Below are 61,894 nucleotides of genomic sequence, written 5' to 3' on the forward strand. Positions count from 1 at the left end.
TTCTAACTTTCTGAGCTGCATGTAGGCTCAGCTGCTTCTAGATCCAAAATTTACCCCCGAGGCAGTTCTAAAATTTCCACATGGTTGTTGTTTTTGCTTGAATTTTTTCACTTGTTCCTAGTTTCACTGACAGGCAATTACAGAAAATAATCTCTGTTATTTGTACTTTTCAAAACTTTTTGAGGTTTTTGTTGTATAACAGTCCAAAATGGTGAATTCTAATGTTATGTGGTCACCTGATGTTATTAGCATGTAGATTTGCATTTATTTTAATTTGTTGAATATTTAAATTTATATAACATATATTTATATTTTAAATTATGTAATTTGCAATTCAGATACTCCTGTGGACAGTAATTTTAAGCTTTCCTTAGGGAAAGCCACAGACAAGAGAGGAGAACAAAAACGTGTGAATGCTCAGGAATGGCAAACGGTGGTTTCCTCCCTCCCTGATTTCCTCCCTCCCTCCTTCCCTTCCTCCCTCCCTCCCTCCCTCTTGCCGTCCAAGACTTGCATGGATCATGGAGCGCCGTGCCGCGGGCCCTGGGGACACGAGCCAGGGAACCCAGGGGTTACGTGTGGGAATGTGCTCACAGCATGAGCAGTGAGAGGAAGGGCTCACCAGACAGAGGGGACAGTGTGGGCAGAGGATGGGAGATGGGTCCTCGGAGACCACAGAAGCAAGGCTTCAGTAGAAGGCAGGAGGGTTGAGGGTGTGTGCCTTTATTGTTGCTGTCCTTCCCTGCCCCCCTGTAGTGATGGTCTGCCCTGGTTACCAGGCGCAGGTTTGTCCCCTGGTCTCCTCCCTGTTGTGGCCCAGCAGACCATTGAGGATGGGGGCCCTTCATCAGCCTGGGGAACTAGGGAGGACTTAGCCTCCCGTGAAGCTGTTATGGCGGCAAACCTAGGAGATGCTGCAGAGTTTCATGGCAGGAGAACCGTCTGTCTGATATGAGGCCAAGTCTGACTCTCCCTGGATCTCAGTGGGAGATGCTGGAGGGTGCTGTGGTAGGTGTCCTGGTAACAGTTCTCTTGTTTCTGATGGACTCGTTCAACCAGTGGCAGACGTTCTTTACAGGGAGCTGAGAAGCATGCCAGTAGCAGTTCAGCACTAATTCTAGGAAGATGTAAAGCCCTCATCAAGTTTTGCCCTGGAATAGAAGAAGACCAAAGCCCAGAAATGTCAGATGTCCTGGACATGTCCAAAATGGATCTGCAGCTACAGAGAGTGATTCAAAGATCTTGGAACATCCCACTGCAGGGGGCCAGGGTTCGATCCCTGGTCAGGGAACTAAATCCCACCTGCCACAACTAAAGATCCCGCCTGCTGCGGCTAAGACCCGGCGCAGCCAAACAGATAATTAATTAATGAATTAATTAATATTTTTTTAAAAACACACAAAGATCTTGGAACAAAGCTGGAAAGGTCCGTTTCTTCTTCTCAAAACAGGATTCTGTCCCTTGAGCTGAAAACTCATGATCGTTGAAGGCTGAAAGAAACAACATCACCTCCAGACAGGAGGTGCAGGCCCAAGACAAAGAATATCAGAAACAGCGATTAAACCAGAGTTTCCAGCGGGGAGATCAGGATGGCGGAGTAGGAGGACACTGAGCTCACCTCCCCCCATGAGCACATCTGTAATACACGCGGAGCAGCTCTCACTGAAAACTAACAGGACTTGCAGAAAGGCTCTTCCCCAGTCAAGGCTGTAAAGAAAGATCCACATGGAGTTGGGCAGAAGGGAGAAGTGATCAGGTCAGGAGCTGTGCCCCTAGCAGGGGACACAGAAGAGGAAGAGGATTGCATGGGCTTGGAGATACTCCGTGGGGAGTGAGGGGTTTGAGCCACACATTGGACGCCCCAGCTCTGGGGTCTGATGCGGGGAAGACGAGTCCCCTTAGCTGGTTTGAAAACCAGTGGGACTTACTGGAGGGCTGTAAGAGACCTAGACACCACCCTTGAAGAGCGCACACATACTCGTGCTTAGTCCTGGGAGCAAGGCAGAGGAAGCAGATGGAAACCTCCCCCGGGCTCTGGCCAGTTTCATGTGTACCCCAGCCCACAGCGGGAGCCTGCCCAGCCACTCTTGGCTCTGGTGCAGCTGTCCCCCAGGGCAAAGGCTGCCATTGCTAAGGAGAGAGCACGCTTGGGGGGATGAAGACGGCTTGAACCTGGCCCTGCCTCCAATAGGGTGAGGGCTTCTGTAGGTGGCGAGCATGCAGAGACAGCAGATCAGCAACAACCAGGGCTCTGACGGGCTTGCTGGAACTGTCCCAGAGCGTACCCCAGCCCACAGCGGGCACCTTCTCCAGCCTGTCTTGCTGCAGTGCTGCTCTCCACTAGGGTGGAGGTGCTGTTGCTGGGGGGAGGGCACACACTTAGAGGGAATGGAACCAGCTTGGACCTGACCCTCAGGGCTTCTGCACCAGCACCTGGGGCCCTGACCGTGACCCCAGTAGGGACTGATGGCCACTGAGCAGAGGAGACAGACCTGCTCACAATTGGCTCCAGCTCTAGCCCCTCCCTCTCCAGCCCTACCCCCCACCGAGGCGGTAGCTGCCAGCACACCCTGAGGGAAGATGTGACCCACGCTCACTTCCACCAGAGCCACTGGGCACACGCACACTGCTTAGGAGCACTCTCACACAAGGTCACACCTTCAAGACGGGGATAGGTTACTAACTGTCACCTAATTTTATAGAGACAGTTAAACAGAATGAGAAGACAGAGGAATTTGTTTCAAACAAAATAACAAGAAAAAAAGTGCTGGTGAAACAGAGAGATTTACCAGATAAAGAGTTCAAAGCATTAGTAATAAGAATGCTAACTAAACTAGGGAAAAGAAGAGATGAACACAGTGAGAATTTTAACAGAAAATATAAAAAAGAACCAGTCAGAGAAGAATACAATAACTGAAATGAAAAACAGAAGGAATTAACAGCAAACTAGGTGATACAGCAGACTAGGCGATACAGAAGAACGCATAAACAATCTGGAAGATAGAATAATGGAAGTCAACCAATAAGATCAAGAAAAAGAAATTTTTTAGAAAGGAGGATAGTTTAAGGGGACCTTAGGGACAACATCAAGTGTGCTAACATTCACATTATGGGAGTCCCAGAAAGAGAAGAGAGAGTGAAAGGGGTAGAAAATGTATTTGATGAAATCATGGCTGAAAATTTCCCAAAGCTGAAGAAGGAAACAGATTTCTAGGTACAGAAAGCACAGAGGGTCCCAAACAAGACGAACCCAAACAGACCCACACCAAGGTATATCAAGATAATTAAAATGGTGAAAGTTAAAGAGAATTTTAAGGGCAGCAAGAGAAAAAAAAAGATTCACATACAAGGGAACCCTCGTCAGCCAATTTTTCTGCAGAAACTTCACAGGCCAGAAGGGAGCTCTTACAACTCAATATAAAAAAACCCAAACAACCCAATAAAAAAAATGGACAGAAGACCTGAATAGATATTTTTCCAAAGAACACATACAGGTGGCCAACATTCACATGAAAAGATGCTCAACATCACTAAGCATCAGGAGATGAAAATCACAACCACAATGAGATATCACCTTGAACCTGTCATAATGGCTATGATCAAAAAGAGAATAAATAAGGAGTTCCTTGGTAGTCCAGTGGTTAGGACTCGGTGCTTTCACTGCCATGGCCCGGGTTCAACCCCTGGTCCGGGAACTAAGATCTCGCAAGCTGTGCAGCATGACTGAAAAAAAAAAAATCCACAGAGAGAGAGAGAACAAATAATAAATGTTGGTGAGGATGTGGATAAAAGGGAACCCTAGTACATATACCATTTGTGGGAATGTACATTGGTATAGCCACTATGGAAAACAGTATGGAGGTTCCTCAAAAAATTAAAAATAGAACTACCATATGATTCAGCAATTCCACTCCTGGGTACTTATCTGAAGAAAACAAAAACACTAATTCAAAAAGATATATGCATCCTAATATTCATAGCTGCATTATTTACAGCAGCTAAGATAAGGGGCAAACTAAGTGTCCATCAACAGAGGAATGGAAAAGAAGATGTGGTACCTATTTACACTGGAATATTATTCAGCCATAAAAAAGAATGGAATTTTGCCATTTGCAACAACATGAACGGACCTGGAGAGTATTATGCTTAGTGAAATAAATCAAACAGAGAAAGAAAAATACTGTATGTTGTCACTGATATTTGAAATCTAAAAAACAAAACTAATGAATATAACGAAAAGGAAACAGACTTATAGATACAGAGAACAAACTAGCAGTTACCATAGTAGAGAGAGAAGCGGGGAGGGGCACGATAGGGGCAGGATTAAGAGGTAAAACACTATCTTTAATATAAATAGGTGACACGGGAATATTGTACAGCACAGGGAATATAGCCAATATTTTATAATAACTTTAAATGGAGTATAATCTATAAAAATATTGAATCACTGTTGTATACCTGAATCTAATATAATATTACAAATCAACTATAATTTAAGAAAAAAACAAACAGAGCTTCTAGACTTGGGTCACACATCTGATGATCCAGATGGAGGGAGCACATGCTACCCGAGCCCTGGGCCCTTGTTTTTCTCCCCCCACTTTTTCCCTCCGTGGCTGCCAGGCGTTCCCTGCCCCTCCTCTTCCTCCACGTTGTCCAGTGAATCCACATGTGGAGTTCATGGCGGGAGGATATTCTCTTCCACCCCTTCCTCCAGGAAGCCCAGGCAGGCCCCTGAGCTGGCTTCTCACCAAGAGGTCTTGGTCCTCCCCGTCGTTCTCCCTCAGGGGCTGGGTCTTCCCTGAATATGGTCATCCAGAACGTGGAAATGAGTTACCTCCTAGCTTTGTGACCAAATCCCAAATCACCCCAAGGCCCACTATAATAGCTCACCTTTGTCCAAATGTATTTTTGAATTATCTATATTTGTTTTTAGTTTAAAGAACTCTTTTTACGTAAGTCTTTTACTCTTTCTCAGATTGTATCTCAATAGTATTATAAACAAACTTCCGGATAGTATTTAGTAAGTAGTGGTTTTTTTAAATGATTCTCTTCATATTTTAATTTCTAGAAAATATAACGGGTTAAATTTAAGTTGATGACACAATTCACTATTTCTTAAACAACTATTCTCTGGGAGGAGTTCAACCACCAGAGACATTAGAAATATCAGAACACTTTCTCTCTGCCAATGATTCTATGTTGCCGGGTAATAAGAGAACGGTGGGGATGATGTCATGGTCTCTGTAAACAGTAGTTGATTAAAGAATGGCTGGGCTGTGCTGATTGTGTGGGGAGCAGGTGTGTGGAAGGAGGGGCCCAGGGGGCTCCTGGTGTTCTGGGCCCAGTAGAGCTGCTGCCCTCTGGTTGTCAGGGCCCCTGGCCAGGGCTGGACTGAACTCAGTTACTCGGGGCTGCAGAAGGTGGGTACAGGCTGGGATTCTCAGCTCTATTCCACCTCTCCAGGGCATCTGGGTCTTTTCAGCTAGAGCGAAGAGCCTGCCCCAGTGGCACCACCGGCTGTGCAATGCACCTGCTGAGGGCCTTGGGGGCAGCCTGTACCAAGCTCTGGGCCAGCAGCCTTGGGGCTGAAGGCTGGGGTATAAGTTGCTGAGCTCAGTCTAGCTGAGCCAGGATCAAGCACGTCCAGGGATGGATGTGGATTCTAGGCAAAGAGCAAGGCTGGAGCTTCTGGGGGATACAGTAAGCCGTCCTGGCACCTGAGGCTTGGATGAGGTCCACCTTGCCAGAGTGACAGTCCAAGAGGAGCCCATCCAGGGCCTGAGCCATGGCTGTGGGCAAAGAATGCACTGGATCTTCAGGGAAACCATGCCTAAGATGCTGTGGGATCAGATGGAAAGACGTTTAAACCAGGCTCTAGAACCTGCAGGCTGTGCCACTTCTAGTAAGTTATGGGAACCTCACTGAGACTCAGTTTCCTTCTCGGTTATAAGGGGGTAAAGATGGGCCCTGTCTTCCAGTGAGCCTGGGAGGGATATGGTAGATGTAAAGGTACCTAGCAGGTGCTCAGGAATGGACACTGGTTTATATCAGCCTTCTCTGGGACACAGCACTGAGCCAGCCTCTGTGGACAAACAGGGATGGGACGATTAGCAAGGAGAGCCCTGACACAGGGAGGCGCACAAGGGTGAAGACTCTGTATCAGACTATGTCATGGGGAAGCAGGGAATAATCCTCATGGATACATCCAGGGGAGTCAGAGGATTAAGTCAGGGCCTATCACAGCACCTGATACAAAATAGCCCTCCGTGAAGGTGGAATCAATGAACGTGGAGGGTGATGTGTGATGTTTGTCCGCACAGCCTCTCCTTTGACTGCAGTTTTTCACGCAGCCACCAGAGGGCAGAGCTGACCCATACATTCCTTGTGGGATCGAGGCCAGGTTCCCTCTTGTGAGTTCTGTCGGGGACGATAAGCCTCAGAACCCAGGGACCACCGTTCCTCTCTGTAGGTACAGAAGCCATTCACAGCCCCTGAGAGGTCAGAACCCTTTCCTCAACATTCCATCTCTCTAGAACAAAAAAGTCCAGTTGAGGCAAATGTTCCTGCGTCAGTCTGACCAGATTTCTCAGGGCTTTGCTGTGCCTGTGCCCCCTCTCATCCCAGGGGGTACCCCCTTCTTTCTCCTTTGTTAGGGGTGTACTGTTCTGGGGGGGGAAGGATTATGCACATGAGAGATTGACCCTCAGGTTCTTCATGAAACCATGGGGGACACAGATGCCGTCCAACATTTGTGTCTGCTCTTAAGTGGAACTTAGAAGGGGATGGGAATTCCTGATCAAGGACACTGAAGCCCCGGGCCCAGGTGCCATCCCCCACCCTGCAACGAGCCAGGCCTCAGGGGCACAGCTGGGAACCGCGGGCTTCCTGAGTGAGGATTCTCCCCAGGGTCATTAGGGTCTGAGGCACAGGCAGCAGCGTTCGTGGCACTGTGTCCTACCACTCCCTGGCCTTTTGTGACATGTACCAGCCTGGGTCTCCTTTCCCCCGTGGGCACCTCTACTCCTCTCATGTGTCTCTCCCAATCTGGCTAACTCTCCTTGGTTCTCCTTGGTTCTCTGGGGTGGACCTCAAGCTGTGTGCAACGGCTCTCTGCTGGTCTCTCAGTTCCCTCTGCATTCGCAGGGCTTGCTTGCGTCCTTGTGGGTCTCTGTGATTAGTCACCTGCTCCCTTCCCTGGTTCATGTTTATCTGAGACACTCATCCTCAGGTTACCCTTCCACACTTCACAGGCAGAGGCTCTTTCTCCTCCAGCTTCTGTATCCCTGTTGCTCCTCGGACCAGGCTGGATGCTGGGTCAGGATCTCATGCAGATTCCGTGTTTGTCCTATGGATGTCTGCAGGGCTGTGTACAGACAAGCCACGGCAGTGGGCACAGCCCCAGGACAGTACTGCTGGGTTGCTGGGACAAGGCTTTGTGGTGGAAGCAGACGTGGCTGGTGGCCAGTGGCCATGCAGTGGTCACCTGCCATAGTTGCACTCCTGAAGGCCCTGCCACTCTGAATGTCCCTGCAGGCCTGGCTCCTGGCCTGGGGCAGTGCGGGGTCCATGGCCCAGCATGTGCCCTCTGGTCTTGAGTTGGGGCACAGCCATGTAGCTTAGGAGAGTCCCAGCTCTGGCACATGGTGGGACTGTGCTTGCTTTGCAGAGGGCTGAGTTCCTCTGGCTCGGGTCATATATGAAGCACAAATTCAGTTTTTTATATTTATACTCATAGTCATAATTTTTATATTAACACCATCTCCCAGTAAACCAAGATGTGTTTGGTCGAAGCTGTTTTAAATACATGTTGACTGGAAGCTGGAGTCTTTATTTGTTCCTAGTCAGTTTCTCCTGGGTCAGTGAGTAGCAACTCCAGCACCCACCCAACAGATCCTCTGCTATGAGGGGACTGGAAAGCAGCAACCACACGCCAGGGGGTAGTTTCGGAAGAAGACCCTAGAGTTAGGAGTGATGCAGATGCCAGGGAAGCCCTGCCTGCCCCCGCAGAGGGCGGGCATTGGACGGGTGCCTGAGGAGCTGGTATCTTCCCCTCTACAGATGTGGGACACTCCAGCAAGGATCAGATTTTCCCCACACCAGTCACCCTGCCAGGAGCTCTACCTGAACTGTCATCTTTTATCATCTCTTCAGCCCAATGGGGTGGAGTAGCCTGTGGTCTGGCTGCCCTTCAGGATGCCGTGAGGGAGCAGGGTGGGCGGTGCTGAGACCTCCTTCTCGGCCCCATTCTTGAGCCCCTTTTAAGCTGAAAGCTCCAGAGAATGCCCTCTCTTCTTGAACATTCAGGTCTTTTAGAAAATGAAACCCAGACCATAGCCAGTCTTAGGCCCACAACTTGGCCTGAGGGGACATTGCTCCGACATCCCAGATCACTGGGACAAGCATTGCAGACCTAAATGCAGAGAGGCTTTGGTCCCTTCTGAAATGTTTTCAAAAGTCTAGAATGAATGTACTGAGGTATTCTTGCTGTAATCTGAGGTTAATTAAATGTAGGAGGGCTCACAGAAGGGCACTGCACACGAGGGAGTAGAACACATCCAGGCTGCAGGACCAGGAAGAAGGAGCCTCTTTAGAGAGCTCTGTGGACACTCCCACAGCTGATGCCACGGTGTTCCGGGGCCTGGCTCCTGGGTGAGCCAAGAGGGGGCCAAGGCTGACACGGGAGGGTCACGTGGGTGTCAGGATGTGGACTCAGGTGTTCTCTGAGGACAGTGGAGGCCCCGGATGAACGTAGTGAATGTGGGGGAGGAATGGGGAGATCCATGACGGGAAAAGTCCCTTCAGTTCCAGTGTAAACATGAGGCTGGGATCAGACCAGAAGCTGGTTGTTCCGTGAAGCAGGGCGAAAAGAGAATCCCATGTTGTCCTGAGCCTGGAATTCTTCCCAGGGGAACAGCTGTGACTGCGTAGAGCACATGTTAATGTACATGTTTGATTCTGAAGACCAGGGCCTCCTTGATCCTGTGATGCACTAGAGTTAAACTAAAGTGTTGTCCATGAAGAAGCTTGCAGGCCATTGAAAGTTCTCTCCTGTCACAGTGTAGGTGGCAGACGGTTTCTCTAGCTCCCTCAGGCTGGGATCCAGGTGCAGCCCATCCTGCATCTTTCCTGGGGAGAACCCCAGCCTGCTTTCTGCTAACCACCCCCTGCCCCTGCTGTCTGCCTGTCCTGTCCTGTCCCACCGGCTGCTCTCGGCTTTGTCTCCACCAGGCAGCCTCATGTAAACAACCACCAGAGCCTGAGCCCTGGCTGGTGCCTCCTCTCTGGGCTTTGCACGTGTGGTTTGCAAGGTGTCTGGAGCCCACTGCCCCAGAGAAAGGGACACAGACTCTGTGAGAAGCCTCTGCACTTGGTCAACACCTCTGCTCTGATGGGCACTCATCCCCAGGAAGGCTGGTCAGGAGCTCCAGCCACACTTGGTTCCTTCCTTTGCTCTGTCCTAACTGTGTCTTACCTTGCTGCCCTCCCTCCCAATGTAGCCATGGAAACTCCCTCGGGAGAGTCATTCTAGTCCAGGTGGAGGCAGGGGTAAAGCAAATCCTGAGCTTTCTCACCCCCGGCTCCTGGATGTTCCCTGCCACTTCAGGAGGGCTGGGGTTTGTTTTAAATACCAGCCCCATTTGTAACCCATACATTCCACACTTCAGCCCCTGCTCAATAGCCACACAGAGGTCAGGAAGACTTTTCATCTGTATCTGAGCCAAAAATCAGCAACTTTGACAACGTGATCCCAGACTAAACCCATAAGATGACAGCAAGCCGAAGGACGTCTCTCCTGCCTCACCCAAAGCCTCTGCTTGATGGTCCCTGAAGGTAGGTTTTCCAGATAAAATATAAGATGCCCAACTACACCCGAACTTCAGATAAACAATGAATAATTTTTTAGTATAAGTACGTCCCAAATGTTGCATACTTACAGTAAAAAATTATTTGTTCCCTTGTGCACCGTTGGTGGGATTATAAACTGGTAAATGAGTCTAGCCACTATGGGTAACAGTATGGAGGTCCCTCAAAAATTTAAAAATAGAACTACTATATGATCCAGCCATCCCAGTTTTGGGTATATATCCAAAGGAAATGAAAACAGGTTTTCAAGGAGATACCTTCACTCCCATGTTTATTGCAGCATTATTCACAATAGTCAAGTTTATGGAAACAACCTAAGTGTCCATTGATACATGAATGGATAAAGAAGATGTGGTGTATACATACAACGGAGTATTATTCCGCCACGAAAAAAAGGAAATCCTGCCTTTTGCAGCAACATGGATAGTCCTTGAGGACGTTATGCTAAGTGAGATAAGTCGGACAGAGAAAGACAAATATTGTTATGACATCCACCCTTTTTTTGTGTGTGGCAGAAAAGGCAGTCAGAACACTCCAGACAAGAGAAGAATCATGCTCAGAGAAAGAGTGACATGGAAAGCACCCCTCAGTTCCGTGAACTTGGAACGTCCTCTTAGAAGCTGCAGAAGGGAGAGTGGTGGAACACAGGATGAAGAAGGAGGTAAGGCCACGTAAATAATTAATTAGTCATTTTATTAGAATCTTTATGACACACTTTAATATATTGGCATTAAGCCATGTGAGTGACTTAAGTTAAACAGGTGACTTAAAAGATTAAATAAAATACCCCCTGTTACTCTTTCATGTTTTTAAATAAAAATAATATCTGAACCAGTGTTAATTTCTTGATTTTGATGGTTATATTGGAAAGCATCTTCATATGAAATATAAACAAATATACTAGGGTGATGGAGTATCATGTTTGCAACCTACTCTCATAGGTTCAGAAAAAAATTTGTAGTGCGCTTGCATCTTTCCCGTAGGTTTGTTATTACTTCAAAATAATAATATTTTAAAAAAAAAACCCCAGAAAACCATGACTCAGGAAGTTATATAACCTGACCTAGGCCACATGGATAACAAGTGGCAGCTCCAAAGTGCAACTCAGGGGCGTCTGGCTCCTAAGTCCACACCCTTCCCCACCAACCATGGCCCGGACCTCCAGGCTGCCTCCCCGCAGACCCTTTAAAATCTGCCCAAGAAGACCCCTGCTCCCGTTCCTTCACCTGCAGAACCACGTTCCCCCCAAGCCGAGTTGTGGTCCTTAAGCTGGAGCTGCTCCCCAGTTGCCCCAACCCTGCGCTGGCCCTGGCTCCCCATCCTGTGCCTGACAGAGTCGCAGGGCACGTGACAGGCGGCAGCAGGGCAGCTGAAAGCACTCCGGGCTCCAGAGGGGCTCTGATGGGCTCCCTGCTCCTGGGAGAGGGATTCCATTAGCTGAGCTCCCCCTCTCCCTGAGGACCTCAAGATTTTTCACACCACTCACAGGTAAGCATGGCGATTTCTTCCTGTCTCTGTTCCCCATCGTTACCATCCCTACGTTAGAGATTCCCTCCTCATCAAGCGGCTTGAAGAGGGAATCTTATCAATTAAGGCTTCACGTGTCATTCCACTACTTACAGAAATCACCACTGCAGGTCATCAGACATCACCAAGGCCAAGACAGAAACTGCTGCCCTCCTGTGACCTTCCAGCCCCGCCCTGCTTCCCCACCTCTGAGCCTGCCGGGGCGAGGGATGGGGAACCCGCTAAGGGTTCACCTGTACCTGTGAACCATGTGTCCATCAACTCAGCTGCAGGCCCCAGAAGCAAGAGCTGGGGGTTCAGTGGTGAGCCACGCCCCATGACAGTTTGTTCCAGCTCAACCTGACCACCCTTTGGCTTCAGACATGACCTCTGCACACTCTGGAGCCCTATGGACACTTCCAAGAGCCAAAGAGGCTCTGGAGCTGGAATGGCCCCGGGAGACAGCCCTGTATGTCACTGATCTGCCTCTTTGCTCCCCTGGGAAAAGAGTCCGGCGCTGGTATGTTCTCTCCAGCTGGTGGGCTTTTGGGGGATTGTGATTCTGGGGCTGCGAATGTGTCACTAGCCAGGACCGGGAGGCCAAGGCCCAGGAGGGAGAGGGCTCCCTTTGCCACGTGCCTCCATCGGTTCCCGTGTAAGTGCTCTCATCCTTCACTGCTTTTGGGAAACTGGATGGAGGGAGAGTGGGTGGCCTCCGGTCCATGGGAATTTTCCCTTCTTACCGATCTGGAGTTTCTCTTTAACGGGTTTCCTAAGTGGCCCTCCAGCCTGAGTGCCCTGTGGGGAAATGTACTGGGTAAACAAGATGACAGCTTCCTGCCTGGCTCTCCTGGAGTAGAGGCCCTTGTGACAGGCCCCTCTCTGGGGTGGAGACGAAGCCTGGTAGCCCACATCAGTATAAATGTTGCTGTCCACCTCACCACCCTGATCTGGAGGCAGAGAACCACACAGGCTCTGTTCGTGTGGGTGAGTTTAGCCCCATCCCCTGGGTCTTCCCCAGGGTTGCAGCAGCATGAACCAGCCCAGCAGCCACAGGCTTCACTATGGGTCAGGCAGGGAAGGAGGGGCCCTCCCTGGGTACCACTGGGACTTGTTCCACAGAACCCTAGCTATGGGTACAGGAAGATGGGCTTGCAAATATCCTCACACTTCACTTTGCTCCTGGGCCGGGCCCATTGGCCCCAGGGATTCATCAGGGCCTGCAGGGTGGGGGCAGGGGGAGAAAGAGCCTGCCAAAGAGGAAGCCTCCCAAGAAAGCAGGGAGGAGGGGACTCCCTATCATTGACCAACGTGGGGTGGCCAAGACATGGGCCCTGGTCATCTCTGCTCAGCCTCAGCATCATGGTCCCTTAGAACTCAAAGGGAAGGTAGCTGAGAGTATGAGGGACAGATGGAGCGAGTGAATGTTGACCACATCCTTCCTCCCAACAGCCTGGGAGGGACAGGCCAGGGTTGCCTCCAGGACAGAAGTTTCAGCTGAAGCCAAGAGAGGTGAAGTGAGTTCCCCACGGTCACACAGCTAGGAACAAACAGAGACTCCATTAGAACCCAGGTCCTCTGACTCTCCAGAGCTCTCTACAACTCCTCCCCTGCCCGGGTACCACTCCACCTCCAGCCAGAGGGATGGGGCATGAGACCATGTTAGATACCAGATGATGCTGGGAGTTTCCAAGGATAGTTTGGGTCTTTCCAGAGCTCCTGTCTGTACCTGCCCTGGCCCTCAGGCTCCATCACATGCCTGAATCTTGACAAAGCACAGCAAGGGGAGACCTTGGCAAATGCTTCAGGTGGACCACAGCCCTTCCCTTCTACAGAAGGAGCCGCTGGAGCAAACGCCATGCTGCTGTGCTCTTTGACCCTCACCCTCATCTGGCTGGTGGTTTCTGGCCTTGAGTGCGACATGAAGGAAGTTTGTCTTGGAAGCCCTGGCATCCCTGGTACTCCTGGATCCCATGGCCTGCCAGGAAGAGATGGGAGAGATGGTATCAAAGGAGACCCCGGACCTCCAGGTACTGAGTGGGAGCTGAGGGACAATGACCTGTTTTCAGGGGGACTTGCTGTCCAGGGTTCCGGGCTGGGTTCAAGGGTCAGCTGGATGGTGGGAGTTTCCCGGGGCCCTTAGACTGGAGCAGCCCTGGAGCATCTACCCTCAAGGTGCCTGTGGAGTGACAGGTGAGTCAGCCTGGCTGATAATGGAGGTCCAGTCCCAGCAGCCCCAGCCCACTGTGGGTGATAGATAGCATACATCCTTGTCCCCCTCTCTCTGCAGGCCCCACGGGCCCCCCTGGGGGAATGCCAGGCCTCCCTGGGCGTGATGGGATGACTGGAGCCCCTGGCCTCACTGGAGAGCGTGGAGAAAAGGGAGAGCCTGGTGAGAGGGGCCCCCCAGGTGAGCAGGATGCGGCCAGTGGACAGAAGCAACTGGACACTGTGCCCATGTGGTCAGTTACATGAGGGATGACGGGGATCAGACAAAACCACGCAAGTCCCCAAAGGGTATATTTTTCAACCTAGATAAGAGAATATGAGGTTGAGAAATCAGAGGGGTCTGGGTCGTGGGACTGGTGGGTATTGGAAGTGTTCCACGCATCACAACAGCTGATGGGGAGACACAGGGCGTCAGGTGTGGGAAATGGGACAGCACTGGGAGGAGGGGAGGCACTTCCTAGTGCTGAGGCATAGGGGCATTCTGAGGGTGTAGGGGGTTATGTGGACCAAGGACCAGACAGATGATATAACTGGGAACCCCGCACGTCCAGGGGAACTCTGGAGCTCTGAGCAGTAATCAAGGTCCATCAGGAGAGCCAGAGAGAACCAGATTTGCTCTTAGTGGAGGGTGGGGAAGGGGGCCCTGCCCAGAAACTAGAAAACCCCACAGAAGTGGACAGACAGAGCCATGAAAGGATATGGCAGGAAAGAAGAGCAGAGAGGGGGCTGAGCAAGTGCAAGGCTGCATTAAAGGACAAGTGTGTAGGGAGTGGGAAACACACTCCAACCTCGTGGACCCTTATGACCTGGGGCCTGGGCAGTGGCTCTAGACAAGTGAAGGGCAGAATGCCAGGCTTGCCGCTGGCCTCGCACCTGCTTGGCACAAGTGGGGGTTTTTGTTGGCCTGCCCCTCTTCTTGCTGGGGATCTCTCTACAGGGCTTCCAACTTATCTAGACGAGGAGCTCCAGAGCACACTCCGTGAGATCAGCTATCAAATCCTGCAGTCGATGCGCGGTAAGGGGATCCCTGGGGGCCTTATAGGGTAGGGGGTTCCCATAAGTTCTCCTCATCCTCAGCATCAGGCTCCAGAATCTAGAGACTTGACAAACAAGTGTGGACATGGAGGTCCTTTTTCAGATGTTCTTCAACGGCTCAGAGGAGACCGAAGTAGATATGGATTATCTCCCTATGTCCTGGGGAAGCAATGTTCCTGGCTATACTGCTTTCTATTGAATCCCAGGAAATTGCACAGTTTCAGGCACATAATAGACAGTCAATAAGTAATTGTTAAATGGGTGAATGGATAAGTAAATGATGGGAGCATGGAGGGGAATCCAGAAAGACTAGGATTGGAAGAGGGAGGGAAGAAGGAGAGGGAGGCAGAGGTGAAGAGATTGGAAAGCGCATAAAGGCAGAGTGCATAAAGGGAAGGAAAAGGACTTGGAAACAAAGAGGCCTGTGGCCTGACCCGGATTCCTCTGCTGTCAGTCCTCAGTTTGCAGGGCTCCATGCTGGCAGTGGGAGAGAAGGTCTTCTCCACCAATGGGCAGTCGGTCAATTTTGATGCCATTAGAGAGTCGTGTGCCAGAGTAGGTGGACGCATTGCTACCCCAAGGAGTCCAGAAGAGAATGAGGCCATTGCAAGCATCGTGAGGAAGCACAATACTTATGCTTACCTGGGCCTGGCTGAGGGTCCCACTGCTGGAGACTTCCACTACCTGGATGGAACCCCTGTGAATTACACCAACTGGTACCCAGGGGAGCCCGGGGGTCGGGGCAAAGAGAAGTGTGTGGAGATGTACACAGATGGCCAGTGGAATGACAAGAACTGCCTGCAGTACCGACTGGCCATCTGTGAGTTTTGAGCAGGCACCAAGGCCACAGGATGGAGAGGGTCCTGCCTTGCCTTTCAGCCTACATCCTGGGGAATCCACCTGGTCTGTGAGGTGCTGTAACACCTTTGTGGCTATAAGAGTTGGAGGCGTCTTAGCCACTCCACTCCCAGGTGGGCCCTGACTCCTCCCCCTTGATTACTAATCAGTCTGACTCCCCCTGGAGCCCCTTCTCAGCTTTGCACTCTAGACAGCCACTCTAACTTTGCCCTTTGGCAAGAGAAGGAGGCTTCTTTCTTCCTCTTCTTGTCCAACTCCTTCATTTATAGATGGCAACAGTGAGGTCCTGGGATGGAGGTTCCCTCCAAAAGCACACACAGGGTGCCTGCTTCCTGGCCCCTCTACTCTTTCTTTGCAGCCCACTGCCTGCCCAGCCTTATCAAGATGTAGCAGTCAGTGCTGCTCAAGCATAATGATAGACGGGTGGACTTCTGGGAAATTCCAAATGTGTGGAGCTAAGGATACATTTGGGATTATCTGGCAGCCTGAGGTCTGTGGGGCACATCTGCTCAGGCTCTCCATGAGGTCAGAGGGCCTTGTGGTACCCCAGCATGGTGGAGGCCAACCCACCCCTAGTGATTGGCATGTATTATCCACTCCCTTGACTCTTGGGGTACCAACTCAACTCCCTGACCTAAAAGCATCCAGCCTATGTCTCTAGGGAATATCTCACCCCCCACCTCAGACATTACCCAAGTAACTTCCTGCTGATGAACACATCCCCACCACTTCAGACCTCAGTGAGGTGTTTATTGGGCATATACTATATACCAAGCACCTTGACAAGTACTTCTAAGACATCTTATAAACTATGATTTAATCTTCACACGGTGCCATGGAACAACAATTATTCTCCCCATTTTTTATACAAGAACACTGAAACTTAAAGAAGTTAAATGTTTTGAGTTTTGTTACACGGAGCAAGTGACAGAGGCTGGTTTCAAACCCATCTACCTGAACCTGAAGCTTGTGCTCATCACCACCCCACCCTCTCACTGAACAGAGATGATTCAAGTATAATAAATCATGAATATGTTAACATGAGTTTCCATTGCTTTGGTTTCAAGAAATATTTCTGTGTTTTTAGAAATCAAGTTAACTCTGGCTCTGAGGCCCCACTTATCGGAAAAGTGGAAAGTTCAATCTCAGGTTAAGCTTTCTTTGTTGGGTGGAAGGGGCAACCTGCTCCCATCCTCAGGTTGTATGGGCAGATGGGGAGTTACAGAAATGTCTGGAGGAACAAATGAGCATTAGTGTTGATGGCTGGCATCAAGATAGCTCCTGATCTAAGTCTACATGTTCCATTTGTGGGTGGTGATATCATGCCTTCCGTTTCCCACTCAGCCCCCTGGATGTTTTCCATAGCCCAACAGTGGTGGCATTCAGGGCTCTGTGAGCCACCTCAGTCTCAGGTCTGCATGGAAAGGGACCATGGCCCCCATGTCCCAAGGCTGTGTGGGAATTGGATCATGTCTCTACTTGCTTGAGGAGGCAACCATATATATGTCCCATCTCCAGAAAGGTCCCCACTTCTCCCACCTTCACATAATGCTCTCCCTCACTGCATATACTTCTTTTTTGGGACAAGAGAAAGTTCTGGATCACAATCCACAAAACCAGATGGGAATGAACAGAAATATTTCTCATTCTTTCATGAGTGTCAATTTTTAATCTGGTCACCCTGCCACATGAGCTTAGGGCCCAGCACACAAGTTATTGAGCCTTCCCCAAAATTCAAAAAAGTAAGGAGAAACATATTTCCCATATTTTACAGATGAACAGTCTAAGTCTCTGAAAATTTTTGTCTTCTCATTTCTTGTTAGGTTTTATTTTTACTTCCTTTATGGTGTTATTTGCAATTGTTATTATTTTTATCACATTTTAAATTAACTGTTGCTGGTTTATAAGAAAACTATTGATTTATTTTTGGTTGACTGTATATCCAACCATCATTTTGGATTCTCATTTTCCCCCTAATATTTCTAATAATTGATTCTCACATTTTATAAATATATGCTCATATTTACAAATGACAGAAATTTTGCCTGTTCCTTATGGTATTTATATTTCTTATATATCATTCTTTTCTTTCTATAGTGGCCAGGAGACCCTATATATTGTTGAAGACACTCAGTGATAAATGTTATCTTTAGGGGGTCATTGAATGTATAATGAGAACATTTCCAGTATTTCAGCATTGAGTTGCTTGTTTTAGGTTTCTGATGCCTTTTATCAAGGCAAAGAAGTTCCCTTATTTTCATAGTTTGCTGAGATTAATTTTCATCATGAATGTGTACTGAGCTTTATCAGATGATTTTTTTGGCATTTCCTTTAAGCTGTTAACATCCAAAGGGTGTCAAGTGTGAGTTGAGTCATTTCCTGTTCCTGGGCACTGGCATCTAGAGCCCACAGATGAGAGTAAAAGGGTCATCTTTTAATGATTCCAGGGGGTTCCAGGGACCCCACCATGGAACCTGCAAGGTGAGGGCCATTCAACATGAGTGGTTTAGTAATTCGCATTCTGTTGCTCAGTATAAGGAAGACTAAAGAGGCGAAAGCAAGCTGACCTTCCGTGGGTGACATCTGTACTCTCACAATGGAATTTATCCCTTCCTCTCCTCTCCCTGTGGCATGGGGGAGGGGACTGTCCTATCCTCCTCCTAATCTTTGCAAACAGGGATGCCCAAATTACTTTGCCTTCCTTCCCTGATTAAGTCACCTAAGGCAGGAATCTTCTGTTCTAAAATTGCTGAAGAGCTGAACCAGCAGAGGGCCTGATCTTGCGGAGGCATGGGGAGATGGAGAAGGGGGAGAATAGAACTGTGAGCATGTGTGTTCTGGGGCAACATGGATTTCCACCACTTGGATGGAATTTCCCAGGGGCTGCCAATGTCGATGTCATGGAAGCTAGCCAGAGTTTAAGCCCTACTCATGAGCAGATTGCTTCTTGGAACACAGGGACTTGACGAGCAAGAGACTATGAAGTGATATGTTCACTGATGTCATGTTGAGGGTAGGGAGCATGCAGCTGGAGGCTTTTACAGAGGCCCTTATCTGAAGGACCAGCTCCTGAGAGGAGCTGTCATTTATAATCAGTCATACAAAGGGACCCAACAACCAGTTAGGATGGGCTGAGAAGCAGCAGTGTTCCCACTGACATATGGTGCCTCCTGTGAGCAGGTATTGCCACCCTGGGCACCATCACTCTCTCTACCAACCGCACATGCAAAAAAAATAAGAGAGAAGGCACTGTCCACCCTTCACTTCAAGAAGCCACCAGTCTATGGCCAGGGTGGTGATGAATCGGAGATAAAACAGATTTTAATAACAAAACTAAGGGACAATAATCATTTGGACTATATTTTAATTCAACCCTAGAAAGTTTGTATTCCAAGGGAAGAAAATGTATGAAGAGTTTTGAGACCATGTATTAGTTTCGAGAAAAGGGTGAGCTTCAAGCTTCAAGATTGTACATATCTGCATTAAGGTTCTTAAACTTGTTATATATTAAATTAGTGAGTTAACTGGACTATGTTTTGATGTTGAACTATCTTTGCATTCCTGGGATACCCTACTTGGTCTAATGGCTGATACTCTCATCACACTTACCGTGTGCCAGGTATTATACTTCCATTAACTCATATAATCCTCATTAACCCTATTATGTAGACGTTATTATTACGCCCAATTTACAAATGAGAATATTGAGGCACGTAGAGATTAAAATGATTTTCCAAAGATCATGCAGCCAGTTCATGGCAGAAGTGGGCTATAAATACAGGAAGTCAGATTCCAGGGACTGTGCTATTAACCATGGATGTATGGCTGGACTTTAATAGCTATTTTTTTACTTCAAGCTTTCAAGGGAGTTCCTGTTCATTCCACATCATTTCATTATTCTGATATTAGTGGCTACTAGGGACATATTCTTCCCACATTTAAAGCTGCTGCTCCCTTAGTGTCTGCTCACGGTCACATGGCCACGCCAAATATCAAAGGGGTTGGGGTGTTTACTCCACATACTCCAGTGGGAGGCATTGCACAGTACCATGACAAAGGGCATGGATATATATTTCTATGAAAAGAAAATGTGGAAATCAGGACAGTAATTCAAACCACCAGGGTTATGTTTGCCAAATTTGTTTATTTTTGCAAAGAATGGGCGTTTCTGAAATTTTATTAATAGCTCTATAGTTATTTCCTTATTCTAGTTCAAGTTTCACTGTTTAATTTTTATTTATTCCTTATTTATTTATTATTCCTTCTTTATTTATTCCTTATTTATACTGTCTTTTTTTTTTTAATAAGTTTATTTATTTATTTTTGGCTGTGTTGGGTCTTCGTTGTTTTGAGCGGGCTTTCTCTAGCTGCAGCGAGTGGGGGCTACTCTTTCTTGTGGTGTGCGGGTTTCTCATTGTCGTGGCTTCTCTTGTTGCAGAGCACAGGCTCTAGGCACTGCGGGATTCAGTAGCTGTGGTGTGCAGGCTTCAGTAGTTGTGGCTCACGGGCTCTAGAGCGCAGGCTCGGTAGTTGTGGTACACGGGCTTAGTTGCTCCGCGGCATGTGGGATCTTCCTGGGCCAGGGATCGAACCCGTGTCCCCTGCATTGTCAGGCAGATTCTTAACCACTGCGCCACCAGGGAAGCCCTATACTGTCTTTTTAAAACTATCAATTTATCTGTTGTCTAGAGTTGACAGCATTCCGAGGCCTGTTTTTTGAGTCATGTATCAGTCAGATTTCACTCTACTTATTTTTTACTGTGTTCGGTAGTTTTTACAAGGTGGATTCAAATTTACCTGATCTCCTGAGAAAATCCTGAGGTGCCTGGGTTAAGGGTAAGGTCCTCCATTGCTTTTACGTCCCCATGGTACACTAGATTGTGATGAGCTGGGACACTTGAAAAACAATTTTTCATCTTGGCATGAAGGGAGAATTTTAATAATAATAATAATAGCAAAATAATACTAATAAGCATAAATTCAAACCCCAGATCTATGAGAGGACAGACTCAATGGGTATGCATCCTCGACGGGGGTCTTTTCCCCACCAGAGTCAAGTATTTCTTATTGTCCCTTTGCTCACAGCGCATATCCCTCCCTCCTCCCGTTCTATCCTCTTCCTTCCTTCTAAAGCCATCTTTCCTCTAAGTCTGTAGGACATGTAGGGTCCTGGCTGTATGTAAATCTCTCAGCTTCAGATTTCCACCTTTCTGGGAGGTCTGCTCATTTGCCGTAGGGTTTGAGAATTCTTTGTCCTCTGAGCCTATGGGCCCTTCGGAGTTGTGACAATGGCATCAGTAAACACAGCCCTGGGAGGGGTCTTCTTTACAATGGGCCCCTCTCAGTGCCTGGCAGCCTCCTTGATAACAGGAATCTGGGAGGCTTGCTGAACAGGGCACATTGACTTGAGTACACAACGGCCGATGACTCTTGAGGGGCCAAAGCACCAATCACAAGGCAGAGTCAAAGGGAAGTGGTCCTACCCCTGCTCCACCACAGGGAAAAAGCAAACCTCTAGAGTTGTTTGGTGAGACTAAGTGTTTCAAAGAGTGGGTGTAAGTTTGCGGGAAGGCAGGAATCAAAAGTTATATCAGGGACTTGAAAAAGGCCACTTGATCAGGCTCTGGAGATAAGAACCGGACACTCCTGGAAACCCAGGCGTGGAGGAGCCACAGACTGATCTGGTGTCTGCCCTGCTCAGGGTCTCTGCTTCCCTCCTCACTCTCTCAGTGGATCCTCCCCATGTGCCCAGCCCTGAGTTACACCCTGGAGACAAGGAGGTGAATCAAATGCAGCTCCTGCCCTAGAAAAGTATTAAAAGCACTGGGAGAGTGGGCACAGATGTTAGCTCTAGCTGGAGGCAAGTCAAGAGGGCCACTTTAAGGACACGATGCTGGAGGATTCCTTTGTTCCACAAATGTTTGAGCATTGATTCCGTTTCCAGGCCCTCTTAGAGGTGGGGAAGCAAGATGCCTGTTCTCATGAAGTTCCTGTTCTAAAGGAGTGGGATGGTCAATAAATATGCAACCAAAGAAATAAGACAATTTTACATAGAGAAGAATTATAAGCAGGTAAGTAAAACAGAGAATTATAATTTTGTGATAGAATGGTTAGGGAAAGCCCTTTCTCCAGCAATAATATTTAAGATGAAATCTGAATGACAACAAGCAATTATGCAAAGATGGAGAGAAGTGTCCTAGGCTGGAAGAGCTCGTGCAAATGCCCATGTTCAGCTTTGAATTTGAGTTGTCTACAAACACTTCCTTTCCTTGTGCCTAGCCCTGCGATGCGCCCAGAGAGGACAGCTGACGAATGTTCTGAATGACAAGGGAGGAATGAGGTGACTCAGTGTTGTAGGTGTTTAACCCCTTCCCTCCTGCTCCTCGTAAATTAAATATGAATGGAAGGGGGAACTAGGCAGAACAACTGGTACACAGGTGTGCGCATGTACATGTGTGTATGCATGAGCATGTGTTTGGTAGGATGTCTATGCACGTCCCTTCCAGAGACAAATATTTGGAAAGAACTATCCTCTGGGATTCTGATCTATGAGCTGGGAATCTGTGATTCTAGAGGATCAGATAGCCGAGCTGTAGAGAGAGATGCACGGGAGGGAGCAGTGAGAGGAGTCTGGGGTGTTGCAGTAGAGAGCTGCCCAGTGCTAAGCTGGAGACCTCACCAGCAGCCCTGGAGAACTGCCCAGCACACAGCGGTTCTAAGGATGGTTGTTTATTAATCTGGGGTTGAAGGCCAGTCCAGCAGTGTCCCTGGTCACCAGACTAATTGGGGCTGACATTGCTGAGGCATCTGCCAGAGGCCTAGGCTGGAGGACCAGCTTCCCTGCCATAGCCTCTGTGCTCTGAGGAGGCCCCTAGTAAGTTATTTCTGAGGACAGAAGAGGAGGCCTCGGCCAAGAGTCTGGCCACTTGGCTTGATCCTGGTGAGTTCCAGGCAGGGGCTGTGGTGGGGTTGTCAGGCCCCCTGAGGGCCTCTGTCTCTCTGACCTGGGGCCTTGTGCCCTTCCTGGATCCAGGTTACCATCTGCAAACTAAAGGTGGTCTTTTCAGCCAAACAGAAGAATGGAAGTGGGGTGTGTATGCCAGCAACATGTTTAGCTCTGGCTTTGGCCTCCCACATAATCAGGGGAGGTTAAGAAAGAGGGAAGGTGGAGAAGATTTGATAAAGAAAATTCCCTTCCGGGACTTCCCTGGCAGTCCAGTGGTTAAGAATCCGTGCTTGCACGGCAGAGGACATGGGTTCCATCCCTGGTCAGAGAACAGGGATCCCACGTGCCACACAGTACAACCAAAACAAAATAAACAAACAAACAACAAAAAAAAACCAAAACAAAAAAGAGAGAGAAAATAAATTAAAAAAATTAAAAATCCTAAAAAAAAAAAAGAAAAAAGGAAAGAAAGAAAATTCCCTCCCAACTTGCTACTTCTCACTGAGTCCTGGAGGAAAGGAAGGGTTAAGGGAGCTGACAGGCCAGGGTGGCCAAGGACAGATGCAGTAGTGATGCAGCAAAAGCAGGGACATTGGAATTAGAGGCCAGAGAGGAGCAGAGGGATAGGCCCATGGGGGCTGGGCTGTGAGGCTTCCTGGAAGGGGACCAGCTCGAGCAAAAGCTGGATGGGAATCTGATGGCTGGATGGGGGCACAGAGCCGGAGAGGCGTCTCGGAAGCATGCAGAGAATCCTGCCAGGAGGAGAAGTATGAGCTGACCCTGCTGGGCCCAGGGTGAACAGAAATTTTAGGAGCCTGGGTTCTGGCTGGAAAAATGGCCTCTCAGTGGAAAATCTCAAACCAAGGGAAGGAGGTAAATCTAAGTGTCAACTGGCCAGGATCAATGACCAAAGAAGGTTCCATTCTCAGGGTCAGAATAAGTTTCCATACCTCAGGGTACTCTGGGTCCCGAGTCCCAGCAAGTGCCTGTCACAAAGTAGAGACTTTATTAAACAGGATGATTGACAGGCTGTTGGGGAAACAGCTGTGGTTCTGGGGGTGGTTGGGGCCCTGAGGTGTAAAACAGAGATTTTTATGTGACATGAGACAATGGATGTTGTAAAACAGGTCCCGCCAAGCAATGGGTCACATGCTATCGTTTGAGTCTACCTTTAGCGTCCATAAGGAAGGAGAAGAAGAGGGAAATTTAGGCTACTTAGGCCCTCAAGAAAGGGAGTTGAGAAGAGAGCAGCCAAAGGTCATGCAAGAAATGAGCCCTCTTTGCCGGGCCATCAGGAACAGGGCTTGTGTGTCATTTGTAGACCCTGTGGGCTTTTGTGCTTAGGGCTGTCTAACCAACTAAGACTTGGGCCCACAGGGCATGAGAACCCCAGGGAAAGTGGGCCCCTATTATATTACTCTTGCATCTATATTTGTTTTAGCACTGATCTAACTCTAATGCATTTTGCTTCTGCTAGTAGTAGTTTTCCTAGTAGCCTGGAAGTAACTCAGGGCCAAGAGTTGTGATATCCCCCTCTGTGTCAGCTGCCCTGAGCACAGGGTCCAACACATCAGAGATGGTAGCAAATGTTGACTAAACCAAATGAGACGGAATTATTTTCTTTGACTTTCTCCACTCTAAGGTAAGGACCATGTTCCTGTTTTTGTCACTTCCTGTCCTCCTTCTGTGTGTGGTGACAGCATCCTGCTCAGAAACAAAAGCCTGTGAGGATGCCCAGAAGACCTGTTCAGTGGTGACCTGTGGCATCCCGGTCACCAACGGCACCCCAGGCAGAGATGGGCGAGATGGACCCAAGGGAGAAAAGGGAGAGCCAGGTATAGGACAGGCCGCTCTGACTTCTTAAATCTTTTACCCCAACGGGAGAGTTTTCTCTCTAAGGGATCTAGCACAGAGACATGAGGAGGCTCACCTTTCATTATGGTAGGTGATGATTCACTGAGAAAAATTCCTGTAAAAGGGCATTCTCTCCAAAATAAAGATGCTTCTCTGGCTCTCCAGGATCCCTCATTGCCACCCAGGAATTGGTGATGTGTGGTTGTCCTTAGAGAAGGGGTGTCTTTTCTGCCTAGGGAGCTGGCCCTTAGGACAGGCCATCCCCTGAGATGCAGGAGGATCTTTCTTCTTTGGATCACTACTAGCTGAGTGGTGGTTTCTTGGGGTCAATCAAATATTGAGCTTTTGGAGAAAGAGAATGAGTGACAGACACTGGGTCACATTTCCTTCCTCTTCCAACAGGGCAAGGGCTCAGAGGCTTGCAGGGCCCTCCAGGGAAAATGGGGCCTCAAGGAAACATAGGGAAACCTGGGCTTCCAGGGCCAAAGGGCCACAAAGGAGATCGTGGAGACAGTTTGGGTAAGGAGCTCACCCCAGCAAGTGATGTGGGCTGAGGGGACCCAGGACCTGGGAACTCCAGGGCCAGGTGGGAGGTGCCCCGTCTCCTGCTGCCCTACTGGAAGATGCTCAGCTCTGCTTCCTGACCCAGCACCCTCATTCCTCTCAGCTCCTTGGGGCCCAAGGGGATTCCCACTGGTGCCCGGGTATAGACTTCCGAACCCTGCCCGCCTCTCCCTCAGCAGACCTCTGCAGGACATGTGCCCTGGCCCTACTTCAGCTGCAACAGTCCAGTGCGTGGTTCCAGGCTGCAAGGGAGGAAATTGGTCCTCTCTGCTGTTGGATCATGTCTGTTGTCACAAGAGTGGCATGAAAAGGGTTGGCCTCATAGGACCCCTGGATAATGGGGAACATCACAGCAACTTAGTTCAGAGTAAAATAAATTCAGTAACAACAAAACCAAAATGATGACCTCTTATATTTGTCCACTGGCCTATCAAAATAATAAACATATTAAAGAGTTTGCCTAGAATAGGAAATGAAAATATGATTAAGAAAAATTTTCAGAAAGGAGAATAATTAGCTGGGCCTTTTCTTATAAATAATTATAATATTGCAATATTTAAGCAGTATATGAAGAAAAGGATCCAGAGCTATAGTTTATGGTATTATTATTATTTCCAGAGTTATAGTTTACAATAGTTACTAAGTATATCTGAGAAGGCAGGAATACAGTGTTTTTCCTTTTGCTTCTTTTTGTTTTCTTATTTTTCTGGAATAAGAATACTTTTTAGTAAGCTAATTTTTTTTTTTCAAAATACTCTGCTCTCCAAATGAGGGTCTTCTTCTAAATAAATATCCTCTCCCTATTGCTTTATAGTTGCCGAGGCTAAGCTGGCTAACTTAGAGGGACAGATAAGGAGCCTGAAATCACAACTGGATCACATCAAAAAGTGTAAGCTTTTTTTCTGTCCCCAATGTGTTCTTGACTCTAACTTTTTCTCCAGAGTGCTCTACATTTTGGGGGGACGGTGGAAAAGAACTTACATTTATGACGACTTATTATATACTAGGTTGGAATTTTCTCATAATGCAGTTTTATTCAATCCTCTTGCCATCCCTATTTGTGGGTATTACACCCATTTTATTTACAGGTGAGAAAAAAATAGGTCCAGGAAGTCTAGATAATTCATTCAACAGCATACAGTTAGGAAGTGGGAAGGAGGATGGCGTGGAGGTCTGCTGACTCTGGAATCTTTGCTCCTTCCTTAGCACCCATGGGCCTCAGATGGCGGTCCACGACTCTTTCTCATGCTGGTGCCCACGTCTGGCAGTGGGGCTCAAGCATGTTTCCCTAGGTCTACCTGTACTGGGACAGTTTTCAACAGATATTTGTCCTAAGGATGGGATATGCCAGGAGAGCCCCGGCTTGCTGCCAGGGACTTGCCTTCCACCTTCTTACTAGGATCTCACCAGGGGTGGTAGAGAATGGGGCTCAACCCCAGACTCCCAAGTTCCCAGAGAAGGGTTTTTTCATCTGCTGTCCTAGGCTGGGCTTGAAGCCAAGTCAACCTCACCTACATTTTGTGATTTCAGTGCAAAGCTTCTCCTTGGGTAAAAAGTCTGGAAAGATGCTCTACGTGACCAATGGTGAAAAGATGCCTTTTTCCAAAGTGAAGGCTCTGTGCGCTGAGCTTGGGGCCACTGTGGCCACCCCCAAGAATGCTGAGGAGAACAAAGCCATCCAGGACATGGCCCCTGACATAGCTTTCCTGGGCATCACAGATGAGGTGACCGAAGGCCAGTTTATGTACGTAACAGGAGGGAGGATGGGCTACAGCAACTGGAAGAAGGGTGAGCCGAATAACCATGGCTCAGGGGAGGATTGTGTCCTCCTCCTGAGAGACGGGCTCTGGAATGACATCTCCTGCTCTTCCTCCTTCTTGGCCATCTGTGAATTCCCAGCCTGAAGAGGCAGGTTCCTCCGCCCCCTCCTTGGCTCCCTGCTGAGGTCCCTGCTGCTCTGAAAGAGAATTCAGTGCCAGTTTCCCCGTGTCCAGTGTTGATTCATTCCTTCATGGGGATGGGAGAAAAGCAAGGGGACATATTTGATTGTGGGAGGATGAAGTGAAAAGAGACTGACCGTGGGGCATGAGGGTTTCTGGTCCAGTCCAGTCCATGGCAAAGGACACCTTCTGTCCTGCCAAAGAGCACAGCATTGGGTCAAGAGTCAATCTCAGAAAAAGCACCTTCAAACCCTCTCCTTTTTTAGTGAGGACACTGCAGCCCAGCAGATGGATCAATGGAGGACCACATCTGTGTCCGAGCAGGCAATGTCTCAGCTTCCAAGAGATCCAATTCCCATTTTTCCAAGTTGCCACTACCTGGTGCTAAAGTCTCCTTCCTATGGCTAGCCCAGCCGTGTCTACGACATGAGTGTTGTTTTTAGTTGTTGATGAGCTATACCCTAAAACTGTAACACTTGGCCATGTCCTACACGGGTAACAGTGAATAGTCCTAGGAATCCCCTCACTTGCCCAAGTGGCTGTGGCCTCGCTATAGTCACTAGGGTGATCTTGAGAACAAAGGGCAGCCTTCCCTTCCCGCATACTTTTAGGACACTGTTTTGATATTGTGGCATATGCCAGTATCGCAGGAGGAAGCAAATGGTCAGGCAGGCTGGGTCCTTCCTTACGGGGCATCATCGGTCTTAATGCCTCCATGTTCAACATCCCCTTTCTTCTGTGACATCCTCATCCCATTATAGGTCAATGGGTCCATTATTCATAGAGACAAGAGGGAAAATCTCCCTAAAGGTGCATTTCACACACTGGGGGGCAAATTATGCAGCACCATCCAGTGAGCAAATAAAACCTCCCTCTGAGCAGAGTTCTGACACCATCTTGGCCCACAATCAAGCTCATGACCGTGGATGTTCTTGAGCAATCTCAGGGTGGATGGAGCTGGGATTATATGGAGCCCAGGCAGCAAACTGGGGGACGAGAGTGAATTCCGGTTCCAGCTGTATGCCAATCACAAAATGAGGTTGAAAATATTTCATGAATGGGCTAAGGGCCATTTTAACTTAATGAAATATCTTTGTTAAATTAGTTTTCCATTTTATTTTTCTTTGTATCCAAACTACCAGAGGGAGCGCCTCGCACTTGGTGAGTGCTTGATGAGTATTTGTTGCGTGGGTGCCCCAAAGAATTACCAAATGGACGAGTGGGTGGGATACTGCGAATTGAATATTATAGGGTAGAGTTCTCTCTGAGGTGTGCTTCGTCTGTGAGGCTATCGGGGTAGGTGTGGGATGTGCTGAAGACATTGGGGCTGGCAGGGTGAGGGAGACAGCACCTGTGTGCTCAGCCTCTGGCCCACTTAGACTGTCACATCACTGAATTTTCAACCTCATGAAGCTTTTCTTCAGGCACTGCACTTGGGGGCAGTGAGAAGGGTACTTTTGTGATGTACAGAACAATTCACTATTTGCACTTCAAATCCAGACTGCTTGCCAAAGGGATGGGAAACTGCCTAAAATTTAGAGGCACATATGAAACCTAGGTAACATAGGTTATGGCAAATGGAAAAAGGAAAGACCAGAAAGTTTTTAGAAGGAAAGAAGATACATGTAAGACAACCCAGAACAAGAGAATTATCATAACCAAGCATGAAAATTCCACCTGAATTTTCTCATTGCCAAGACAAAAATGAGAAAATGGACAGGTAACCATTATATAATTCTTTCTATTTTATGTAAGGGGGGGGCGGGAACCATGTCTACCCTGAGATGATTGTCTCCTTTGTTTATACTGTGCATAAAGGTCAGTGTACAAGATGCAGTCATGTGCTTCACAGGAATTGTTTCCCAGCATGTAATGAGTGCCCCCTCAGTCAGGGAAATGCAATAAAAATCTGTGGATGAGCTCAAATTCTTCCATTTCCCTTTCAGTCTTCTCCTTCTAGTTCCTTCCACGGTGTTCCCTTCCCCCTTCATCCCTCAATCACTAGAGCCTCACATTCCTGCTCTGAGAGCTTTCTATGCCACCCAAGACCTACCCCTGCTCCCCTACCCTTAAGCCATCCCCAGGGGACATGAAGCTTTCTCCCCAGCCTCTTGGACATGTAGAGCTGGTTCTTCCCCTGATCGAGCACCTGATCGTCTTTTCAGATCTCCTCTCTCTAAATGTATCCCCTGGCCGGCATTCTTCCCTCAGTCTAGGATTGAGGCAACCACCTCCCTATATTCACTTCCCAATTCTTATCAGCAAGCAGTGGGGCCCCAGGCAAATCAGCTCAAGAGAAGGTGGAGTTAACCTAAAAATGGATTCTCATGAGAGTCCAAGGATAGAAACTACAGTTCATCCAGGCTTCCCAAGACCTAAAACAAGAGGGACATTATGGATTCAAGAATACTGTCCAGATCATCTCTTTCACTCTCTCAAGGGCTGAGGGCAGGCTGTTTTCCTTTACTAAGGGACATATGATGATTGACATCTCTTGCACAGGGGACCTAATGAAGCCAGGTGCTCCAAGGACAGACCTCAGGGGCCTCGGGCAGCACATTTCCCTCGGGACTTCAGGACTCTGAGCAACTTCTTGAGCCCCGTTGTTTGTTCTCATGGAATAGGAGTCTTCGCCATGGCATGCTGGCTCCCTGGGCCTCAGTTTCCCTATCTGTAAATTGGTCAGTAATGGCTTCTCCCTTTTAAAGCTGGATGAATCAATGATCACACACAGATGCAGACCTGCAGGGCCCATTCCAGGGGCAAAGCTGCAGGATCCGAGAACTGTCTTCCGTTTTTGTTACCTGCCAATTTTTTCCAAACTCATTGTGCCCTGAACACTTATCACCAATTTCTCAGTTCCATAGAAAGTCAGACTGAGTGAGTTAGAATGGCAAACACACCCTGCTCTTGAGATGGGGACTTTAAGTTTAAATTATGTCTGTAAGTCAACAGTCTCCCATGAAGGTATAGATACAACCAATGTGATTGCAATTTGCTTCCTGTACTAGAATGAAAATAACTACCAAAACTCGCAACATACAAGGCCCGGGCTCTGGCCTGGATTCTGGATCCTGGTACGGCAAGGCCTTGTTCCCACAGGACAGTCTTTCTTTGGAGTCTTCCAGCACTACTGTTCTCACTTTCAGCCATGCCCAAGCCAGAGGACAGGGGTTTGGGGTACCAGCTGAAGGCCTAGCATTCATACTCCTGAAATCCCCTTCCTGCCCAGGACCAGCCTGCCTCCCTTCTCTGGCTGTCAGAAGTGTGCGGGAACCAGGGTTCACAGTTTGCTCATTGCTGTCAAGGTTGTTTGCTCATTATTGTGTAAGTGAACTATGCTTTAGAACCTGCCAGGAATCAGGGATCTTTTTTTTTTCTTTTCTTTTCTCATTAACGAGGAAGGGATTGAACATTATCATGGAGTGTGGGCTGGAGATGCCGGGAAGTGGACTTTGAAAATTGATGCTGTCCTCCTAACCTGAAGTGGCTGGTGGGGTGCTGGGAAACGAGGAGGATCTCAGGGCGGGGGTCCACCTGGATGGGATGTTCTTAGCCCTGGTGGCAACCTGTGTGGGGAGGAGAACAGTATCTCCAACTATGGACCCGTGGTTTGTCCAAGCAAATACAAGTGTCATGCTCAAAAGCAGTGAAATGCAAGTAACCATTTATTAGCCTAACAAACGCCTTGGGCTGGGCCAGCCGCCGCCGACCCCAAATCCAGCCTGCCCTGTCCTGGCAAGCACAGCGCTTATGCCACCTCATGCAGCTCTCAGAGCAGCGACCCGCAGAATTGCCTGGAATGCTAGCCAAAGTCATAGGCTCTCAGCTCCACTCTGCACCCAGTGAATCAAAATCTCAGAAATCTGTTACCTTCGCGAGGCCCTGAGGTGACCTGGGTTTTTTGTCAGTTTGGGAAACGACTGCCCTAAGAAATATAGTCACCATAGCTGCTTTCTGCCTCCCCCTCACTTTTGCAGGAGGGCCTAGAACCAGGAAGCCAGGCTTCTCCTTTCCTTGTAGACCCTTCATGAGGTGAAGGGCATCCTGCTTCACTCTGTATATTTTTTCTTCCATTTTTGTTGAGATATAACTGACATATAGCACTGTATAAGTTTAAGGCGTACATATATTTATATTGCATTGGAAGTAGAAGAGTTGAATGAAGGAAATCCTTAATTCCTACTTATAAATCTATTCGTAGGCCTGAAGAAATATTATATTTATATTTATTTGTTTTGGCCTTTATTTTTTGTTGTTTTTAAAATTTGTTTTAAAAAGATGAACACTCAATTCAATTATTTTCAGCACACTTTTTTATGGTTTTTAAATTTTTAATAACAAAAGTAAAGTGTATTTTCCTCTGACTATAGCTTTAACTATAGCTCATAGATTTTGGATACTTATTACTGATTAATTTGAGTTTCTTTAATTACTACTAAGATTGTGCATTTTTTCATGTTTCCATACTATTGGCCATCAGTATTTCTTCTTTTATGAATTCCCTCTCCTCATTCTTACTTATCCCATTTTTTCTACTTAGATATTAATTTTCTTATTGATTTATCTGTTATGTACTTTGCAAATAAATCAGACTTTTAATTTTGATTTTATGTTGTGTTTTATTTTTTGGCAGAGATGTTTTATATATTTTTTTGTGTAGATATATCAATATTTTATTTGGATTTTCTTCTCTGATAGTCTTAGCTCTTTTCCCTTCTAAGACTATATAAATCATTACTTATATTTTCTTCTGATTTTGATTTTTATATATAACTGAAAGAATCTGATTTCGTTTTTCTTCCAAATGCTTAACATTTTAATTCAGCATTACTAATTGAACAATTCATTATTCTCCTACAATTTGGGTATTCTATTTCTATCTTTTATCATGCATATATAAGATATATATGTATATATATGTATATTTGGACCCGTTTTTGGAGTCTGTGGTTTTTTACATTGTTTTATCTAGTCCTGTGTCAGTAATACACTGTTGTAATTATGTTAGCTTTCTAAAACCCTTTAAAATAAAATGACCACGTCCATTCTCCTTATGTTTTTAAATTAATGTTTATGACTGTTCTAGGATGTTTATTCTTTCATCAGAGCTTTGGAATCATTTGATGAAGTCCTCACAGCCTCAATCACTGTTTTTCTGGGGGATTGAATCTTTGGAGAATTCACATCCCTCTCATCCCTCTGGGGACCAGGCATCCCAGGCTTGCTCAAAAGCCACCACTGGTTTTCTTCCCTTTCCTGCCCTGGTCCATCTTTCTGGTCACAGGATGCGTTTGCTTGGCCTGAAGTTGTCATCTGACCTTTTGGCCCTGACCTGGCCCCAGCCACTTACCCCTGAAATGAATGAAGTATTCAGGGAATTAATAAATGTGCAGAAAGTCTGGCAGTGAGGTCATGGTGCTATTTCCTCATATCAAAGAGCCTGGAAACATCTTGAAGGCACTTTCTTCAGGCCTACGAATAGATTTATAAGTAGGAATTAAGGATTTCATTCATTCAACTCTTCTACTTATTCACTTCATTCATTCTGTCTCCTTACTAAATAAATATGAAAAGTACCATTTTGCTCAGGCAGGGCCCTCTTGAGTCCTTCTGTGGCCCCAAGTTGTTTCAGCCAGGCAGTCTGAGAGAGACTATACTGCTTAAGTAAATGGAGATCAAATATGTGAATATTCAAAATGTATCCAGTAAGGATGGGCTACACATGCTGCAGTAACAACCCCCAAACCCCAGTCAAAATCCAAGTGGATCTGGGTGATCCCCAAGGGCAGTTGTTTTCCATCCATTTACTCAGGTGTCAAGCATCCTGGATTGTCCAGCCTTATAACCACCAACACTTCTGTGCTCACCAGGGCAGCAGAAAATTGGGCATTTCAGAAATGTGCACTTGCCCTCAACTGCTCCCATCCAGAAGGAATACATGTCACAGGGTAATGCCTGCCTCCATAAGGCCTCTCTCATTGAAACAGTGAAAAACAATAAAATCTACCAAAAGATACCAGTTATTAGCTATACAGAGGCCTAAGAATCACAGGCAATTAGATTGAACAATAATGAGTGTCTTGGTCTCTGAGTATCTTGGTGCCTTCACAAGAAGATGGCTCTCCTCTATTCTCCTGGTTAAAAGGCTCTATAATCCATCCACTCATTCCCAATCTACCCCTTGAGCACCTTCACTGCCCATTGCTGAAGCACAATTCTACAGCTGATCTCTAATGTTAAGGAAGTGCAGGGCTGTAGCACATGTGAGGGCATGACCAGCTGTTTCCATCTGTGTATCCAGTGCCTGAATAAGTATTTGGCATATAAATTAATATTTTATTTCTTCTGATAGGTACCTGGTATCTTTGCTCTACTATATAAAACACAAGTAACCCAAAAAGGTCCAGTACACCATTAAACTTGAATTAAGGACATCTGGAAGGTAATAGTGATTGAGAATGCTCTGAATGTAAGCAACTCAAACGCCAGTGATTTATTTATTTGTTTGTTTTTTAAAGTTAAGTATTTTTTAAATTAATTAATTTATATATTTTTTTGGCTGTGTTGGGTCTTCGCTGCTGCACGCGGGCTTTCTCTAGTTGTGGCGAGCTGGGCCTACTCTTCATTGTGGTGCGTGGGCTTCTCATTGCGGTGGCTTCTCTTGTTGTGGAGCATGGGCTCTAGGCATCTGGACTTCAGTAGTTGCGGTGCGTGGGCTCAGTAGTTGTGGCTCGCGGGCTCAGTTGTTCCACAGCACGTGGTATCGTCCCAGACCAGGGATTGAACCCGTGTCCCCTGCATTGTCAGGTGGATTCTTTTTTTTTTTTTTTTTTAAATAAATTTATTTATTTATTTATTTATTTATTTATTTTTGGCTGTGTTGGGTCTTCGTTTCTGTGCAAGGGCTTTCTCTAGTTGTGGCAAGCGGGGGCCACTCTTCATTGCGGTGCGCGGGCCTCTCACTGTCGCGGCCTCTCTTGTTGTGGAGCACAGGCTCCAGACGCGCAGGCTCAGTAGTTGTGGCACACGGGCCTAGTTGCTCCGTGGCATGTGGGATCTTCCCAGACCAGGGCTCGAACCCGTGTCCCCTGCATTGGCAGGCAGATTCTCAACCACTGCGCCACCAGGGAAGCCCCGTCAGGTGGATTCTTAACCACTGCGCCACCAGGGAAATCCCAATACCAGTGTTTTATGTCAGTGGAATTCAGAACAAAGATAGAATCCTAGAAAAGTAAACATCAGAGGGCTTCCCATAGGCTGTTCAGTATGGGATGTGGGCCCATCTGGTAAGAGGAGGGTTGAAAACCAGGAGGCAACTTGAGAATATACTATAAAACAGGGACTTCCTTGTGTGGTTGTCCCCTCTCCAGGTATGGAAGGCTCCCAGCTGGCTCCCATGATGTCACCTGGCATTGTGAGTGTCATAACATCTCTTGAGGATAAGGGTCACACAGCTCTGGCTTCATTTGGCACCTAGGCTACCAAACTAGGGACATGGCTACTATGGTTGGGGTGGGGCTGACCTTGTTTAAGATCTATGTGGACCTTTGCCCATGAATGATGGTGTAGGAGAGACCTCTGTGCTCAAGAATGGGTAAGGACCTGCATTTTCTGAAATACTTGCCTCGGTCCTCTGCTTTAATCGGGCTGTGTCTGCAGAATCCAAACGACTGTCCTTACTTATTCTCTGCGTTGGAAAGCAAACCAGACCCCCGTGGACCATGGTGCAGGTTGATCTGAAGCTTGTTCCTAGGCTTTGGGGTCTCAGCATTCCCGGCCTTCACCAACACAGGAGATTTTTCTTTCTTCCTATGGAGTCACATAGTTCTGCCACTCTTTCCTTCCCTCTTGTCAAGAAATAGGCTTGGCTTACATATTGGGATGAGTAGTGATCACCCAGAGAGCATTGTCCAGACCACCATGACCTCGCAAGGATCCCAGTGGCCATATTGTACAATGTGGCTCCTCCCCCGCCCCCAGGGTGAGTTGATTGGATCAGAGGTGGGCATCTGAGACAAGTAGATGCATTTCTACATAGTTTTGAATTGATATCAAGCAAGAGTTTCTGATTTCTGGGACACACGCGAGACCTGGACGCAGAGGAAGCCGGTGTGTAAAGGAGGGAAAGAGGTGAGGATGGGCAGAGAGAGGCAGAAGCCAGGGAGGTGGCACAGCAGTGCCTGTGCACCCCCGGTCCTTCGTAAGCCAATTCAGAATTCTCTGTCCTTTAAAAACACCCCCTCTTTGGCTTAACTAGATCCAATTGTTTTTCTTATTTGCAATAAAAGCAGTCTGTTCTAAGCTCCAGAGAGTTGTACTGGAGAGTTGTTTGCTCATTATTGCTTAACTGTTTATATTGCAGAAGCTGCCAGGAATTGGGGATTTTTTCAAGTAACGGGAAAGATATGAACAGGGAGGCTGAGCTGCATGCTGCTGAGATGTGTGTGTGGCTTTTGTTTTCAGATGTGCTGTCCCATATATGAAGTGTGGCTGCAAGAGTGTTGGGAAGAGGGGTAGGGCTCGGGGGTCCCATTCAGAAAGGGCCAGTCCTCCTGGTCCCTGGGAACAAAGGGAAGAGCGGTAGGTTTCCTGTCTGGGGGAGGGGTATTCGTTGCGCCCTCCCATGAGCCTATGGTTCACCCAGGTGTCATTCCAATTTCTTAAGCACAGACGTCATTTAAATCTTTCTTTGCAGCAGTGTGTCAATAAGATCAACTAAATATACAGAGGCCTTTGGCCTAAAAATTTACAGGCCAGAAGTATAAGCTCTGGGGTCCGATGGCCTTTTTCATGAGCGAGCTGTAGCACCGGTACTACCTGTGCAAGTTCCCTCTGTCTCTGTGTCTTAGTTTCCATGTCTGTAAAATGAGAAGGGTTTGAGTAGATTATCTCTGAAGAAGAGTGGAGAAGAACATCCCCGGAACTGCCAGGCAGGAAGAGGTTTGGGGATGAATTTGAACATGGCTGGGCACCCTCTGTGCCTGAGATTTCAGAAGGGATTAGGATTGTGCAGATGGTATGTTCTCCCCTGAGCCAACCACAGTCACACTGTCATGGGTAGAGAGAAATCCTGGGCGGTCAAGGATGAGGGGAGTCTATTGGGTGTAAGGCCACTCAATCTGGCCAGAGAGGCAGGTGCTTCCCTGCCAGGTCATCCCTCTGTAACTGTGCAGCTTCCTAGGCTCAGGGCTTGAAGCAAGAGGCAGACACTGAGACCTCCCAGGCCCGGGCCTCCAGCTTGCACTGGCTGGAGGAGTCTGGGGTTCGGGGAGAGGTCTTGAACAGGGCTCTACGTGGGGGAGGCGTCAATAGAAAGGATTTGAAACCATGGGAGAGAATGAGCCCAAGCCTGGAGCGAGAATAAGGAGAGAGGGGAACTGGAGCTGAGGCTCCCGTGCCCCTCTGTGGAGCAGTCCAGGAGAGGAGGAGGGATGAGACTGATGCAGAGCAGCCAGAAGGATAAGAAAATTGCAAGCAGAAGAGGAAAAGGGAAGGAGGAGGCAGTGATCAGCTGGGTCAAATGAGGCCGATGGCTGGAGGAGGTGGAGGGCTGACGAGGAGATGCTGGATTTTGCAACAGGGAGTTCTTGGAGACCTCATTTTAGCCCTTGCCCTGGGAAAGCAGGCTGGCCCCCTTTTCCTCTGATAGGTCTTCCTGGTGTGAAGCCAGTTTCAAACTTTATTCTGAGGGAGGCATTCCATAGCAGCCCTGCCTTCTGGCCTCACCCATGGCTCTGTGGAGAAGCCCTGGCCAGCAGAAGGTCACCTTTTTTTTTCTTTTTTATAAATTTTATTTATTTATTTATTTATTTATTTATTTATTTTTGGCTGCGTTGGGTCTTCGTTGCTGTGCGTGGGCTTCTCATTGCGGTGACTTCTTTTGTTGCGGAGCAAGGGCTCTAGGCACGCGGGCTTCAGTAGTTGTGGCTCGCGGGCTCTAGAGCGCAGGCTCAGTAGTTGTGGCGCACGGGCTTAGTTGCTCCGCGGCACGTGGGATCTTCCCGGACCAAGGTTCAAACCCGTGTCCCCTGCATTGGCAGGCGGATTCTTGACCACTGCACCACCAGGGAAGCCCTGAGGATCACCTTTTTATTGGGACATTGGCAGCACACAGCTCTGGGCAGTGTCCCACCCTCCCCGGGGGCTCAGAACTCGCAGATCACGAGGCGCTGTTCTCCGCAGGCCCTGTCGTTCCACTTGCCATTGGAATAGATCTCCACACAGTTCTCTGAGCCTCTGCTGTTGTTGGGCTCCCCGGGGGCCCAGTTAGAATACACCAGGGGCTCCCCTGTGGGGTAGGTGAACCTGCCTTCCTTCTTGTCGTTGGTCATGCTCAGGTAAGCAGCCTTGTTCAGGTCATTGACCAGCTGTGTCAAGGCCTCGTTCTCGGCTTCAGAGCGTGGGGAGGCCACCTGTCCCCCGGCCTGTGTGCATACCTGCTGTGCATCCTGAAAAGTTTTTTCAAAACCTCCCGTCTTGAAGATCTTCTCCCCGACACCCCGGCCACTGGGGAAGAGCTCCACTAGGGGAAGAGGAGAGTCAGGTTGGGGTGTGGCAGCACCTGGACCTTTGTGCTCCAACCAGAGCCCCCCAACCTCCCAACCAGGGTACCAGGGCACCAGATAGGATGAAAGCGAGGCACTGATTCCAGAGCAGCCCTGGTTCCACGATGCGCCCTGTGAGTGGTGCTGTGGTCTCCAGTTACAGGTGAGGACCCTGGAACTCAGGGAGCTTACATAAGAGGCCCAAAGTCACACAACTGTCAAATGTATAGTGAGGATCACACCTTGCTGGATGTGACACTAAAGCTTAGACGTGCACTTTCTGTTCCTCCCCATGTCGTATGCCAGAATTGGTTTTTCAATTACTGTGTAGATTGGAATGACTTTGGCCAGGGAAATGACACGGTGCAGCCCAGGGCAGTTCCTAAGAGTGTGGAAAACACCACGCAGGGGGCTCGCTCTCACCCCTGCATGATGGCTGGGCATGTGGGGTTGTCAGAGGGGGGTCTGTGCTGTGTGAAGGGGTGAGGGGAAAGGAGAGGAGAGGTTGGGGCATCTGAGAGCAGCGACATGCTAATCTCTGCACTGGGGGCAGCCCAGTGTTGGCCTCTTGATATGCTTACAGGTGATGCCCCAGCCAGTCAGCCTCCCTGGACCGCTGGGCAGGGGATGAAGGCATCTGAGAGGTGTGTGTGGGAGTGGGGGGCGGGAGTGGGATCGGCGCTGGAGAGACTCTTGTTTGGGAGTCAGAAGGCCACGTGTTCAGCCCCAACCTGACAATGACGGTCCAGGTGGGCAAGGGAAAGTCACTTCCCTTTTCAGGGTTTCCCATTCCTTATTTCTAAAGTAGGTGTACACTACATAAAAGCATCACCTGTGTGACATGTTAAGTATCTCTCATTACTCCATCCTATCCCCATCCCTTTGACTTCTAGGGTCATGCATGGAAATCTTCAGGGCTCCTAAGAGGGCTCACTGCACCGGGTAGGAACCCAGACTACACCCTGACCCACTGCCCTTCTCCTCTGAGTAGTTTCAACAAGGACTCAGGGGCCAGATTCTCCAAGGGGTCAGGATGGCACCCAGAGCAGCTCTGGACAAGGTCAGTGCAAGTTCATGTGCCATAATTGGGTTTATGTCCCATGCATCTGGGTGGGTATGCATGTGTATGCGTGAATATGTCCATATATCCATCTGAAGGTACACAGGTGGACTTAAGGTCCATCTGGATGGGTGTGCATATTTGTGTGTGCATACGTGTGCATGCGTGCTCATGTATGTGGATGGTGTGGAGTGAGCGATGGTGTTTAAGTACCCACACATGTGGCCGGTGCATATGCCCATGTTCTTTGTTTGCATCAGTGTGCATACGAGCAAGTGAATGGGTATGCAAATATGTTCGTGGAAGGAGGAAGACATCAAATGCTGGAAACTCATCCTTACTACTTAGGTACTTAGTTGGCTTGAGTCCTTAGGAGCCAACCCTATATCTCACCCCATTATGCTCTACTCCTTCAGAAAACTCTTCTTTTTTTGGATCATGAGGTTTGATGAATGATGTGGACTCAAAGCTGATGTCAGGGAGAGCAGAGAAGGGGGAGGGGCAGTTGGGGACTGAGGCAGAGAGTCCCAAAGGCACCGGGCACTCAGGTGCGCACTCCAGGAGGCCTCTGCCTCCTTAGGATTCCGGGCTTAGGGAAGAATCTCTGCTTTAAACACCCAAGGAGATGCAGGGAGAGTCCAGCACTGGCCAGAGACCGGAGGCAGCCTGCCCCTGCCAGACCCAGGGGCATCTTTAGGGTGAGATACTCGGTGGCCACACAGCAAGGTTGGGCCCCCACCAGACTTGAACCCCATGAGCGGCATCCCAGCCCCTGCTCACAGGACTATGTCTGGATTCTCTGCTGCCTGGGCTGTGCAGCTGCATCTCTGGGTACTTGCATACCTGGCTCCACAGAGGGAAGAAATGCATCGTGGGTTGGGTGTCCCCTTGTCTATCATAGGGACCTGCCCAGGGTAGGCAGGGGTGAAGGTCTGCTGCACTGGTGATAAGGATTGCATCCTCCTCCTTGTCCCTTGCATCTCCTTGCAGCTCCTGGAGCACGTGGCTGCACTGCTGTGTCCCAGCCCATCCTTAGCCCCACTCCCTGCCCCAGTTCCAGGTCCAGTCCTAAACATGGTTCCAGCCAAGTTCAATTTTAGACCCAAGCCCAGCCAACTCCAAGCCAAGACCCAGACCTAGCATGAGGCCCAACCTTGGTGTCTGGCTCAGGTTCAGGTCCAGGAACTCACCTTTCTTATACTGAGAGAAAGCATTCTGGAGGCGTTTTAGCTGTCCCTGTAAGGTCTCCACCTGCTGCCGGAGAGCAGTGATGTCTGCAAGGCAGAGAGGCCGAGTGAAGACAGGTCCAGCACAGCCTGGGATCAGCTCAGAGCCCGGGCCTCAAGGGAACGGTGCTCAGTTGCAGACGCATATTGGGGGTGGGGGTAAGGAGCTGGGACGGACCCCTAGGAAGCCCACATCTGCTGACATAGGTGGCCTCTGCTGCCCACAGGATTTCCTGTGGTTCTGCTATGAACACTATCCCCTAAGCAGGTCCCTGCACCACACTGACACTGAACCAGGTGGCACTGTAATTCCAAATTCTAGGAACCTGATAACACTTCCTTTTGCGGGGTGGGAGTAGAGGAATACACGTAGCTCGAGACCTTCCCATCCACTGGGTTATTTGAAGTTCAAAGCTATCTGATGAATTGGGAAGGGAGGTGTGCTCGTCCCAAAGATCAGATGGAAAAACTGCTCAGGTTGCCCTCCAGCGAGTCATAGAGGCTAAGACCAGCGTCCACTTTGACTTCCAGCCCCCGACCTGTGACTAAGGGGGACGCCTGAGAGGAGGGCCTGGGAGGGCCTCCTCCCACCCTCCGTCCCCACCCGCGCCCCATTGGGGGCCCCCAGAGCTTCCTTACCTGGGAGTCCACTCTCTCCCTTTGCTCCTCTTTCTCCAGGAGCACCTCTGTCCCCCTTCAGTCCTGGGGGGCCCCTGGCACCTGCAGGTCCCTGTGGACCTATGGCTCCAGAAGGCCCTGGGATCAGAGAAGAGTTGGGTGAGTTCTGAACGCATTTTCTAGCATTTTTACCTCCCCCAGTACATGGACTATCTTATCGCCCAGCTATACGCCCTCCCCATATACATATGTCCCTCTGTGCCCTGATCCCAGCCTTGCATCCTCTCTGTATACTGACTGTCCCTGTCACCCAACAACCAACCTTCCCTGTACATAGACGGTCCCTGCTACTCTCCCTGCCCTCTCCCTAGAGACAGACAGTTCCCAGAGCCCAACACTGGCTGTCGCCCTGGAGTGCTAGCTCTGACCTGGCGGGTGGTGATGGTGGGTACAGGGGAACAGGAGCTCAGCGCAGCTTCCATCGCTCACCTGCTGCCCCAGCACTTCCAGGGGATCCGCGTTCACCGGGGGCACCTCTCTCTCCTTTAAGACCTGCGGGGCCTCTTGTCCCTGGGGAGCCCTGCATGCCTGTGGCACCTACTTCTCCTGAGGAAGGAACAAATTGGGACGAACACGGCTGAGGGCGCGCTCAGCACTTATCATTGCCTCAGAAGCGGAGCTTTTCATCCACAGCTCCAGGTGAGAGAAGGAACTGGGAGACGGTGCTCCTTAGTGCCTGGTCTCCTCTGGGGAGGGTATCGGGGAAATACGGTCAGTGTGGGAATCTGGGGGGAGAGGCCCAGGCAAGGCCTAGCTGGTGCAGATGGTCCGGGCTTTTCCAGGCACTGTGCGCATGCTTTAGGCCCCATCACAGACTGCCACGCCTCCTTCCCACACCCATCACACACCAGCCACCTACCACTGGGTCCAGTCTCGCCTTTGGGGCCTGGTGCACCTGCAGGTCCTATGTTCCCCTGCCTCCCTGAGGGACCTTCTCTTCCAGCTGGACCAGGCATACCTCGAGGTCCTGGAGGCCCTGGGGAAAAGGACCAGCCCGGTTAGTGACACCGAATCTCCTTGGAAGTGGGCGTGCATAAAAGATGAGGGCAGTAATAGAAGTCTGAGAGGCGGCATCCTCCTAAAGGTGTCACCCCACAGCAGCTCCAGTCTTCACTGAAATAACCCAGTGCCACCTTGAAAACAACCTTCTGCCTCCTTCCTGGGGGAGAATCTGTGCATGCCTACCGGCATGTCCTAGTGACAGCACACCACCTGCAGACCTCTGCATTCCATGCCCAGCTGCTCACCAGGTGGTCCAGTGTCTCCCTTTGGCCCGGGTTCTCCAGCAGAGCCATTGTCCCCTTTGGGCCCAACTGGGCCAGCTGGTCCAGGCATCCCTGCTCCTCCTACAGGTCCTGGTAAACCTGTGGCAGCAGAAGAAATGGGCATAAACCTGGCCCCAGGCCCCGGAGGAGCCAGATGGCGTTCCTTCAGGGTTCTATAAGGTGTAGACACTTCACCTCGACAAGACCCGGTCCAGTGGTGATCCAGGAAATGGGTGTCCACATCCCCATTTTACAGGTGAAGAAACAGGTTTGCCAGAGTTGGAGGCAGATCAAACCAAGACCTGCCTGACTTTCCATACAATGCACCTTCCCCTGCCCCAAGGCCACAGTATTTATAGCAGGCAAGTCTGTCAGCTTTTGCCCTTGATCATGGACTCCTTGCCCTCCCCCTTCCCAGAACCAAAGTTTATATCAGAAATGGCACCTGATGCTAATCACCAGAGAAATATAAATCAAAACCACATTGAGCTATCACCTCACACTTGTGAGAATGGTTATTATCAAAAAGACAGCAAATGGGGCTTCCCGGGTGGCGCAGTGGTTGAGAGTCTGCCTGCCAATGCAGGGGATACGGGTTCGAGCCCTGGTCTGGGAGGATCCCACATGCCGCGGAGCAACTAGGCCCGTGAGCCACAATTACTGAGCCTGCGCGTCTGGAGCCTGTGCTCCGCGGCAGGAGAGGCCGCGGTGGTGAGAGGCCCGCGCACCGCGATGAAGAGGGGCCCCCACTTGCCACAGCTAGAGAAAGCCCTGGCACAGAAACGAAGACCCAACACAGCCATAAATAAATAAATAAATAAATAAATTTAATACTTGCTACTCTAACTAGCTCCTCTGACATCTCTATGTATTCACTAAAAAAAAAAAAAAAAAGACAGCAAATAACAGGTGTTGGAGGATGTGGAGAAAAGGGAACCTTTGTGCACTGTTGGTGCGAATGTAAACTGGTACAGCCACTATGGAGGACAGTATGGAAGTTCCTTAAAAAATTAATAATAGAACTAACATGCAGTCCAGCAATTCCACTTCTGAGTATTTAACCAAAGAAAATGAAAACACTAACGCAAAAAGATTCATGTGCCTCCAAGTTCATTGCAGCATTGTTTATAGTAGCCAAGACCTGGAGGTGGCCTAGAGCCTAAGTATCCATGGATAGATGAATGGATGGAGAAAATGCAAGGCGTATGTACAAGGGAACATTATTCAGCTGTAAAAAGGAATGAAATCTTGCCATTTGCAACAACGTGGGTGAACCTTGAGGGCATTATGCTAAGTGAAATGGGTCAGACAGAGAAAGGTACCATACGATCTCACTTACATGTAGAATCTAAAACACAAATGACAAAACAGCGTGCTCATAGATACAGAGGACAGATTGGTGGTTGCTAGAGGTGCGGTTGGGGAGTGAGCAGAACGGGTGAAAGTAGTCAAAAGGTACAAATTTCCAGTTATAAAATAAATGAGTCCTAGGAATGTCATGTACAGCGAGGTTACTATAATAAATAATACTGTGTTGCATGCTTGAAAGTTGTTAAGGGCGTAGATCATAAAAGTTCTCATCACACACACAAAAGATTGTAGCTATGTGTGTTGATGGATTTTGATAAGCCTTATGGCCATCATCATTTCACAATATATACAAATATAAAATCATTATGTTGTTCACCTGAAAGTCATATAATATTATATATCAATTATATTGTAATAAAAAGAAGAGAAAAAGCTATGTGACATGCTCTTAAAGCTACAGAAATTAGACCAAATTATTATGCATCATTAAGTGATAAAAATATGCTATAAACACTCTATTTCATACGATTCTGTTTCCCAAATATGTCCATGAATGGGTAGGGCGTGTGCACACGTAAAACACATTGGAAAAACCACAAGAACAGCACATACAAAAGTGTTAACAGTTGCTGTTTCTAAGTGGTGCAATTAAGGCATTTTAAATTTTCTTCCTTTTATCTTTAGTGACCACATATTATTATTATTTTTTACACATATTATTTTTTATTGGAAAAATGACCAAACATTTTAAACTTGTTACCTCAAGAAAGACTGCCTAAGTCTGAAATTATATGAGATCTACCTCGATTTAAGAATTTTACACTCAATTCTGTGAGTTTGGTTATTTTTTCATTGAGATGAAATTCACATAATATAAAATTAACCTTTTTTTTTTGGCTGCGCGTGCAGCTTGCGGGATCTCAGTTCCCCGACCAGGGATCGAACCTGGGGCCCGGCAGTGAGAGGGCTGAGTCCCAACCGCTGGACCGCCAGGGAATTCCCTAAAATTAACCTTTTAAAATTTTACAAGTCAGTGGCGTTTAGCACATTCACAACGTTGTACAACTACCACCTCTATTTAGTTCAAAAATATTTCATCAACCCCAAAGAAAACCTCATATCCGTTAATCACTCTGTCTCTGCTTCTTCCCAGGCCCGGCTATCGCTATTCTGCTTTTGTCTCTATTACCTATTCTGGATATTTTATGTAAATACATACAGTATATGAGCTTTTGTGTCTGGCTTTTTTAACTCGGAGTGACATTCTTGAGGCTCATCCAATTCGTAGCACGTCTCAGCACTTCATTCCTTTGTGTGGCTGAGCAATGTTCTAGTGTCTGAACACAACACGTTTCGTTTATCCATTCACCACGGATAAATGCTGATGGACACATGGGTTGTTTCCATCCTTTGGCTGTTGTGAATAAAGCGTTCACGTGCAAAAAGACAAGAGAAGAAATGACACCTGTCAGGGGCTGCTAACTTACTCATTCACTTATTTGTTCATTTCCTCATTGTTTCATTTATTTGTTCGCCGGGAAATGAACAATGGAACATAACTTTCTGCTTAGCACTGAGCAGGATGTAAATGTTAGCACCACGTCCTGGTCTGCAAGGGATTTGTCACTGAATTTTAAACTGTGAGGCGTGGGTAACGAGCGAGGAAGACAGTTTATGAGATGTCCCTCGTCCCATCCCAGCACCTCCAACCCCAGCACACACACATAGTCGGAGGAAACAGGACTTCAAGGCTGAAGAGGATTTAGAGAGACTTGGAGAAGAGAGGTGACATTTCAGATTTGGAAACCGTGCTCCAGGGTAAGAAAGGCCAGGGCCTGCCTGGGCCAAGCATGTGCTGGTGGTGAGAGACTGTGCGTTTGATGGGTGGCTGAGAGCTTCTGTGTTGGGCATTGTGTTCTGCTTTCAGTTGCGATCCTCACTGGGCGTGAAATGGAAGCATAGAGGATGGGCCCCGCATCCCAATCCCACAGTGCGCCGTGCTCAGGCGGAGACATCCTGGCCCCAGGCCAAGCCTCTCTTGGGCTCCCCACTGGCCGGGGTGGCAGCAGGTACATGGGAAAAAAGCCACTCCTTAGAGGGGAGCGTTAGAGGTTGCCTATCCTTGTGCACAAACTGTAGAGGCCATGAGAGCACGCTTTCCAGCAGCAAGCACGGTGCCTGCCAAAGCACACATTTTGCATCCTAGCACCCCACGAAGTCCTAGCCCTGTACCTTACTGCCACCCGAAGTGAAGCTTTATGCACCAGTGATTTGGCCAGTCTTAACTGTATTAAAATTCCTCCTCTCTTGGCAATTTACATTCATGTATTCCACAAGTATTCACTGAGCTTCTACTAGGTACAAGGCACTGTCCTAAATGCTGGGATTCTATTAGTGAAAAAAAACAGGCAAAAACCAAATCCCTTTCTCATGGAACTGAAACTCAACTGCATAGAAATAGATCATCAAAATTAAAATGTACAACATATGATGATTTATCAGATCAGAATAAGTGCCACAGAGGAAAAACAAAGCACAGCGTATTGGTGGGGCTGTGCAGTGTTCTCTCTCCAATAGGAGGGCCAGAGAAGGACTCTGTCTGTGACTAAAGCCATGAAGGAGGTGAGGAGTGAGCCATGGGGATGTGTATGGAAAGAGCAAGGCCCTGAGGAGGCAGGGGGCCAAGCGTGCTTAGGGACCAGTGACAAGCCAGTGTGGTCAGAGCCCAGGGAGTGTGGGAGGAGTGGAAGGAAGTGAGATCAGAGATGTCAGCAGGGGTGGAGGGTGGCCTTGGGGACTGCTGTGGGGTGTGAGGTTTTACTCCAAGGGAGATGTGCGCCCCTGGAGGGACTCTCTCACTGAATCCTTTCGGGCGGGGGTCTTGGAGGTGCTGAGGAATGAGGGAATTGTTCTTGGAAATTCAGCCCCCCAAGCAGGGTCCAGGTCTTATTGGCCCTGCATGAAATGTCTGGAGCATCACCAAGTGACCCAGCTCCACCCTCTACCTCTGCCCAAGGGTCTCTCCTCTCAGGCCCATCTTGTCCTTTACAGCAGGTTCTTGGGACCACGTGCATCAGAATCTTGTCACCAGTGCAGACTCTGGCCCCACCCAGACCTACTGGGTCAGGATTCTGAGGATGCTCTGATCTCCAGGAAATCCTCAGACCCATAACAGTTGAATAACTAAAGTGCCTGGAACTGAGGAGCCAGAGTGGAGCCTGGCCCTTGGTCCAGCTGTGTAGTGTTCTCTCTCCAAGCACCGACCCAAGGCCAGGCTTGGAACGCACAAGAAGGGGAGGGCTCAGCCACATCCGTGCTGCTCAGAGGGCCACTGTAGGAAAGTCTCCCTACCCCACACCCTGCCCCGGGATTCAATTCAGGGCCCCACTGGGAGCTACAGAGAGCTGGCACCTTGAATACCACCCTTCTCCCGAGTTCACTTCCAGACAACCTTCTCCAAGCCCCAGCCCAGTTATGTTGGGAACTACTTTCTGTCTGTTAAGGACAGACCAATAATTGTCCCTTATCCTACAAAGCCTGGGGATGTTACCTATTCTCTCCAGCTTAAATGTTGTTCATTTTCTTCCTCCCCAACCAAAATGCAAACTCCAGAAAGATAAAGACCTCAGTTGATGCCTGCATAGCCCTGGCCTAGCGCCATGGTGGTCCCCTTGTTCTTGTTGCTGGTTCATTGAACTCTCACTTCTTGCCGGTAAGATCCAGATCCTCCCCTGTGGGACAGTGTTTCTCAGACAATTCCCTTAATGATCAGTACCTTTGGAAACCTCAGGAGAATTCACCTGATTGGTACAGCAAGAAGATGCAACTTTATCCTGAAGACTCAACAGGAAAATGAAGCCTTGGCTCAATTATTTGTCACTGTAAGGTAGATATTATTCCCATCTACACATGAGCAAACTGAGACTCAGAGACACTGAGTGCCTTGTCTCCGGGGGTCCCTGCTGTGGTGCTGGAGCTAGCAGTCAAGCACAGATGTGTCTGATGCAGAAGCCCATGTCTTTTTCATCTTCCAGGTTGGGTTTCACATAGCATCTTTGTGTCACAATTTTCCTACCTATCAAATGAGATTAATACATCCCTTGTAAGACTTTTGGTGGGATTAAATAAACCACTCAAGTGAACACCCAAGCACCAGGCTGAACAAAGGAATGTCAGCTGCCTTTCCTTCTCTCCTCTCTCCATAATGTATTTAGGGAAAATCCTTTTGACCGGGCCTGAGTATGTGGCTACAGAGCCTCATCCTTTCCCGCTCCTCATGGAGTACAGTTTAATTACATATTAAAAATATTTAACATCCTGCAGAGGCACCATTTAATCAGAATGAACAAGTTAAGTTCTGGAGCAGGGTTCTAGAGGACCCCAGTCATTTACTCACTGTTTGCTCATTCTTGGGGTGGGTGGAGTCAAGATCCTAAGGGAGGAATCAGGGCAGCTGCTGATGGAGTTGGGGGCTCGGGGCAGCCCATCTTTGCCAACCAGTAAGGCTGTGTTTTAAGTGGGCTGAATATCTGGGGGAAACCCACCCATGCGGGATGAAGAAGACCATCTCCAAGGTTTACACAGCAGAAAATCCAGAGTTTCTGGGTTGGTTACAATTCCAATGCCCACCCCTTCCCACCAGGACAAGCCCATGGTCCCAGCTCTACCTGGATCCCCCTTCTCGCCCTGGGGGCCTTCTCTCCCATCTCGTCCATCACGACCAGGCAGGCCATTCTCCGGGGTGCTACACACGACCAGGGTGCAGGCGTTGGCCAGTGTTTTCTGGGAGTAGGTCTTCACTTCTGCCCCCAGAGACCTTGGGGGCCGTGAGAGCAGGATCAGCATGGAGAGAGGGAGGAGAAGCATGTCCTAGGCAGAGGAACAGAAAGAAAGGGGACACGCTCTTGGTGCGAGGATGTGGATTAGGGCTTGGCCTAGCTCCTGGAGGTGAGGAGAAGCACTTCCTCCACCTCCTCTCCTCTGCTCTGGGGCCAAGAGCAGCAGGGCTCTGAAAGCAGTTTAGGGACAAGGTGGGCATAAGGTCTGGCCTGAGAAGGCATGAGTTGACCAGCTGGACTTCTGGGGTGACCACAGGGGTGACCAGCAGCACGAACCTATTCTTAGATGCTCTGTGTCATCCCTTCTTGTGCCTCCCCTTGGGCACTGCCATGGGCACTGTGGCAAGGATGTAGAATTCCTCACTGAGGCCATCTGTCACATCAGGAAGGACTCACTGAGAGCTCTCGGGTGGGACCCTTCCCATCTCTGGACCTCTTTCTCCCTTTCTGTACCAGTAAGTTGGTTGACTTAATTCCGACAAGGCAAACTCGTTTCCTCTCACTTGCTGCCTTGGATGAGCTAGTACAGGTGGTCTCAAGTGCTGCCTGGGAAAAAGCCAGAGTCCTGAGCACAGGATGGGTGCATGACTGCATGTTTGCCAGGTGATTTGCCATTCCTGGGCTCCATGAGGAAAGTCCCTGGGACACCTAGAGTCCTGTCCAGGCCTCCTGAGAGGACTTGGAACAGGGACCTCATGGAGGAAGGGGATGTGTGAGACGGGCACAGTCAGGGGAAGGCTAGTCTGGGGGAGGAAAGAGCAGATGTCCGAGAGCGCATCCGGTTACCATCGGAAAGGGACTCAGGAGCTAAGTGAGGTCAGGGTGGGTGCAGGATCTGGCTCACTCCCAATATTGGGCTTCTTTCCTCTCTCAGAGAGAAACTGTAAAGTTACGAGCATGGAAAGGGCTCATGGGAGTTGCAGAGGCTGAGAACAAAGGCTGAAGACCTGTGCAAAGGACAGGGGGTCACCAGGCAGGCTGAGGTAGTGGGAGGGGAGAGGCTTCCTGGCCAGAGAAGTGCCCCCTTCCAAGAGGAAGATGAATTGCATTTTTCACAGGGGCTTCCAGACAATGGCGTCTGAGGTCTGGTTGGATGTCACATCCAACTCACCCACCCTCTCCCAGCCCAGGAAACACATCTCCTACCGAGCAAAGGGAGCAAAATGAAGAGCGCTCCTTAGTACTCCATTGTGCTCTCACCTCCAACAGCTACCCTCCGAGACGGCAGCAGCTACACAGACCTGCCTTCCTCAACACCACTAGGGTAAACCACCCAGACAGGCAGGGAGATAGTCACCAGACACTGGGAAAACAGAATGAGAGGCAAGGACAGAGACACTCACAGTTGCTTCCTCTAGGGCTCCAGAATCTCCAGGCAAATTCGAGTTTCCTGGCAGGCACTGGCTATTTATACACGCCCTGTGAAGTAAACCTCCCAGCTCTGGTTTCCTGAGAACTCTCATCAAGAAGTAGGGCAATTTCCTTCCTTGTTGACTCACTCAATTTCACCCCACCTGCCTCTGGACACCTGTCACTGATGTTCATAAAACCACACACACATCACCTTAGAGTTCATAGAGCACCCTCAGCCCACGATTTCATCTGCACCTCACTGCAGCCCTGTGAGTTACGGGGCAGCATCAGTGTCTGTATTTCACAGATGTCCAGGAATCCAAGGTCTAGAGAAGACCAGCAAGTTGCACAATGACCTCCACCTCTTGCAAAAGCAGCTTGCATCTACAGAGTCCAAGAGCCAGCACCTGCTGTGCCCACTTCTCTTCCTCCTTCATGTCCACATTATGGCTCAGATATTAGGAAAGAGGTGGGAGCTCCTTGGCATATCTGAGCAGGGGTGGGGCAGGTGGAAGGGCTGCCAAGGCAGCAGCCTGTGGGAGCCAGTGGCTGGGAGAGCTGCCACCCGGCAGGGGTCACTCTTTTGCTTCCTGCTCTAGATGTAGGACAGCCTCCCACTTGCCTTTTATGGGATGGCCTTCCCTTAACTTGCTTGCCCGAATCTCTCCAACTTTTTAGCTAGTGTTTCTCCATTACATGGCTCTAGTGGCCAGTTTGGATCCCTGAGCTGCTGATATACTGTTGTAACCATCCCCAAGGAAACTCTAATTTCCAGTGACTGTGGGGCAGTTGCTGGCATCTCTCCTTGCTTTTAGATCCCTGTGACTTTATCTCTTCCATCAACCCTTCGCCTAGGTCTACACACCAGCAACCCCAAGTCTCCAATCCTCTCCTTTGGCCACCCCACTGGAGGTGCTGACTTGCTCCTGGGTTTTGATGATCCTTGTATATTGTGGAATCTATAATGCCAGCTTTCCTCAGTTGGTAGGGAAAGGTCTTCTCTTTTCCGTACTGCAATTTTTTGAAGGAGGATCCCATAGTAGAGAACCTGGGCCCCTAATGCTGGAGCTCTTCCATTATTAACACAGAGCCCTCTCTATTCTAGGATGTTCATGTGCCCCCTAGAGATGTAGGTCAGCATGGAGGTTGAACTGAATACTTGCTCTCCTCTCCCCACAAAGCCTAATTGTCAAGTCTTATCCCGGTGGCTAGACAAACTCTCCTAATTTATGGTGACTTTTATTTCAGGAGTCCTATACTTTGTCTCTTCCTGCAAGCTGGCTTCTATTAACTGCCACCTCCTAGACTGTCAAATACATCCCTCATGATGCCCTCAGGCCCCATTATAGCACAGACTATGATGTTTCCTTTGTCTAACTTCACATTCCAACAGAATCCAGTTCTATTTATGATCCAGCCCAGACACTCGTGTTGCAACGATAACCTTTGCTTTTCTCAGTTCCATCAACACAGGTGAGAAGAATCACAATGGCTTTCATGCAGAGGATCACTGGACCACGCTCTCTTCCCAATACAAAGTCCAGGATGACTGCACAGTTTCTTTGGCAGCTGGTCACTGGTGCTGTACTGCAGCCGCAGAAATATCTGCACCCCATGGTGGGCTTCATCAGCTGCACTTCTGTCAGAGCTAAGCTGTAGCCTCTGGTATTTTACCGGCTGCTTGTCCACATGACTGTTGAAACACCCAGCTCAGCGGGCCCGTGTAGGGTTAGGCCATTCAAGATGGCTGTTCTCTTGCTCTCTCTACATCCCCCTGCTCGACCAGTCCCTGCTTCACTCACATGACTATCCGATCCTTTTAATTATAGGGCTTAATTAGTAACTGCCTACCCGCTGCCCCAGCTGCTGGTTTCCTTGGTAACTAATGAGCCAACCTGACATCAATTCCCCCTATAAATGGTAGCCTCCTCCCTCGAGTGAGGCTTGTTATGGCCTTCGTGCTCTCTGCCGAACATGGTGTGTTGTTGCTCTAGGATCCTTCTGCTTTGGACGTGTAAGATCCCTTGTCCGATAAGCCACTGATGTCTTTGTCACTATCTCCGGGCACTTTCTTCGGTCACAAGGCTGGGCATCAACAAGGTTTGCAGGCCTGCGGGGTGCAGCCCAACAAATGGTGAGTCAGCCAAAACGCTGAGGAAACTCCCGGGAGAGCCGAGATACTGGGGAATAAGGACGGGGAATGGAAAGTTGCGTGGGTGATCCTGGGGTGGCCGTCCACCAGCATGTGGGGCCCCGTGGCAGCTGGCTACTGTGAGAGTTGTCTTTCCGTTCCATTGTATTGATGACATCCTGTTAACCCCAGAGTCCCCTTCCAGTTTAAAAGCAGCGGCCCAGTGCTGGTTCATCTGACTGCATGAGGAGGGCTGGTGAATACAGACAAAACGCAAGAGCCTTTCTGGGTTTTTTTTGTTGTTGTTGTTATCTACAAAATACAAACATACCCCTGATCGGCCACCCCCAAACAATTACAGACATAGGCTTTAAGGATATTAACTGAGGGACAGGCTTGTGAATTGGACGTGGCCAGTTACCCTGAAGGGTTTGTTTGGGGCCTGTGACAATGGCAAAACAATAAGGGTACCCTTGGGCTTCTGGTCCCAGCTATGGCAGGGGGCAGAGCAGCGATACAGTGGGATAGAGCAAAGCTATATGCAGCCTACAAGGCCTTACAACAGGTGGAAGATGTTACAAAAGGCCTACCCGAGTTGTCAAGCAATGCAACAAACCCCGCTTTAGCGGCCATGAAGTTCAGGACTGGGCCGATAAAATGCCGTACACTGGCATTTCCACCTGCTCTTCAACCCCACTGCTGCCGGGCTAATTGAAGGATGAGCGGCCTACTTAAACAACAATTGAGACAGGAGACCTGCTGTCTCAACCTGTGGACCAGGAGGCTGACTCAGCTCATATGAATTTATAACGAAGCATCCCAGGAGCAACCATCCCAGTGCCTATCCCGTGTTAACCCAGAGGCAACTAGTCGACACTATCCGAGTTCAGCTATTGAGCACCCAGGACCATTGCCAGCAGGACAGTATCTCACTTTTGCCCTCCCCACGGGATCTGCCCCCAGGGGAACATATTATAAATGGCCCTGGGACTGGCAGGTGAGTCCCCGGTGGTTTGGGTTTGCCGTCCCATGGAGATTAGGACTAGAAAGGAATTTATAGATTTCACCTTTCTTCTACCCAGCCCCACCTAAGACTACTAAGGTAATAAATCCAGGCCCCTTACTGTAGAAAGGCGCCATTATATTAACCCTATGGTCTGTTAACCCCCTCTCTGGTATTTGGCACCGGCCGTGGGGACTGAGGTGGGGACAGGCGGTGTGGTACTGCAGCCCAGGAGAAAAACCACAGGCAGGGGTGGTGTTATGTCAGAATGCTGTTACTGCTTGTATTTTGCTTAATGGTCATGATCTTCCCTGTATCGAGTTGGTTAGACATCTTACATTTCGTCTCTAGTCTGGGCGGAGGGAATCTGTTTGCAGGCTGGGTGACAGCGGTGGCCTCACTGCAGAATGAGTCTGATTGGTGGGTCTACAGTGAGATACCACTGTTGTCCTCCTCTGGAATTCCATGAACAACTGAGCCGATGAGCGCCTGGCCCGAAAGTTTACCCACCTTTTGGACTCTCAGTACTCTCTAGCTGCTGTTGTCTGTATTGAATTTGTGGTATCTGGTGGCAGTGCACCTCCACATACCTGACTCCAGCGATATCGTGGAAGAGGGGCGGGCCAAGATTACAAGGGTCATGTGGGATATGTAGTGGGGCAGTGTATGGTCAGGTCATTCAAGATGGCTGTTCTCTTGCTCTCTCTACATCCCCCCGTTCCAATAGGCCCTGCTTCACTCACATGACTATCCAATCCTCTTAGTTATAGAGCTTAACTAGTATCTGCCTACATGCTTGCCCCTGCCCAGCTGCTGATTTCCATGGTAACTGATAAGCCAACCTGACGTCAATTCCCCCTATAAATGGTAGCCTCCTTCTCCCCCGGTGTCAAAGATTGCGGCCGTGTCCTGCTGCCCTACATGGTGGGGGTGTTGCTGTAGGACTCTTCTGCTTTGGATGTGTAAGATCCCCTGTCCAGTAAACCACTGATGTCTTTGTCACTGTCTCTGGCTCTTTCTTCAGTCTCAAGGCTGGGTATCTACAAGGCTTGCAGGCCTGTGAGGTACAGCCCAACAATGGTGGACAGGTTGCTTTGGTTTTGGTCCCAGGGAACCGTTGGGGGAGGTCTGGCATTGCGGCCTTCTGCCGGGGCATTCACGGACCCACTTCTGCTCTGCTCTGGGTGCTGAGCTCTTTGGTTCTAAACCCATATCTAGGGTAGAAAAAAGGAGACATGGACCTCAGAAGAAGTAAGATTCCAGCTCAGTTTCCCCCCGATCTGTCAGGCACAGGGCAATGTCTGTTAGGCCTAATCTTGGGGATCCTATTTATATCTTTCACCTGGCCTTGCAAACTAGGAGCAAATTCAGGGCAACTCTCCACACCTGGCTAGGAGTGGCTCCTACGTTGGTTGGCTAGAATATCAGGCTCCTCATACACTATTACCTCTCTTGCCCTTTCATTTCTTGAAAGTTAATGTCTTAATATCTCCCACTTAATGAGTCCTAGGGCAAATAGTGATCTTCTTTCCCTTCCCTACCCAGAATACTCAAGTCCTCAAGTATACAAGCATTCCTTAAAACCTTTTCCCCCGTCTGCTAAGAGCTGTGATCCAAATGAAAAATCACCTTCTCTGGCTCAGAAGGATGTCCTGGTTCAGGCATGGTTGAAATTCATGCCTTCAGTGAATGTGCCCACTTGATATGACTACAAGCCCATCTCTTATGGACAGACATTCAGACACAGGCAGCCACCAAGTCCAGATGAAAAACACCTGAGTCTAGAATCAACACTCTTCTTTCAGGGTTGTATCAGGAAAGGAGCTCTCCTGATGAGATTGAATTTCCTCTCCATCCATGGAGAACAGAGGTAAGAACACTGGGGCTTGCAAGCCACTTGAAGCAGAATCACAGGTTCTTGAATACAAATGAGTCTTTCGAGACTCTGATATACCCAAAAGCACTATCTTCATAACTTATGGAGAACAACAGTTCTCAACCAGGGGCAATTGTGTCTCCATCCTCAACCAAGGATAAGGCCAATGACCCTATATGATTAGGTTATTAGGGGTAGGGGAGGATGGATGTGGATTTTGGGCAGAGTCTGTATGGACCCCTAGGCCCCTCAGGCCCAAGATGCTGATAAACAAATGTTACCTCTGCTTCCATAATAACTTACTTCAGAACTTATCAGAGATGCAGTCTTCAGCACAGGTAGTACCTTGGAGATGGGCATATTGTTTATTTCTTTATTCCTAACCAGCCTAATCCTTCATTAGTTCATGGACTTTCCTTTTGGACCATCCATTCAAATGGGCCTGGAGCCACTCAGCCACCTATGGCCACGTGTTCCCAAGGGATGCACATTCACTACTAGGATTTGAGTAAATGCTGTCTTGGACACCCAAAAGGGGAGCATAAAGAGAAATACGTCATCTTGGGAGTTCCCTGGTGGCCTAGTGGTTAGGATTCCGGGCTTTCACTGCCGTGGCCAGGGTTCAACCCCTGGTCAGGGAACTGAGATCCCACAAGCCACGTGGTGCATCCCCACCACCACCCCCCCAAAAAAACCCAAAAACCAGAAAAGTCTTCTCCCCAGCATGCCCTCAGATTGAAGTTCCTGTAACCCGTAGCTTATTGGGAACTATAACATTTGAAAAAACCCTATCTCTAATAAGTTGCTTTACTTTATTTGTCAGTAGTCTGAATATGGCTTCTACTAGAATAACTATTTTCTTTCCAGCTGTCTCTTCGATCTCTAGATGCATTGTTTTCTTTCTTTTTTATATTGATTATTCTATTCAAATTATCCTACTGGTCTGTGAACTGTCCTCTGTCAAAAAAGTAGTACAAAAAAGGAATCCTGGTCTGAAAACTGGGAATATGGGTATTATTTTCATCCAGAGTCCTTATAATATATATTGTTCATTATTCTGTAGTATTGATTGCAGTGATCAATGACAATGTACCATGATCAAGTTGACCCTATTGCTTATATTCTCTACAGTGTCCACATGTGACTTAATTTTCTATTGTGAAGTGAATATCCAGTACAATTCCTTTCCCCCATCAGTGAATGCCCCAAACCAAGTTTTTCTCCATTGGTAGAAGAGATAGACAAATTTATTTTTTGTATTTAATCCTTCACATTGTATGATATAACATGCAAAACTTTCTTAGCAAAATACCTGATATAAAGTATTGAGTCAAAATTGCTGGCCCAGGTTGTCTCTTTATCTTGACCCTGAGAGATAATGAAAGAGAAATTCAAGCATACCTGGATTCTAGTTTCTGGAATGCCAATTTCTTTTTTTTTAAATTGAAATATACTTAACATACAGCATTGTATAAATTTAAGGTGTACAACATGTTAATTTGATACATTTATATATTGTAATATGATTACCATTGTAGTGATAATTAGCCCCTTTAACATAAACCATAATTATAATTTCTTTATAGTGGATGGAATATTAGGTTCTAGTCTCTTAGCATGTTTGATTACAATATACTGTTGTCTATATTCACTATACTATGTATTTGATCTCAAGGACGTATTTACTGCTTGTTGCAAATTTGTACACTTAAAAAAACATGTTCTAACTCCCCCATCATTATCCCCTATTAACCATTTACTCTGTTTTTATGAGTTAGGCTTTTTTTAGATTCCATGTAGAAGTGATATCATACAGTATTTGTCTTTCTCTGTCTGACTATGTCACTCTGCCTAATGTCCCCAAGATCCATCCATGTTGTTGCAAGTGGCAGGATATACTTCTTTCTCATGGCTGAATAGTATTTCATTGCACATATGTGTATACCTCATCTTCTTTATCCATTCATTTGTTGATGGGCACCTAGGTTGTTTGTATATCTGAGCTATTAAGAATAATGCTATAAAAAACATGGGAATGCATATATCTCTTAAAAAACCTCTTTTCATTTCCTTATGATATATACCCAGAAATGGAATTGCTATATCATAGGGTATATCTGTTTATTTTTTTGAGAAACTTCCATATTGATTTCCATAGTAGCTGAACCGACTTGCATTCCCAGTGTACACAATGTGTTCCCTTTTCTCTTCATCCTTGCCAACACTTGCCATCCCTTGTCTTCCTGGTGATAGCCATTCTTAAAGGTGTGAGGTAATAGCTTATTGTGCTTTTGATTTATATTTCTCTTTTCATGTACCTATTAACATGTTTCATGTACATCTTTTCATGTACCTATTAACCATTTGCATGTTTTCTTTGGGGAAATGTCTGTTTCATCCCTTTGCCTATTTTAAAATCAGATTGTTATTGAGTTGTATGAGTTCTTTATATGTTTTGGATATTAACCCCTATACATGGTTTGCAAAAATTTTCTCCCATTCTGTAGGTTGCCTTTTCATTTAATTGTTTCCTTTGCTGTGCAGAGGCTTTTAAGTTTGATGTAGTCACATTGGTTGTTTTTTTGCTTTTATCGTTTGTGCTTTTGGTGTTATATCTAAAAAATCATTGCCAAGACCGATGTTGAGGAACTTCTACCCTATGTTTTCTTCCAGGAGTTTTATGATATCAGGTCTTATGTCTATGATTGATTTCAAGTTAATTTTTGTGAGTGTTGTAAGATAGGGGTCCAATTTCATTGTTCTGCATGTGTTGATCCAGTTTTCTCAACACCACTGATTGAAGAGACCTTCGTTTGCCCATTGAGTGTTCTTGGCTCCCTTGTCAAATATTTTGACCATATTAGGAGGGTTTCATTCTGGGCTCTCTATTCTGCTCTACTGGTCTGTGTGTCTATTTTTAGTCTAGTTCCATACTGTTTTTAATGACTATAGCTTTGTAGTGTATTTTGAAATCAGGAGGTGTGATATCTCCAACTTTGTTCTTCTTTCTCAGGATTGCTTTGGCTATTCAGGGTGTTTTGTGGTTCCATACAAATTGTGGGATTTCTTTTTTCTATTTCTGTGAAGAATGCCATTCGAATTTTGATAGGGATAGAATTGAATCTATCGATGGTGACCTATATCTATAAATCTGTTATCTATATCTAAATCTATGACCATTCTAACAATATTAAATCTTTCAATTCATGAACATCAAACGTCTTTCCATTTGTTTTTGCCTCTGATTTCTTTCAACAAAGTCTTGTACTTTTCATTGTACAGATCTTTCACTTAAGTGCTTAAAATCTTTGCTAGGCATTTTATTGTTTTTAAAGCTATTAAAATGGGCTAGTTTCCTTCATTTCTTTTTTAGATGTTTCATTATTCATATATAGAAATGCTGATTTCTGTATGTTTATTTTTTTTTTCTTTTTTTATCTTTCAACTTTACTGATTTTGTTATTTCCAACAGTTTTGGGTTGACTCTTTGGGATTTTCTATATGTAAAATTATATCATCTGCAAATGGTGGCAATTTACTTCTTTTTGATTTGGAAGCCTTTCATTTCTTTGTCTTGCCTAATTGCTCTAGCTAGGACTTCCAGTGCTGTATTGAATAAGAGTGATGAGAGTGGGTATCCTTGTCTTGAAAATGATCTTAGAGAAAAAATTTTCAATTTTTCACCATTGAGTAGATTGTTACCTGTGGGTTCGTCATATTTGGCCTTTATTATGTTGAGGTGTGTTTCTCCTATACACAGTAGGTTAAGGGTTTTTATCATGAAAGGATGTTATATTCTGTCAAATGCTTTTCCTGCATCTATTGAGGTGATCACATAATTTTTTTTTTAATTTATTTATTTTTGGCTGCATTGGGTCTTTGTTGCTGCATGAAGTCTTTCTCTAGCTGCGGTGAGAGGGGGCTACTCTTCGTTGTGGTGCGCGGGCTTCTCACTGTGGTGGCCTCTCCCTCTCGTTTTGGAGAACGGGCTCTAGGTGCGCAGGCTTCAGTAGTTGGGGCGCACGGGCCCAGTTGCTCCATGGCATGTGGGATCTTTCCAGATCAGGGTTCAAACCTGTGTCCCCTGCATTAGCAGGCAGATTCTCAGCCACTGCACCACCAGGGAAGCCCGATCACATAATTTTTATCTTTCATTCTATTAATGGGATGTATCATATTTATTGATATGCATATATTGAACCATCCTTGCATCCCAGGGATAAATCTCCCTTGCTCATCATGTATAATCCTTTTAATATGTTCTTGAATTTGGTTTACTAATATTCTTTGCATCTATATTCATCAGGGATATTGGTCTATAGTTTATAGTTTATAGTCTATAGTTTTCTTTCCTTCTACTGTCCTTATCTGCCTTTGGTATCAGGGTAATGCTGGCCTTGTAGAATATGTTTGGAAGTATTCCCTTCTCTTCAATCATTTGGAACAGTTTGAGAAGATTTGGCATTAATTCTTTAAATGTTTGGTAGAATTCATCATTGAAGCCATCTGGTCCTGGGGTTTTCTGTGTTGGGTTTTTTAAAAGTACTGTTTCAATTTCTTATTACTGGTCTGTTTAAATTTTCTATTTCCTCCTGATTCAGTCTTTTTTTTTTTTTTAACATCTTTATTGGTGTATAATTGCTTTACAATGGTGTGTTAGTTCTGCTCTATAACAAAGTGAATCAGTTATACATATATATATGTTCCCATATCTCTTCCCTCTTGCGTCTCCCTCCCTCACACCCTCCCTATCCCACCCCTCTAGGTGGTCACAAAGCACCGAGCTGATCTCCCTGTGCTATGCGGCTGCTTCCCACTAGCTAGCTATTTTACGTTTGGTAGTGTATATATGTCCATGCCACTCTCTCACTTTGTTACAGCTTACCCTTCCCCCTCCCCATATCCTTAAGTCCATTCTCTAGTAGGTCTGTGTCTTTATTCCTGTCTTACCCCTAGGATCTTCATGACTTTTTTTTTTCTTAGATTCCATATATATGTGTTAGCATGCGGTATTTGTTTTTCTCTTTCTGACTTACTTCACTCTGTATGACAGAATCTAGGTTCATCCACCTCACTACAAATAACTCAATTTCATTTCTTTTTATGGCTGAGTAATATTCCATTGTATATATGTGCCACATCTTCTTTATCCATTCATCTGTCGATGGACACTTTGGTTGCTTCCATGTCCTGGCTATTGTAAATAGAGCTGCAATGAACATTTTGGTACATGACTCTTTTTGAATTATGGTTTTCTCAGGGTATATGCCCAGTAGTGGGATTGCTGGGTCGTATGGTAATTCTATTTTTAGTTTTTTAAGGAACCTTCATACTGTTCTCCATAGTGGCTGTATCAATTTACATTCCCACCAACAGTGCAAGAGGGTTCGCTTTTCTCCACACCCTCTCCAGCATTTACTGTTTCTAGATTTTTTGATGATGGCCTTTCTGACCGGTGTGGGATGATATCTCATTGTAGTTTTGATTTGCATTTCTCTAATGATTAATGATGTTGAGCATTCTTTCATGTGTCTGTTGGCAACCTGTATATCTTCTTTGGAGAAATGCCTATTTAGGTCTTCTGCCCATTTTTGGATTGGGTTGTTTGTTTTTATGTTATTGAGCTGTATGAGCTGCTTGTAAATTTTGGAGATTAATCCTTTGTCAGTTGCTTCATTTGCAAATATTTTCTCCCATTCTGAGGGTTGTCTTTTGGTCTTGTTTATGGTTTCCTTTGCTGTGCAAAAGCTTTTAAGGTTCATTAGGTCCCATTTGTTTATTTTTGTTTTTATTTCCATTTCTCTAGGAGGTGGGTCAAAAAGGATCCTGCTGTGATTTATGTCATAGAGTGTTCTGCCTATGTTTTCCTCTAAGAGTTTGATAGTGTCTGGCCTTACATTTAGGTCTTTAATCCATTTTGAGTTTATTTTTGTGTATGGTGTTAGGGAGTGTTCTAATTTCATTCTTTTACATGTAGCTGTCCAGTTTTCCCAGCACCACTTATTGAAGAGGCTGTCTTTTCTCCACTGTATATTCTTGCCTCCTTTATCAAAGATAAGGTGACCATATGTGCATGGGTTTATCTCTGGGCTTTCTATCCTGTTCCATTGATCTATATTTCTGTTTTTGTGCCAGTACCATACTGTCTTGATTACTGTAGGTTTGTAGTATACTCTGAAGTCAGGGAGTCTGATTCCTCCAGCTCCATTTTTCGTTCTCAAGATTGCTTTGGCTATTCGAGGTCTTTTGTGTTTCCATACAAATTGTGAAAATTTTTGTTCTAGTTCTGTGAAAAATGCCAGTGGTAGTTTGATAGGGATTGCATTGAATCTGTAGATTGCTTTGGGTAGTATAGTCATTTTCACAATGTTGATTCTTCCAATCCAAGAACATGGTGTATCTCTCCATCTATTTGTATCATCTTTAATTTCTTTCATCAGTGTCTTATAATTTTCTGCATACAGGTCTTTTGTCTCCTTAGGTAGGTTTATTCCTAGATATTTTATTCTTTTTGTTGCAATGGTAAATGGGAGTGTTTTCTTAATTTCACTTTCAGATTTTTCATCATTAGTGTATAAGAATGCAAGAGATTTCTGTGCATTAATTTTGTATCCTGCTACTTTACCAAATTCATTGATTAGCTCTAGTAGTTTTCTGGTGGCATCTTTAGGATTCGCTATGTATAGTATCTTGTCATCTGCAAACAGTGACAGCTTTACTTCTTCTTTTCTGATTTGGATTCCTTTTATTTCTTTTTCTTCTCTGATTGCTGTGGTTAAAACTTCCAAAACTATGTTGAATAATAGTGGTGAGTGTGGGCCACCTTGTCTTGCTCCTGATCTTAGTGGAAATGGTTTCAGTTTTTCACCATTGAGGATGATGTTGGCTGTGGGTTTGTCATATATGGCCTTTATTATGTTGAGGAAATTCCCATTATGCCTACTTTCTTCAGGGTTTTTATCATAAATGGCTGTTGAATTTTGTCAAAAGCTTTCTCTGCATCTATTGAGATGATCATATGGTTTTTCTCCTTCAATTTGTTAATATGGTGTATCACGTTGATTGATTTGCATATACTGAAGAATTCTTGCATTCCTGGAATAAACCCCACTTGATCATGGTGTATGATCCTTTTAATGTGCTGTTGGATTCTGTTTGCTAGGATTTTGTTGAGGATTTTTGCATCTATGTTCATCAGTGATGTTGGCCTGTAGCTTTCTTTCTTTGTGACATCTTTGTCTGGTTTTGGTATCAGGGTGATGGTGGCCTTGTAGAATGAGTTTGGGAGTGTTCCTCCCTCTGCTATATTTTGGAAGAGTTTGAGAAGGATAGGTGTTAGCTCTTCTCTAAATGTTTGATAGAATTCGCCTGTGAAGCCATCTGGTCCTGGGCTTTTGTTTGTTGGAAGATTTTTAATCACAGTTTCAATTTCAGTGCTTGTGATTGGTCTGTTCATATTTTCTGTTTCTTCCTGGTTCAGTCTCGGAAGGTTGAGCATTTCCAAGAATTTGTCCATTTCTTCCAGGTTGTCCATTTTATTGGCATAGAGTTGCTTGTAGTAATCTCTCATGATCATTTGTATTTCTGCAGTGTCAGTTGTTACTTCTCCTTTTTCATTTCTAATTCTATTGATTTGAGTCTTCTATCTTTTTTTCTTGATGAGTCTGGCTAATGGTTTATCAATTTTGTTTATCTTCTCAAAAAACCAGCTTTTAGTTTTATTGATCTTTGCTATCATTTCCTTCATTTCTTTTTCATGTATTTCTGGTCTGATCTTTATGATTTCTTTCCTTCGGCTAACTTTGGG

General features: G+C 47.3%; 3 protein-coding genes across 6 annotated transcripts; 2 read left to right on the forward strand and 1 right to left on the reverse strand.

Moving 5' to 3' along the window:
• The first annotated feature begins 12,254 nt into the window (after window positions 1–12,254).
• LOC309643203 (pulmonary surfactant-associated protein A) lies at window positions 12,255–16,534 on the forward strand. Of its 3 annotated transcripts, none has more exons than XM_082425768.1 (6): window positions 12,335–12,360; window positions 12,826–12,890; window positions 13,209–13,403; window positions 13,664–13,783; window positions 14,540–14,617; window positions 15,092–16,534. In XM_082425768.1, exons 3-6 carry the CDS (start codon window positions 13,232–13,234, stop codon window positions 15,466–15,468), a joined length of 747 nt encoding a protein of 248 aa, XP_082281894.1. In that variant the 5' UTR covers window positions 12,335–12,360; window positions 12,826–12,890; window positions 13,209–13,231; the 3' UTR covers window positions 15,469–16,534. The 3 variants fall into 3 exon arrangements, with proteins under 3 accessions (XP_082281896.1, XP_082281894.1, XP_082281895.1); XM_082425769.1 differs by having other exon boundaries at window positions 12,337–12,360; window positions 12,826–12,885; XM_082425770.1 differs by lacking the exon at window positions 12,826–12,890 and having other exon boundaries at window positions 12,255–12,360.
• An 86-nt stretch (window positions 16,535–16,620) lies between these two features.
• Window positions 16,621–26,840, forward strand: LOC309643202 (mannose-binding protein A-like). The gene is made up of 4 exons (XM_082425767.1): window positions 16,621–24,276; window positions 24,698–24,814; window positions 25,674–25,748; window positions 26,390–26,840. Exons 1-4 carry the CDS (start codon window positions 24,093–24,095, stop codon window positions 26,761–26,763), a joined length of 750 nt encoding a protein of 249 aa, XP_082281893.1. The 5' UTR covers window positions 16,621–24,092; the 3' UTR covers window positions 26,764–26,840.
• A 10,030-nt stretch (window positions 26,841–36,870) lies between these two features.
• Window positions 36,871–57,929, reverse strand: SFTPD (surfactant protein D). 2 transcript variants are annotated; one of them, XM_082425721.1, is made up of 8 exons: window positions 49,068–57,928; window positions 47,554–47,755; window positions 41,558–41,674; window positions 41,170–41,286; window positions 40,740–40,856; window positions 40,272–40,388; window positions 39,597–39,680; window positions 36,871–37,324 (listed from the first exon to the last, which is right to left on the reverse strand). In XM_082425721.1, the coding sequence occupies exons 1-8, from the start codon at window positions 49,185–49,187 to the stop codon at window positions 36,948–36,950; spliced, it is 1,251 nt and encodes a 416-aa protein (XP_082281847.1). In that variant the 5' UTR covers window positions 49,188–57,928; the 3' UTR covers window positions 36,871–36,947. The 2 variants fall into 2 exon arrangements, with proteins under 2 accessions (XP_082281847.1, XP_082281848.1); XM_082425722.1 differs by lacking the exon at window positions 41,558–41,674 and having other exon boundaries at window positions 49,068–57,929.
• Window positions 57,930–61,894: the final 3,965 nt, after the last annotated feature.

The sequence above is a fragment of the Balaenoptera physalus genome, assembly GCF_965194825.1.
Source record: "Balaenoptera physalus genome assembly, chromosome: 14".
Lineage (NCBI taxonomy): Eukaryota > Metazoa > Chordata > Mammalia > Artiodactyla > Balaenopteridae > Balaenoptera > Balaenoptera physalus.

Excerpts from the sequence above, each read along its gene's own strand:
- LOC309643203 (XM_082425770.1), top strand. The coding sequence starts at position 13,232 with ATGCTGCTGTGCTCTTTGACCCTCACCCTCATCTGGCTGGTGGTTTCT. Across the intron at positions 13,784-14,539 it reads TGGTGAGAGGGGCCCCCCAG|GGCTTCCAACTTATCTAGAC; the intron begins GTGAGCAGGATG and ends ATCTCTCTACAG. Across the intron at positions 14,618-15,091 it reads AATCCTGCAGTCGATGCGCG|TCCTCAGTTTGCAGGGCTCC; the intron begins GTAAGGGGATCC and ends CTCTGCTGTCAG.
- LOC309643202 (XM_082425767.1), top strand. The coding sequence starts at position 24,093 with ATGTTCCTGTTTTTGTCACTTCCTGTCCTCCTTCTGTGTGTGGTGACA. Across the intron at positions 24,277-24,697 it reads GGGAGAAAAGGGAGAGCCAG|GGCAAGGGCTCAGAGGCTTG; the intron begins GTATAGGACAGG and ends CTCTTCCAACAG. Across the intron at positions 25,749-26,389 it reads ACTGGATCACATCAAAAAGT|TGCAAAGCTTCTCCTTGGGT; the intron begins GTAAGCTTTTTT and ends TTGTGATTTCAG.
- SFTPD (XM_082425721.1), bottom strand. The coding sequence starts at position 49,187 with ATGAGAGTTCTCAGGAAACCAGAGCTGGGAGGTTTACTTCACAGGGCG. Across the intron at positions 41,675-47,553 it reads GGGCGAGAAGGGGGATCCAG|GTTTACCAGGACCTGTAGGA; the intron begins GTAGAGCTGGGA and ends CTGCTGCCACAG. Across the intron at positions 37,325-39,596 it reads TTTCTCTCAGTATAAGAAAG|TGGAGCTCTTCCCCAGTGGC; the intron begins GTGAGTTCCTGG and ends CTCTTCCCCTAG.